Source organism: Mastigoproctus giganteus, chromosome 13, assembly GCF_048544385.1.
Source record: "Mastigoproctus giganteus isolate SK-2022 chromosome 13, ASM4854438v1, whole genome shotgun sequence".
Taxonomy (NCBI): domain Eukaryota; kingdom Metazoa; phylum Arthropoda; class Arachnida; order Uropygi; family Thelyphonidae; genus Mastigoproctus; species Mastigoproctus giganteus.
The window spans coordinates 15747136-15819224 of NC_143587.1; the positions used below are offsets into that span (position 1 = coordinate 15747136).

The 72089-nt window shown below is 38.6% G+C and overlaps 1 protein-coding gene and 1 non-coding gene across 2 annotated transcripts; both read right to left on the bottom strand.

The window, feature by feature from the left end:
- Positions 1-6446: 6446 nt before the first annotated feature.
- On the bottom strand, positions 6447-57316 carry LOC150075802 (pfs47 receptor-like). The gene is made up of 7 exons (XM_090387890.1): positions 57190-57316; positions 39268-39521; positions 35604-35824; positions 34943-35313; positions 34216-34265; positions 6852-7072; positions 6447-6719 (listed from the first exon to the last, which is right to left on the bottom strand). The coding sequence occupies exons 2-7, from the start codon at positions 39290-39292 to the stop codon at positions 6447-6449; spliced, it is 1161 nt and encodes a 386-aa protein (XP_090244016.1). The 5' UTR covers positions 39293-39521; positions 57190-57316.
- Positions 45006-45094, bottom strand: TRNAY-GUA (transfer RNA tyrosine (anticodon GUA)). The gene is given in 2 exon segments: positions 45006-45041; positions 45058-45094. It is a non-coding gene; the product is annotated as a tRNA-Tyr (tRNA).
- Positions 57317-72089: the final 14773 nt, after the last annotated feature.

A 72089-nucleotide genomic window follows, 5' to 3' on the forward strand; every position in this document is an offset into this window, starting at 1 on the left:
AAATCTACAGCAGCCAGGTCTGCTGTAGATGGAGGGTAAAGCGATTCTTTTCAGCCTTCAAGTTGTTAGTGTGATCAATGGTATATTCCATGGTTACTTATGTGCCTTTTGGCAGATGGCAGCGGAGGCCGCTTTGGATCACCTCCGGGTCCAAAGGGAGAACGTCTGCCAGCGCCTGAAGGGAATGAGTGCTGACAGTACGGCAGGCCTGGGTAATGGTAAGCAGGAAAGATCTTTGAATCGTTTCGAGCTTCTTTCTGTTTACTGCTATTTTTGCACTTGAATCACCGACACCAGGAAAAATCCCAGTGGTCTAGGAGACGGATTATCAAATTGCATTTGTATGTCACTTAATGGATCGCTTGTGGATATTTGCTTGGTCAGTTTTATGCTCCCAATCCGCCCATGCTGATACATCTAGTGTTTCGATTAAGTATATGGAAATATTTGATTACAATAAAGACAAACACCAGTTTATTTATTTACCGAGTTACAACTTTATTGCTAATTAATAAAAAGTAATACAGAAAGTGACAGTAGTGAATGGATCTTCCAGAATCCTGAGTATCAGCGATGTAATTTATTGCACACAATTATTGCACACAAGTAAGATATGATTAGAAAATTTCAGGAAGGACTGAATGTAAAAAAAAAAAAAAACTTGGCAGCAGAGTATATTTAATCAACATCCTCCCCACACCGGGCAGAACAGGCCTTGTTTCGAATCTCGTCAATGACTCGAGGAATTTTTATGGGCATTTTTCACTCCATCGCTCAGTTATTCAGTCTTAAAAGCTAGGTAACAAGGTTATTCTCCCATAAACAGTGGTTTTTCTTCAAGCAAAATAGGCAAACAACCAGAGAAAACATGCAATTTATGCATACAACACACGAGTGGATGAGGTTGTTCTCGGATAATCATAATTTTTCACTTTTTGAAGTGAAATTTCTTTAGGCGTGCTCTAGGCAGTTTTCACTTGAGAATAACTTGCTTGCGTTCGTGGATTCACAAAAATCGCAACGAAAATGCGACACAGCAAACTAAGCCATAAGAAAACGCATTACAGGCTGTCTGAATAGCCAATTATCGTATTAGAATGAATACACCGATTCTCGTCCGATTACCGAAGTTAAGTAGCGTTAGGCCCGGTTAGTAATTGGAAGGGTAACCACACTAGTATAGTGGAATTTTCCTTTATCTTTAATTGGTAAGGTAATAAAGTGTAAATCTGTGCTTTACTCTTTATAGCCTACGGATAATATTTCTCTTATTAGAATCGCCCTTAATAGAATTAAAATTCAATTCGTAAACGTGATCAAAATCAATTTGTTCGAGCTATCAACGACTGATGGATGTTTGTTCCAGCAATCGTCCACCAGCAGGCTAAAAGCAAATTTCCGCACGTCTACACTACAACTGTCTTTCCACAATTTGAATTTATGCCCCTCAAGTGCGGAATCTGAACAAGAGGAATAATCCCATCAGCATTGAGCTTCCTGAAACCATTCAAAGCCTTAACGCTTCAAACATATCACCTCACAGGTGCTCAGTCTCCACACACTGCAATTTGCAGAATTTAAGCCTCTCTTGGTAAGAGCAACCATTTGTTTCCCTCACCAAACTTGGTGTCTAGGCATAAACCTTGAACAGTATTTCTTAGTTGGTATGAAAAGCCTAGTAGCTTTGAAGATTAATTCTTTGAATGCTTCCCATTTAGATTTGCGGTTGGTAACATCATCAATTGGTCCCACTGTATAGAATTTAAATACTGTCTGAGACCACCATAGCCACCGTTACAAAAGCAAAAACCCTTCCCTTTACCGCTGATGGTAATTATTATTATTTATTATTCTTAGCCATATGAAGCCTGAGGCATATGCTGCACCAGCCAAAAAAAAAAAAAAGACTGAGTACCCTGAGAGAGAGAATCGCCGAAAGAGAAAAGAATGATGATATCCAGCTCAGGATAGCCCTGGGTGTGTCAAGCCAATACTCACCAGACGTAAGCCCCCTGGTGTAATTGTCTTTAAGTAAATCCCACATCAGTACAATGCGATCACTGCCACTAAGTGGTTCCTTTATCTGCAGATTCTTAATGCACGAATAATTTGACAATAGGATCAACAGTATTACTCCCTCTTTTTGCCTTTCTAACATGCTACTGTAGAAAACAATCCCATAAATACACAAAAGATTGAATCATAACACCTAAGTCTTTCTTTTCTAACCACGTTTGGCTCCTCTCCTCTGGCTTACACGTAACTCCAGACTTCCTGTTCCCCAAAAGTTTAGTTTAGATTTAGAAGCATTAAATATCAGTTGCCATTTTTCGAACCGTATCTGCAACCAATTCAAGTCTTTTTAAAACAACATGGCCTGGCTCCGATTCTTAACCACCTTTAACCCCTTCAGCTTAACATCAAACTTTGAGAGCACACCTTGGATACACTTGTCAATGTCATTTTATATAAATTAGAAACAGGAACGAATGTAACACTGATTTCTGAGAGTCCCGCTTGTTACTCTCATCCAACCTGAAGAGTGACCATTTATAACAACCCTTTGTCTTTAATCTTTTTGCATGCTTGCAAAACAACATAGGCTCTTACTAGTAACTCCAACTTCTTCCAGTTTCTATAACGGCCTTCCACGAGGAACCATATCAGCAAATTTATTGGTGTATATAAACATACACACACACACTGCCCTACATTAATATTGGAACACCCGTCCATTGATAGTTGGTCACGGTTAGGACACACTTCTAAGCCCTCGTGGGTAGCAAGTTGGTAGGATTGCTGTCCTCCCCACACCAAGTGGAAAAGACCCGAGTTCGAGTACCGGCGATGACATGAGTAATTTTTATGGGCCTTTTTTCATAATGTTGCTCAGTTAATCGGTTTTGGGCGAGGGTAGCATGCTGTTTTTCTCCCAGAAACTATGGTTTTTCGTCCAGCAAACAGAAAATAGACCACAGAACACATGCAATTTACAGGCAATATACACGAAGAAATATGACCTTAGTCGCCGATGCTCCTAACACCCTACTAAACAGTAACAACAACACTCTTCTAAATATTCTCGTTGGCCTTCGAGGCAACAGTAATACGATTCTGCTGCAAGAACTGCAATCAACGAAGCTAACAGAATGATAAAGTGACACATAAGCAATCAGCCTGTACTTGACATTTCAATGGCATTGAAGATCCTGACTTCGACGAAGGATAGATGTCGTGATGTCGAAATTTGCAGACCACGTAGAGATTGATAGATTCGTTAATGATCAGTTCCAAGCAGCACTCCTTCAGAATGACTTGAACACACTTCAGAGATGTGACAGCTAAGTATTCATGCTGCTAAATGCAAAGTGTTACACTTGGGAACAGCAAACCCCAAATAAATTATACACTTGGCAGGTTTGAATTAAAACAGTGGATGAACAAACGGATGTGAGAATTATGATATGGGCAGATATGAAATTTTCTGAGCAACGTAAACAGGCAGCTAGGAAGCCAATTGTGTCACACCGATGATTTATTGAATGCTATCCTGTAGAGATAGGGAGGTCATAATCCCACTGTATAAGGCAATTGTAAGACTGCATTTGGAATACTATGTTCAAGTATGGAGACCTCATCTGAAAAAAGATACTGAACTTCTTGAAAGGGTCCAAAGACAGGCAACTCGAATGGTGAGACTGGCAGGATGACTTTATGAGGAAATACTCTGATTACATGGGATACAGAACTTGGTGACCAGGCACCTGAGAGGTGACCTGATTGAGGTTTATAAGGTTCTGAGAGGAGTTAATAAAATGAATGAAGGTGAAATTTTCACTGTTGTAAAGAATTCCGGAACTAGGGGCCATAAATTCAAATTAAAGAGGTTGAGATTTAGATTAGACTGTAGAACGTTTTCTTTTAGCCAGCAAATAGTTGATTGGTGGAATAAAATAATTGAGGATGACAGTTTGAATAAATTCAAAGGTTAACTGAATAGGTATAGATGAGGGAAGCATATAATTTGTATTTTCTTATCTTCATCGGGGTTTTTTTTTTTTTTTCATTGCAGCAAAAGCCTGTGGCTTCCTTGCACTTTCCAAATACTATTACTGTATTATTACTATCCCTAGGTCAGCTATTGGTGATGTGATATGGAAATAGTAGTATTGAAACAAGAAACAAGACCACTGCAAAAACTCGTCCAATCTGAATGCAGCGGATGATTCTTTAAGAAGAGCGTAAAGCCTTACACCAAGTCAGATGGTATCTGGCTTAGTGTCAGACCTACCGTTCTTGGCTCAGTAGATTAATTGAAAGCTGTACTTTACAATGTCAGGTCGCAGTACAGGATCTACCAATTTGCAGTCATGCTTGGGTGTGACAAATGCTCACAGAAAGCTACCTGCCATAGGTTATTATCCTGACAATATAGTCTGGTGAAGATAGCATAATGATCTGTGGCTGTTTTTCATGGTTTGGCTTGGGAATATTTGGATGTTTAGGACAAAATCATAAATGCTGAGATCTATCTAGGTGTCCAGGACAATAATGTTTATCCAGGTTATGGCAGCACATTGGAGAAGGACCTGTATGAGCAGGACAATGCTTCACTTCATACTGTTCGCATTGTGGAGGACTGGTTTGAGCACATGAGCTCCAAAAAGTTGGACTGGTGATGGGCATTTCAAGGCTGGTTGGAACCTCAGAGAACAAGCAATTACATTGAGGTAAAAGAATAAAATCAGTTACATGTACACTAATGCTAAGAGAATTTTATATAAATTTGATGAATTCAAAGTACTAGTTAAGTCATCACATGCAGGCATTGTGAGGATATCAGAGATGTGGTCTGAGTCATGTGTAAGGGATGGAGAATTTGAATATGGAGAGTAAACTGTATACAGAAAGGGGAGACAAAAGAGGAAGAGAGAGGGGGTTATGCTCTTAGTTAAGAAGCATATTAAATCATAATCCAAATTACTGTAATGAGAATAACAAAAAACTATACAGACAATTAGAGTGGGCCAGTAAATCAGAATGTCTCATAATGGAGGATTTTAACTTTCCAGATTGACTGGAACTTGCAGGTTGGTCACCCACACATTAGCAAGGCTTCTCTGAAGTTATTGGATAACTATTTTTTACAGCAGCATATTAGAGAGGCAATACGAGGGCATAATACTCTTGATCAGGTGATTATAACCAGTGGTTCTTCATACATTAAGAATTGGCAACCTACTGTACAGCAGTAATTACAGTGTACTGATGTGGGATTTATTTAAAGGCATAATTACCGTCAAGCATAAAGTGAAGAGCTTTTGCGATCGCAATTATGACCACAGTGGTCTCAGACAGTTTTTAAATTCTATGCAGTGGGACCATCTGATGATGATATCAACAGCAAATTCTAAATGGAAGCATTCAGGGAAGTAATCGTACAAGCCACTACTCTTTTCATACCAACTAAGAAGTACTGTTCATGACTACACATAATTGGATTTCAGATTTCTGAGACTTGTATGGGAGGCATATACTCGTAAATACTTATAAATTATCTAATAACAGTATCCGATCAAATTATTCACACAAGATCACCCCCCTTAACAAATCCATGCATTCGTGGCTAAGAGGTCTCCCAACCTTTGTATTATCTGCTGACTAGACATTAAGCTTGATACATCTTAATCAATATCATTAATAAATATAATAACCATTCTCTGCCTTCTCCTACTTACCCATCCTTTTATCCAGAGAAGTATCACGCCATTACTGCCACAGTGCGGCAATTTGTACGGCATTCTTTTATGTACTCTGGTATGAAAAGCTTTCCTGAAGTCCAAGTATAGGATGTCAAAATTAATTTTTCCATCCAGTTCCTTTGTTACTCCATCATAGTATCCAACTTATAAGCTTGCTTTTCTTGCATCATTTGCCACTAGTAACACTAAATATTAACGAAACTGACTCACTATGCATGTTGCGTAACAAGCCCATAAAAATTCCTTAACGTCTACCAAGACGTTAGATAACATTTATAGAAAATGGGATTACTAAACTATGTAGCAAATTAATACTGCATTAGGTTTATACTTGGAAATATTCGATTCTGTACCTACGTACAAAATCATCCCAATATTCAAAATAAAATAAAATCATACAAATAAAAAAAAGAGCATAATTCTCACCTTGCCAAGTATAACCCTAATTACAGTTGTAATTTTCTGTATTTGTTGCATGGTTTAGTGTTCCCTTTTCTGTACTTAAGGACAAACAAAGTTGCATCCTAGTGACACAACCATGTTTGTCCATATAGTAAAATTACATTAGATTATATTTGTTTAGATAAATTTAGTCCTGAAACTTTTGTGATTCGACCTTGTATATTTTTTTTTGCATCCAGTTCCTTAGTCACTGCATACTGTGATGCAGTGACTAAGGAACTGTTATGCTTGGATCAAGGAATTCTCTTGTTGCATATTGAACTTGTACGTCAATAGTTGGTATTCATGAACGAGATATTCCCTTGTAGCATAAGGAACTCGTAGGATGCAATCATTTGGTTGCACCATTCCCACCAGCCATTCCGTACCGATCACAGCACGTCCAATGTACAGAGGTTCATCTGCTGTTCCACCTCCTTGAACAGCTTCAGGAGGAATCTGACCACCTGTGAACGTTTTCCAAGCCACACAACTAATGTCATCAATGCACAAGACCTACAAGAAGAAATTTAAAAAAATATATTTTTCTTTAAATTACTGAATTTGCAGTATTTCTATAATTTTTATAAAGTTTGTACATAAAAGCAAATTTGCAATCCAAAGATACAAAATATCAAATATCAGTACCTCATATTTTCTCCGGTATCTGAATTCTTGACCACGATTGCAAATATAGCAACTCCTTTCCAATGGTACTATCCTTCCTGGTATAAGACGCCCACCATGAAGACGTCTTCCGACATAAACTACATTCCGATCAACGCCACCAGCTAATACAGCATTCCTAGGGATCTTGATTGGATTTGTATCTGACTCAACCTCCTTCCAAATAACACCATGTTTAGTAACTGTAACAAACAAACATAGGAATTTGTTTAACAATGTTCTGAATTTCACTGCAACAGTGTAATGCTATTTTGTAATCAAGTTTATTTTATTTTTAATGTAAAAATACCATACCCTCAAAACTGAATTAATTTCATTTCATATACAAATAAAAGCAGATACAAGAAAATTAAAAAGTGACTTCATATAAAACCACTAGATTGGTTCAATAAATATAACAAATTTTAGTATAGCCCAAAAATGGCATTCAATTTTTCAATCCAGTCACCTTCTACCTATAAATATTTATTACTGTCACTAACAAGTTTTTTGATTCTATAAGAAAATGTGTATCCCCTAAGTGTAAGTAGTCAATATACTGTATATGAAAATCAGAAGGCTCATGGTGAAAGGTAGATAAGAAATGTTTTGAATTTCAACCCCTGGATTCATTGTTTAGGCTACTTTACCTACTTTAGCTTGACTGCCTATAGGATAACTGTTATTAGAAAAACATAAGTGTTTCTTTTAAACAAATTTGTGTCTAATGTTAATTTGTCACAAATGTCATCCAACCTGATGCATCAGTCCTTCTGAATAAATTTGGCACTATCTTATACATAAACCATTCAGTGTTGCTTCCACAACCATTTCTCAAAAGTTCACAATACTTTTAGCATTAGCATTAGTAGAGGCACATGATGCAAGAAAGCAAGCTTATTCAGCATTAGCCAAAAAAAAAAAAAAAAAAAAAAACTTTCCCATTTCACTGATCCATTCGTTCCAAATGTTTGTCTAGTTCTGCCTTGAATTTATTTAAGCTATCAACTTCCACAAAAACAGTGGAAGTTTGTTCCAGCAATCAACTGCCCATTGGCTAAAGGCAAACTTCTGCACATCTATTCTACAACTGTCTTTCCTCAGTTTGAATCTATGCGCCTCAGGTTTGTAATCTGAGCAAGACGAAGAATCCCATCAGCATTGAGCCTACTCAATCCATTCAAGGCTTTATACACCTCAATCAGATCACCTCGCAGGTACCTAGTCTCCAGAAGCTGCAATTTGCAGAACTTAAGCCTTTCTTCATAAGGGCACCCATTTGTTCCCTTCACCAGTTTTGTTGCCCTTCTCTATACTCATTCTAGCAACTCTACATCCTTCCTAAAATGAGGATTCCAGACCTGTACACAGTACTTAAGATGTGGCCTGGCCATTGTATTATACAAGGGGGTAATTAAATCCTTATCCCTGCTCGGAAAATTCCTGTATATCATTGACTTTTTTTTTTTTTTTTAGGAGCATTAGCAACTAAGGCCATATTGCTCCGGGATATGCGGTGGTCATTCCCTGACCTTTCCGCATCCTCCGTATTTGGTGGTGACGGGCTCGAACCCCGGTCTAATCAAGAAGCGTGTGCTACGCACTACTGCTCCTTCCCACCTGGCTACGGAGGCACCGGTATATCATTGACAAGACCCCCATGACCTACTCTGGCAGCCTGTCTGCACTGCTCAGAAAACTTCATATCTGACTGCACAATTACCCACAAGTCTCTTTCATTCTCCACTACCCTGAATGTAACACCACCCAGTTGGTACATTTCTCTGGGGTTACTGCTACCCATATGCAGTACTTTGCATTTGTCATTGATAAACTTCAGTTGCCACTTCTCAACCCATCTACCCACCTTTTCCAGATCCTATTGCAGCAGCATACTGTCATTACTGTTATTAACAACCCTGCCAACCTTTGTATCATCTGCAAACTTGGACATTAAGCCTGATATATCTTCATCAATATCATTGATAAATATACAAAACAACAACAGGCCCAACACCAAACCCTGAGGGACACCACTAATAACATTAGTCCACGTAGTGCAATATCCATTGATTACCACTCTCTGTCTTCTCCCACTAAACTATCCTTTTATCCATTGTAGCTTGCCTTTAATGCCATACTGCTCGAATTTGTACAGTAGTCTTCCATCTGCAATAGTATCAAAAGCTTTCCTGAAATCCAAGTATATGATATTAAAATTATTTTTTGCATCCAGTTCCTTTGTGACCACATCATGGTATCCAATCAAATTGGTCAGACAAGACTTCCCCTTGACAAACCCATCCTGTGTCTGAATTATTACTGCTGTCTTGTCTAGATGGTCCTGCAATGCTTCTTTAACCAGTAACTCCATTATTTTCCCTGGAACAGGAGTCAAACTAACAGGTCTGTAATTACTCATGTGATCCTTTGATTCAACTTTGTGAATTGGAGATACATTTGCACATCTCCAGCCATAGACATTTCCCCCAAGCCCAAGAATGCTCTCATAATTATGGCTAAGGGTTTGCTTGCTTCCTTTGCCACCTCCTTTAATATAACTGGATAGATCCCAAGCACCTTTATAACAAAATCAACTAAAATTGTACTAGTTTTTGGTTAATAAAGCTGTATGCCTTTTTTTGTAATTTTCGTTTTGATGAGCTCTTTCAGATGAGACTTTAAAAATAGAATATCAGTTTGCTGTTCAAAAAAAGTGCAGCTAACATCCTGTACAGTGATTGTCAGTATGCACAATAAGTACAGGGTGGTTTTATATTAATCACACTATTTCTTTTCTTTGCAATTTTGCAAGCTTGAAATATTTCATACCAGCAATACCATTACTCTGTAGAAAAAGGTTTGGAGATTTGGTTGGGAACAGAATACTCTCCAGAGTTGTCCAGGAGTTCATAGAAGAAATTTTTGATAACTGGGTGATTTCCGACTGCTACCCTAAGGTGTATGGCAAAGGACTGGCATTGCTTTCAATGTCACCTGATTTAAAGCAAAACCTTAGGGCTTAATTGTATGTCAATAGGGGTTATCATAGAGAGAGAGTGAATGCTTCAGAAGATTCCACAAACTATTTCTGCTTTGAAAAAAAAAAAAAAAAAAAAATTCTGTGTCGGAGGAAGCAGAACATATTCTTTTCAACTTAACACTGATTTCAACGTATCATTAATAAAAGTGGAGGACATATTGACATGTTGTAGCATGAATTTTCCAACACTGATAAATATAATTAAATTAAGTATCAATTTAATTTCTGTTGGAAACATATTTTATGAATTCAGATGATTAAAATGGTACAGTGAATAAAAAATCAGCATGTATATAATGGATAATTATGTCAGTGAAAAGCGAAATGTTGCTTTAATTAATTTATTTATTTGTTCTAGAAAAAAAATACTTTATAACAAGTGCAATGCTCAGAACATGACATGTGGCATTTTCCGTGTGTAGTAAATGCCATCTCCCTTTTAAAATATTCAGTATAACTATAATACTTTGTTCTGCTCGGCTCATAACTAAGGCTATAAGGCATCAGTGTATTACACCTTTAAACTGGGTGTACTTTTCAATTGGGCTGCCTTTTAGCTGAATGAAAAAGAAAAAAAACGAACTTCAGTCCCCCTCTTCTGGACTAAATACATGATCAAAGAAATTCTGCTATTGCTGGAACCATGCCTGAATTCTTTTTGATAATTAATACTCATAATACTTTTCATAATAGTACACCTCCGATGATGGCGACCACTGTGCTCATTCCGAAGGATGCTGGGTAGAAATGAGAACATTGGAACATTATAGAGCAGCTGCAGAGCAAATTGGATTAATAGGGAAGTGAAAAGTTATTAAAACACTCAGAAATTTACAGAGCTTAAATCAGTAATTTAAAACTATAGGCTTTTACGATGAGGAACCTTTGACAGAAAATTGGAAGGGATTAATGCAATGGAGGCATAGTTGTATAGAGCACACACATTTAGAGATGGGAAAATACTGTCCGGGAAGAATATAGCGGGGTGCTGCTGCCCAAAATTTTCCTGATAGCTCCTTGCACTGAAAATACTGATGTCTCCATACAGTTCAACAGCTAAGTGATTGATACTTTATACCTTTGCAATCAGGTCTGTGCAGCTGGCTTCACTGTTATTCTCTGAGTTAGAATTGCTGACTTTACTGACTTCTGTATTTGAAAAGACACGTATGGAAAGCCTATCCACATGCAAATAAAAAACAATCTTTGCTTCCTATGTTAGCAGCATTCTATTTAGCATGTAATGCAGATGTTCCACTGGTTATTACCTGTGACATGTAAGAGATACTATCTAAAAAGTCACGAGAAAGTATTTAAAATCACAGATTAGTTTAACTTACCTATTCCTGCATCATTTTGTCCTCCTCAGGACTAAAACATACCAATCAATAAGCGATTCCATCAATATTAGAACCAGAGTTGGACATTATTTGAATAAAAATTAGAATAAAAAATTATTCCATATTTAATTATTTATTATTCAAACTTAGAATAAATTTCCACACAAATTTCCTACCCAATTTTATTAAGAGAGGCAGCAAATGAGGTAAACCAATGCTTAGCCATAATAATGAAAGCATCCTTGGATTCAGTGGAGGTCCCTATGGACCTCCACTGAATTCACAAAGTGGGATCAAATGGTGACGTGAGTAATTAGAGATCTGTTAGGTTAACATCAGTTCCTGGGAAAATAATGGAGTCGCAGTTAAAGAAGTAATGCAGGACCATATAGACAGGAATGCAGTTATACTGCAGTCACAGCATGGATTTGCTAAGGGGTGGCCTTGTCTGACTGATCTGACTGCATACTGTGATGCAGTGACTAAGGAACTGGATGCAAAAAAAAATATTTTGATATCATATGCATTGGATTTCAAGAAGGCTTTTAGTACTGTTACACATAAAAGACTCTCTGTTCAAACTGGAGCAATGTGGCATTCGGGGCAAGTTATAGCAATGGATAAATGGACGGTTCAGTGGGAGAAGGCTGAGAGTGGTTATCAATGGGTACTGCTCTTCACAGAGTGTTATTAGTGGAGTCCCCAAGAGTTCAGTGCTCAGGCTGTTGTTGTTTACAATATTTATTAATGATATTGATGAAGATATATCAGGCTTGATATCTACATTTGCAGATGAAGATAAAAGTTGGCAGGGTGGGTAATGATGGTCATCAGGGTGAGCTACTGCAACAAGATCTAGGAAATTAGGTTGATGGGCTGAGAAATGACAATTGTAGTTTAACATTGACAAATTCCAGGTACTGCATATAGGTAGCAGTAATCTCAGACTAACTTACCAACTGTGTGGTACTGAAGTCATGGTAATGCAAAATGAAAAAGACCGGGGTAATTGTACACTCAGAATGGAAGTTCTCAAAGCAGTGCAGACAGGCTGCCAAAGGCTCCTGGGGTTTCGTCAAAGATATACAGAAACTTTGCTAGCTGGAATAAGGAGGTGAATATCACTTTGTACAAAGCTATGGTTAGACTGCATCTTGAGTACTGTGTACAGGTCTGGAAGCCTCACTTTAGGAAGGATGTAGAACTGCTGGAATGGGTGCAGAGGAGGGCAACAAAATTAGCATTAGCATTTAGCATTAGCATTAGCATTAGTAGAGGCATTTGATGCAAGAAAGCAAGCTTATGCAGCATCAGCCAAAAAAAAAAAAAAAAAAAAAAAAAAAAAGTAACATAAATAAATAAAAATAACCACTTCCACTTCACCCCTCTGTTCGTTCGAAATACCTGTCCAGCTGAGCCTTAAACTTATTTAGGCTATCAACTTCCACGACAAGGGATGGAAGTCTGTTCCACCCACCAACCACCCGCTGGCTAAAGGCAAATTTCCGCACATCTATCCTACATCTGTCTTTCCTCAATTTGAATTTATGCCCTCTCAGGTGATTTTTCTGAGCTAGAGGAAGAATCCCATCAGCATTGAGCATGCTCAAACCATTCAAGGCTTTGTACACCTCTATCAGATCACCCCGCTGGTGCCTAGTTTCCAGACACTGTAATTTGCAAAACTTAAGCCTTTCTTCGTAAGAGAACCCCTTTGTCCCATTCACCAATCTAGTTGCCCTTCTCTGTACTCGTTCCAGCAGCTCTACATCCTTCCTGAAATGAGGCCTCCAGGCCTGTATACAGTACTCTAGGTGTGGCCTGACCATTGCCTTATACAAGGGAATAATCACCTCCTTATCCCTGCTAGAAAAATTTCTATATATCATTGACAATACACCATGAGCTACTCTTGCAGCTCGTCTGCACTGCTCAGAGAACTTCATATCTGCCTGCACCACCACCCCCAGGTCCCTTTCATTCTCTACCACTGTCAGTGTAGTACCACAGAGTTGATACGTTGCTCTGGGGTTGCTGTTTCCCATATGTAGTACTTTACATTTGTCAATGTTAAACTTCATTTGCCACCTCGAAGCCCATCTGCTCAACCTTTCCAAATCCTGTTGCAGCAGCATAGTGTCAGTAGTGTCCTTGACAACCCTGCCAACCTTTGTATCGTCTGCAAACTTGGACATTAAGCCTGATATACCATCATCAATATCATTTATAAATACAGAAAACAATAAAGGCCCCAATACTGAACCCTGAGGGACTCCACTAATAACATTAGTCCACGATGAGCAGTGTCCATTGATTGCCACTCTCTGTCTTCTCCCCCTCAACCACCCCTTTATCCATAGCAGCAACTTGCCTCCAATGCCACACTGCTCCAATTTGTGCAGCAGTCTTCCATGTGCAACAGTATCAAAAGCCTTTCTAAGATCCAAGTATATAATATCAAAGTTATTCCCTGCATCCAGTTCTTTTGTGACTGCATCATAGTATCCAATCAAATTGGTCAGGCAAGACTTCCCCTTAACAAAACCATGCTGTGTCCTAGCTATAACTGAAGTCTTGTCTAGATGATCCTGCAGTGCTTCTTTCACCAGTGCCTCCATTAATTTTCCGGGAACAGAAGTTAAACTCACAGGTCTATAATTACTTGTGTCAGCCTTTGATCCCCCTTTGTGAATTGGGGTCACATTTGCACATCTCCAGTCAATGGGTACCTCCCCTGAGTCCAAGGAAGCTCTCATAGTCCAAGGAAGCTCTCATATTGGTGAAGGGAACAAAAGGATTCTCTTGCCAAGAAAGGCTTGTTTTGCAAAGTGCAGTGCTGGAAACTAGACATCTGTGGGGAGATCTGACTGAGGTAATCAAGAGCTTGAATTGATTGAGTAAGTTAAATGTTGATGGTATTCTTCCTCTTGCTGAGACTACACATGAGGGGGCATAAAATAAAATTGAGAAAGGATTGTTACAGATAGATGTATGGAAGTCTGCCTTTGGCACCAGCTGGTTGGTTGTTGGAACAAAGTTCTATCAGTTATGGTGTATAAATTCAAGGATAAACTAGACAAATTTTAGAGGTATGGTTGGATAGAAGTACGTAGGTTTTTTTTTTTTTTTTTTGGCTGATGCTTTATAAGCTTGTTTACTTGAATCATTTGCCACTACTAATACTAACTTTGTTTAAATCTTTGCATTTGATTTTTTTCCTTCCCTTTCTGTAAAACCCTCTGAAATTTTTACATGACATTACTTAGTCTGACCAAATAGGAACAAGAGTCAGTAATGTTTCTTTCTCAAATTGCATTTTATCGAAAGTTTAATGCAAAGTGTTAGTGATCCAACTATCAAGTAATCGCCCATCATACTTTAAATATTATCATTTATAATAATAAACATTATTAGTAATTTTATAAAGATGACACTGTCGATTGTAGAATAGAGTTAGGATAATCGCAGACCCAATCAGGAGTGTCGAGAAGAGCAGAATTTGTACAATTTGTTTCTCCTTTGTTGTAAGTCCTTCACGTTACAGTTACTATTCTGAAATTGCCTTTAGAGACAAAACTACAGGTTCTTACATCTTTAGCTCTACCAATTAAGTTGGAGTCTGCAATACCAATACTGTTATCCCATGTGAATGTGAGAAACATTAATCAAACTATGGGTGTACAATAGCAGTTAATTGCAATGACAATTAATTGCAACAGTTTGAGTTGTACCAATTACTTGCCCTTGTAGGAAGTACAGTAATTAACATCAGTGTTCTCTTCTCTCATGCTGTGCCAAAAAAGCTGGTTCTGCAACCAGGAGACATTCAGACTCATACACAGAAGATGTCATGACAGCAGGGCCTGTTATGGATTTTAATCACAGCATGGCTGAGTTACTAGACTTTGCAATAGTTTCATATCCCCCTCACTGAAACAGATTTTTCTATCATCGAAACAAGAAACTGACAATAAAAGCGATATACCATCTATAACATCGTTTCATTGCCCAGTAAAATTCTGAAATCAAAAACTACGTTCAAATAAATTAGATAGAGAAAAAGATGGCCTCCTCGTTTAGAGAAACTAAAAGTTTTTTGATATACCAAATAAAGTCAATACTTTGTGGCTGGTGCACATCTACTAAGGCACTCTTGAGAAGAGCCATTCAACAAAAATGGCAACACCTTTTGAGTGATTTAATGAAACCAAATCTCATATCGAAATGATCTTAGCAGGACTGCGCAATCATATTAAGCCGACTTCCCATGGCGCTTGCCTCACCAAGCCTGGTGCAGGACTCGTTGAGTTACAAGCCATTGGAAGGGGGAAGCTTGGTGTGGCTCACTCACAACCTGGCCAGGCTTGTGCTTCTGCCACCTGTTGGTAAATGTGAAGCAAGTCACAGGAGACGAGAACTCAGCTAGATTCCTCTTTTCCATGCTCGCTGATGTGTTCTAACAGGCATGTCTGTCCTTCATATTTGTTTTTAACCATGAATGGAAACAGCTGACTTACGGCTAGGCATGGATTAGTCCAACAAATTGGTGTTGGAACATGAGACATCAATATCACAAAAACAGAAATGAAGTGTTTGAAGGACACCATCCAACATTATCTTTTATGTTTGGGTTCTTTTTCCTCAAATATTCACCAATTAATATCGTGGAAGCTCAGGCAGAAATGTGCTCACATTACATTTTCAAATGAAGGACCAGTAGGTACTGGTTCAGCTAGGCTTGGCAAGCCAAGACAAATGATGTGGAGCATGAGATTAGCAAGCCATGGGAACAGTCAAGCCACAAGCCGAGCCAGACTCACTGAATTGTGCAACAGGGAAAGCCAGCCTCAGGGCACCTGGGTGTGTGGTTGATTGGAGCCTTCTTATTTTTTTTTTTTTAAACTATGTTATAACCATTTATTAAGATACGTTTAGGGAAATCTATTTTGTGTGTCACATCCAGTTCACTCCTCCACTCTTTTGCATAGTCTGGGAGCTAAGAAAGAACTGACTTGACCATTGTCACTTCCTGCTTGTTATAATATACATTTAATGCATGTACACCGATGAGCCAAAATATTATGACTGGTGAGTCGTTATACAAATCAAAGCAACTGCAGGTGAACTATGGCACATGCGCGGGTCAGGACACGGTATAAAAAACACCTGATAATGAGCTCTGTTAATCAGTGTTACTCTTATTCTTCAGATGGGAATGGCAGTGGACTTAAGCGAGTTTGACAAAGGCCAAATTGTAATGGCCAGACGACTGGGTCAGAGCATATCCGAAACAGCACAGTTGGTGGGATGCTTGTGGTCAGCCCTGGTTAGTTACCTACTGAAAGTGGTCCAAGGAGGGAAAACCCATGAACCGCCGGCGAGGTGTTGGATGACCACAGCTCGTCGATGCTCAAGGTGAGCGAAGGCTCTCCCAGATGGTACGTGGCAACAGAAGGGTGAGTGTGATGCAACTTGCCGGTAACTGGAATGCTGGTGACGGGAGTAATGTGTCACAACACACAGTATATCAAACCCTGCTGAAAACGGGGCTGGATAGCCGCAGGCTGCTCCGAGTGCTCATGCTAACCACGGTTCACCGGTGACAGCGCCTACAATGGGCACGTGAGCATCAAAACTGGACCTTGAGTGATTGGAAGAAGGTTGTCTGATCCGATAAATCACGTTTCCTGTTGCACCATGTGGATGGCCAGGTACGTGGGCGTTGTTTACCTCGGGAAGTGATGGCACCTGGATGCATCGTGAGGCAAACACAAGCCGGTGGCTGCAGTGTCATGCTTTGGGCGATGTTCTGTTGGGATACCTTGGGTCTGGTCATCCATGTGCTGGGCACTCTGATGTCTACCACCCGCCTAAACATCATTGTATGTTCTTGTACAGAAGAACTGAGAGGCACCGCCAATTATTAATGATACATTCAATGCAATGGCGTATGGTGTCAAAAAAGGGTTTATGCCATGTTGCAACTAATTACGTATGGTAATGGCAGATTATAGAACCAGGAAAAAAATCTGGTAAAAAATTCTTGATGGAATACAGAATAATGGGTATTTTCTAAGGTGCAATGTGTTTTCAATCAGTTTTTTCTTTTTCTTATTTGGTGGATGATATTAAAGTTAAATTTCTAAGATATTGCCCTCATGGGAAGCACAGTTTGTAGAATTGCCATTCTACCCACACAGAGTGGAAAAGACCCGAGCTCGAGTCACATTGATAATGTGAGGAATTTTTATGGGTATTTTTCACAATGTGGCTGAGTTTGTCTATCTCAGGTGAGGGTAGCATGGATTTCCGCCCAGAAACTCGAGTTTTTCCTTCAACAAAACAGAAAACTGACCACAGAACACATGTAATTTACAGAGTAAAATGGAGTATACAGAGTAAATTAACGCAATATAGTCTTAGTGGCTGATGCTCCTAAACCCTAATACAACAACCTAAGATATTAAGAATGTTTGCACACGAGGTTTACTTAAACCACATAGCGAAAAAACCTTAATGTTTTGTTAAATATTTTGTAGCAGATCAAAGAATGCATCTTTGACAGAGGCAGACTGGCCATAAGACTAACTGGGGAAACCCTAGTGGGCCAGATCCCAGTGCCAGTGTGGTTTTCTTTATTAGAATCTGATCTTCTATTTGTTTCCCAGAGGAAGAATTTTTTGACCCAGTTAGAAAAAAGATCTAAACCCCCCCTAAACACTTCCTAATTCATTTCACAAATATACATGGTCTCAATTCTAATCTCAACGATGTCCATTTCCACTTGCAGTCTGCCAAACCCCGTGTACTTTTTCTGACAGAATCTCAGTTATCGGTTGATTCAACTACTGCTCATCTCAGTTGCCCAAATTATTCACTGTATGATTCCTTTCGCCTCAAAGGCGGTACTTGTGCATATCTCCGTTTCGATATTCCCTGTCAGAGACTTGTTAATTTGGAATCTTCTCTTTTCGATCTTCTCTGGCTCAAAATCTCTCTACCTCACTGTGTCAAATTCATCTGTTGTCTCCACCGTTTTCCCAACTTCACTAATCACTTGGAGCTCTTTGACTTCCTCTCTTTACAACTTGACTTTCTCCAGTCCAACTTTCCTAACAGTGAGGTAATTTTCCTTGGTGATTTTAATGTTCACAACTCCAGCTGGCTTCCGTTTACTAGCCACACTGACCCAGCTGGTCGAGATGCTGAGGCTTTTGCAATTACTAATGACCTTGTACAGATTGTTCATTTACCTACTGGACAATCCCAACCATACAGCCAACATGCTTGATCTTTTTCTCACAAACAACCCTTCTAAGTACACGATCGAATTGAAGTGAGAGGTCCTTTAGGCACCACAGATCACAACTTGGTGATTGTCTCTTATCCAATGGAGCCTTTATCTCATAGCTATTCCCAACCACGTATTGTTTGGCATTACAAGAATGCAAAATGGGATGACCTACGAGATTTCTTTTCTTCTTTTCCTTGGTCGGATTAATGTTTCAAAATTTCTGATGTCAACGTTTGTTCAAATCGTGTCACTGAAATTATTCATGCAGGAATGGAATCCTTTATCCCATACTCCACTTTAAAATCTCATCCTTTATCTAAACCTTGGTTTTCCAATAAATGTGCTAAGGCTGTTCAAGAGAAGAACATTGCATATCATAATTGGCTTGTTTCTAATTGTAACAATTGTAAAGCAGTTATTAATCAGTCCAAACTAGATTTTGAACAGGCTAAGAGTAGAAAACTTGCTTCTTGCCCTAATGGTAGCCGAGCATTCTGGTCTCTTGCCAAAACTATTGGCCGCAACTTTTGCCCATCTCTGCTCCCACCTCTGTCCAATCCAGATGGTTCTGTTGTTACTTCAGCAAAGGATAAAGCTGACCTGCTAGCATCCCATTTTTCTTCCAACTCATGTATTAATGATCTTGGTAAAACACCTCCCACCAATCCCAACACACTCCATTCAATGCCTTCTGTTGTCTTCTGTCAAAAGGATGTCAGAAGGATTTTGACGAATCTTGATGCTAAGAAAGCTCCAGGCTGCGATGGTATTTCTCCACTTGTTCTTAAAACCTGTGCTCCTGAACTTACTCTTGTTCTTTGCCGCCTTTTTTCACTTTCTTATTCCAAAGGTGTTCTTCCTTCTGCTTGGAAATTTGCTCATATCCAGCCAGTTCCCAAAAAGGGTGACAAATCTCTCCCATCCAATTATTGTACCATTGCAATTACTTCTACTCTTTCTAAAGTAATGGAGAAATCAATTAACCGCAAGTTTTAAACTACCTAGAAACCTTCTGTCTGATCAACGATCGCCAGTATGGATTCCGTCAGTGTCGATCCACTGGTGATATTCTGGCTTATGTTACCCATTTATGGACTAATTCAATGGAAAAGTTCAGTGAAACACAAGCTTATCGTGTTTGGCATAAAGGTCTTCTAAACAAGCTTCCATCTTATGGTTTGCCAACTGTTTTTTGTAATTGGTTATCCAGTTTTCTTTCTGATCGCTCACTACCATCATGGTAGATGGCTCTGTCTTCTAACTTCTCCGCTGACGCTGGTGTCCCCCAAGGTTCAGCTCTTTCCCCCACTCTTTTCCTCCTGTATATTAATGACCTTCTTCCATTGACTGGAAATCCTATCCACAGTTTTGCCAATGATAGCACATTGCATTCCACTTTACATTTTGAGAAACCTTGCCCTGCTCAATCAGCTTCAACTTCTCAAAAATCTGCTACGAATTCCTTAAATGCTGATCTCCAGGTAATTCTCCAGTGGGGTAAAGACAACTTTGTTGATTTTAATCGTTCTAAAACTCAGTCTTGTTTCATATCTCGCAAAAAGGATTCTTCTGCTCCTATGCTTATCTTTGGTAACACTCCGATTTCTAGGCAAAATTATATATCTCTTTTGGGGATTACCTTGACTTCTAATCTCTCTTGGCACAAGCACATTACAAATATTGCTTCCTCTGCATCTAAAAAACTTGGTTTTCTTTTTCGCTCTCGGCGTTATTTTTCTTCCAAACAGCTGTTCACTCTGTAGAAATCGCAAATTCGCCCTACCATGGAATATTGTTCCCACATCTGGGGTGGTGCCTCCAAAACCTCTCTCTCAGGCTTCTTGATTCTGTTCAGAAGAGGGCAGTTAGGTTAATTAATGATTCATCTCTAACAGAGTCTCTCCACTCGCTGTCTCATAGACGTACTGTTTCTGCTGCATGCCTCTTCTACAGATATTTCCATGGGCACTGTTCTTCTGAATTGGCTTCTATAATTCCCGCTCTCTCTTTCAAAACAGTCCGAACACATGCCACCACCAGCTGACATCCATTTACTGTCCAACTTCAAACTCACAGAACCAACTTTTCATCTTCCTGATTTAGTCATTCAACTGCCGTTTTCTGGAACAACTTTCCTGAAAATTCGTCTACAGAAGTTCAAGTCCAATGTCAACAAATATCTTCTTTCATTTTCTCAACCTCCAACCCAAGTACTATAGGTTCTAATACTTCTCGTGTTTGGGGTTTACATAAAAAAAAAAAAAGTCTGCCTCTGAGCTTTGACAGCACTTTTACATTCACCAACAGCTGTTGGCTCTAGTCAGCGCACCGAAGTAGATCTACAACGACTGTAGATCAGTGGAAGTCGGTGCTGTGACACCATGAGTTAAGGTAAATGTTCTTCCAGACTTACAATGCAAAATTTGTCAGCAGTTAATCCCTGAGATATATACGAGGCACTAGCCAAAAGCCATGAGAATGCATTTTAATACAGATTTGTTTAATTTGCCAAACTGTACATCATATTTCTCCCAAAGTACCCTCCTTGGGACTTAATCCTCTCCACTAATAAAAGTGATTGTACTATCGTTAAAGCCCTCGTGGGTAGCACACACACCTTCCCACCCCCCACCGCACGGAACAGACCTGAGTTCGAATCCCATCGATGACAGAAGGAATTTTTATGGGCTTTTTTGACAATGTGGCTGAGTTAGTCGGTTTCAGGCAAGGATAGCATGGTTTTTCTCCTGGAAACTCTGGTTTTTTTCATCCAGAAAAACAGTAAATCGACCTCAGAACACACGCAATTTACACAGTATATACGGAACAATATGGCCTTAGTCGCCGATGCTCCTAAAACCCTAAGACCACAACAACAACAACATCTAACAAAGTAGAGAAGTGCCTTTAATTAAGCTGATTTTGCCTTAAATTTAACATACTCTTTAACAACCGAATCTGAGTTTATCTTTGCAGCGATTCTACTGTATTCGATCACGTGATTATTCTGCTCACAGAATGCCTGTTTTATTATTTTTTTAAATATTAATTATGGAGGAAACGTCATATCCTCGGTAGTCAATTCGGTATTTCGTGATTATTCTTGGAAGTCGATCGTCCCAGGCCAACTTATGGGAAACATCATATCATATAAGAGATGGGAGTAATTTCACCAATCGCTAAAATTCTGGTGAGCAACCATTAACTAATAGAATCGGTCATCAGTTCAAATGCGATGGAACAGGACATCTCAAAGTTTAGGTTAAATATCTGGTGTGGCTACCATGGGCTTTACTCAAAAATGCAACCTTGTGAACATTACAGAAATCCTTGGGAAACTCGCAAAAGGCTAATGCCAAAGAGTAGAAAGGCACTGTAGGTTGGAATACTGTTGCTCACGAAGTCGAAAAATCACTTCAAACCAGCCACTACGTCTGATGTAAAGGACAAAAGCAATGGTGGTAAGGCTGAGTAAATATTTGTACTACACAATTCGAAATGAATAGAAGTCTTCTGTTTGTGCTAACGTTGCCATGAATGCCTACTGTCACATCCTAAATGTCCTCGCCGGTAGCACAGTGATTACAATCCTCGTCCCGCGCACACCAGTCGATAAGAATTTTTATGAGTTTTTCAAAACGTGGCTGAGTTCTTGGGTTTCGAGCGAGGGTTGAATGCTTTTTTTTTTTCCCTGGAAACTCGGGTTTTCCCTCCTGCTGTTGTAATGATTGTAATATGGTTTTAGGAGTAATGTGGTTTTAGGCCATATTGCTTCGTACATATTGTCAGTAAATTGTGTGTTCTGAGGTCTTTTTTCTGTTTGCTGAAAGAAAAACGCCAGTTTCCGGGAGAAAAAAAACCATGCTACCCTCGCCTGTGACTGATTAAGATAAACTCAGCGACGTTGTGAAAAAGGCCTATAAAAGTTCCTCACGTAATCGACGGACTTGAACTCAGATCTTTTCCGCCCTGTGTGGGGAGGACGGCAATCCTACATGCAACCCACGAGGGCTTTCCTCCTGCAGGTTTGCAGGAAAATCGATTACAAAACACAAGTATTTACAGATTCAATATGCTGACACCTCATGGCCTTAGTTACTTCGGCGATTAAGCAACTTAAAATAATACCAAAGATCCAAGTACCTCATTCTATTACTGTAAATAGCTGCTGCTTTGAGAGATAAGTGATGTAAAATTATCTTCATCTAAGTTTCATGTTTTTGTTTATTTTGAGGGATGAAGAAGCTGGGTTTCTGGGACTGAACGTGATATTTTCATTAGCCCTGTAAACAGGCAACCCAATCATAGTATACTGTATATCCGCAATTTACAGATATTCCAGCGCCTCGTGACCTTAGCTGCCTATGCAAAAATTGTAAATAATCGAATCCCACCTTTGCTAGACCATTAGCATTAGCAGAGGCATATGATACAAGAAAACAAGTTTATGCAGCAGCAAAAAAAAAAAAAAAAAAAAAAAACCCTTCTCACTTCACCCATCCACTTGCTTCAAAAGTTTGTACAACACTTCCTTGAATTTATTTAAGCTATCAACTTCCACAAGACAGATGGAAGTTTGTTCCATCTTCTTATCAACTTCCATCTGTCGTCGTTGTGAAAGTTGATAGGTTAAATAAATTTAACGAGGAACTGGACAAACATTTAGAGGGAATGGTTGTGTGAATTTTTTTTTTTTTTTTTTTTTTTGGCTGATGCTGCATAAGCTCATACACTTGCTTTCTTGCATCACATGCCACTACTACTACTATTCTACAACTATCTTTCCTCAATTTGAATTTATATCCCCTCAAGTGCCTAATCTGAGCAAGAGGAAGAATCCCACCAGCATTGAGCCTGCTCAAACCATTCAAGGCCTTATGCACCTCAAACCGATTACATTTGCAGAACTTATGCCTTTCTCGGTAAGGAAACCCCTTTGTTCACCTCGCTAATCTTCTTGCCCTTCTCTGTACTCGTTTTAGCAACTCTACATCCTTCCTAAAATGAGGCCACCAGACCTGTATGCAGTACTCAAGGTGTGGGCTGACTGTTGCCTTATATAAAGGGATAATCGCCTCATTATCCCTTTTCTCAGAAAACTGAGGGTAATTGTGACAGCACAATTACCCTCAGATCTTTTTCATCCTCTACCACTCTTGAGTGTAGTACCAGACAGTTGGTACGTTTGTCTGGGGTTACTGCTACCCAGGTGCAGTACATTTTTCTAGCATTTCCCTAATCTAAATCGCATATGTTCCATAGAGAGACAACTCGAGTTTTCATTTAAATATGCAAATTTCTGTTAGCGTAATTTAGTTTAAGAACAATTGATCCCAAATTGACTGTTGCAGGCGTTTTCGTGTTGCGAATCATTACGTCTGGAGTCATTTTCATCCCTGGATGCATTACCAGGCTGTGTGGCAAAAGCGAATATTGGTGGCAGCCAGTGTAATTTTAGATCGTACCATCACTACTCATCATCTTTGGAAAGGATAAAATTCAACCAATGCCATGATGGGTTTATTGTTAACCAAAGGAACACTAAGATCCCTGCAATCGGTTTTATTGTAGAGCCAGGAGACCTTTCTACAGAAGAAATGCAAAAAACGCTATCTCAAGAAGATACGTAAAAGTAAGAAAAGGTAAGAGGATGACATAATCTGTAACTATTCGCATATGCCATCCAAGAACCTGGCCAAAAACAGATTGTGCATGACCATCAAACTATAGAACTGGACTCTTTTACAGAAACATTAATTTAGAGGAGGATTTGTTGAATGTACAAAAGCGAATCCATCCATGAAAACTTGTTAGTAATACACGGACTTAATGTTGATTAAAGTTCCTCGACAAACATTAGAGACACATTCAATTTTAGGTTTACATAAACATTGTCTAAATTCAATGGATATAACTGCAGTTGTCGCGTTTTCCAATACTATCTGGGTTTTTATTTAGACAATATTTGGTGAGTGCCCTCGTGGGTAGCACAGTTGGTAGAATCCTGAGTTCGAGTCCCGTTAACGACGTGAGGAATTTTTATGGCTCTTTTTCACAACGTGGCTGAGTTAGTCGGTCTCAGGCAAGTTAGCATGGCTTTTTCTCCAGCAAACTCCGGGTTTTCATCCAGCAAACAGAAAGTCGACCACAGAACACACGCAATTTACTGGCAGTACATATGAAGCAATATAGCTTTAGTTTGGTAAATAAGTTAAAATTTAATTTAGATGTCCGACGAGAGGCTGAACTCCCTCTTTCTATTTTGTAGTATTTTTATATTATTATTTAAGTAACGCTCGTTCTTTGGTGTTGTGGGCAGTGCATTAACTCCTTCAGAGGTGGTTTTGCTTTGGCCTGTTCTTTACTTTCTTTATTATTTTTTTGTATTTATAATTTTATTTTATTTTGTAATAGGGATGCTTACGTTAACAGGAGTAAAATGGCACCTTGCCTTACCTATTACCCTATTAGCAGAATTAATTTGTTGTGTTTATTTCGTGGTTTAAGTGTTCTCTATATACACTGAGTGATCACTGAATTAGGCCCACCTACCTAATACAGTGTTGGGTCACAGTTCGCACAGATAACAGCCGCTATTCGCCTAGGCATTGAATCCATTAGATATTTGAAGACCTGCTTGCAAGGCTTTCCACAGTGTCGGAATTGATGACAGTTGCATATGGCTCTCTTCCCGTTACAAAACATCCAACAGGTGTTCAATTGGATTTAGGTCAGGAGAATTTGGAGGCCAATCAAGATGGCTGGTATCTTCACTGTGTGCCTCGAACCACTTGTGCACAGTGCGGTGACACGACACATTATCGTCTTAAGCGATCCCTTTTCTGTCTGTGAAAAAATGCAACATAACAGGGTGCATATGGTCTCCTAGCTGTTGGTAGACCTCGCCAATGAAACGATGGTTCGTACGCACCAGGAATCATAGTTCTTGCCAGCAAAGATGTTTGGACTCATCCCACTAGCATACTTGTTTCCAGTCCTCCAGTGTCCAATCAGTGTTCTGGACACCACAGTGTTCGCCGTCGACGATGATCTGCGGTGAGGACAGGGTGTCTCTTGGGTCGTCTGCTGTGGAACCCATACCTCCTCTCCTCGCCGCCATTTTGAAAGTGGTACCCGTTTCTGAATCTCTACCAAAACATCAATTGTGTTTATCCTTCCACCTCACAGGTTAATCATGTCATTCACAGTTAGGATTTCAGAATGCCTTTCTCCTTTCCCCAGGACTAAATCTTGATTAGATATAATAATACTAAACAGTACTTACAATTATTTGCTTCCTTCTCCAGGTTGGGCAGCTCCTTGATTTTAGAACGACTTTCCATTATGGTCTTCAAATCGGATTCCTTTGTTCTGTACCAAAAAACTCACCGACCAACTCACTCTAATACGGCCTACTCACTAAAAAACCATCACCTCTCTCTAAAACGACCAACAACTACTCTAATACGGCCTACTCACTCTAAACGACCAACTCACTTAAAACCACCACCTCTCTCTAAAATGACCAACAACTACTGTTTTCCCGCCGAACAAAACCTTATATATCCTTTTTGTCCTAAATTCTCCCCCCATCCCTTATTTTAATATAATCCCTGATTAGTTCCATCGTCCTTGACCTTCTCCGTTTCTCCGTATATTTCTCCTGGTTCAGACCATTTCGGTGAAATTTAACCTGACCTTTTTGTAGGTCGAAGCTCACCCTCCTTCTGGAAATTTTGTCTTGCCCTTAACCATTTTCCTAACGACTTATTCCTAATCCTATTTTAATTGTTCGTTGCGTGTATAATTAATTGTTCACCGAATCAGTCTAATTTGTAAGCATATTCCGATATATATATTATTATTATTATTTATTTATTATTATTTTTATTTATTTTTCTTTAGTAAGCCAAAGCTTACACAACCTTACTTCTTGGTATTTCGTAACCAGAGATTTGAGAGAATCGGTGAAGTCGTATACACCGATCTATCTAAAGCATTTGACTCTGTTGATCTCCACCTGCTTATACTGAAACTTCCCCCCTTCTAGATTGGATAATTAATTATATATAAAGGAAGGCTGTACGTATTGTGGAGGTAGGAATAAAATTTCTTGTGGGGTGCCACAGGGATCATCTCTCGGGCAACCACTATTTAATATCTACAAGAATGACATGGTCTTAATCCCTTTTCCTGAAGGAGTACGGTTATCATTTTATGCTCATCACGCCTTTAAGGTGTGGAAAACCGAATCGAACTGTATAAATTTAGAGATGGCCTTGTGTAATGGCGTCAACATTGGAAAGTGGGAATCAAATAATAACCTTTTTTAGTAAAAATTGCTAAGCTCAAGGTATTATCATTTAGATAACCTAAGAAAAATACTGTCTTCTTTGAGTATAACATAGGAAACAATATCATTCTTAGCCAGTACCTCGGTAACTGACTTCTCGTAATGCACAGCAATCAGGCTGCCAGCAAAGGAAATTGAATTTTAAATGATTTGCCTGGCCACTCAACAACTATTTATTAGAACTGAGTTATCCAAGATCCTTTTTATATCTTCATTACAACCAATACTTGAATATGCTTGTCCAGTCTGGACAATTAATTCTTATAGTTTAGGTTATTGGTTTTACTTGAAATTTATGCAGATTTTAAAATTACTCGAAAATTACGTACATTTAGAAGTCATTATGGAAGAGGTACAGAAGTTCACTTAATTTCTTCTAGGCTTAATGAACGAATATAAATTGGAGCCATATGCATATCCAACTGAAATAAGTTGGATATGAATATATCCCACTTATTGGATATATACAGTAAGTTCGATAAGCTGTCTAAGTCAATTAAATATTTGTCAAGATCGGGAACAATCTTTTTTTTCTTTCTCTCTGTTCTGCGCATTCCTTCTCCATATGCTAATTTAGTAATTATCATCAAGGAGTCGTTTTTTTATAACAAATTTATTCATATTTTCCTATAATAAAGACTTTTTATATGAGATCTGTATAACCTATGTTGGCTCTACCTTGTTATTTATATGTCATTATTTAAGATATTTAGTTTATATTTTTAGTTTTGAAAATTTATTTGTTCCTATTTTACTTTATGATTAAGACAATTTTATTTTAAAACCTTATTAAATCAACACCCAGTTGTAAATCTCTACAAGAATTTATAACTATACTCGTATATACACTACCCTGCCATTCATATATACGGACACTTACAAATAATTCTTTATTTAGAGGAAAACTAATAATGTGTGCTGGAAACTTTAGCCTTTCTAGTCTCCTCGGAATACTCTCCATCAGTTTTTGTAAATGTCCTCCGATATTTTTCTCCATTCCGCCTTCAAAGCAGCCATCAGTTCAGTCTGTTTTTTGAGAGTTTCCCCTCACATGCACCCAACGATCCAATTTGTCCCAGTTCCCAAATTCAGAATTTGTTCTCTACAAGTTTTAGATCAGGGCTTGAGTTAGCCAGACTCAGTTTTCGATGCTATGTCCTCAAACTAGTCCGTCACAGCGCTGTCCTGCTGTGGGCCTTCCACATCCGCGGCGTCTAGATAGACCTCAGAGTTAATGGCTTTCTCCGACATAAACAAATTCAGAATTTGTTCTCTACAAGTTTGAGGTCAGGGCTTTGAGTTAGCCAGCCCGAGCTTTCGATGCTATGTCCTCAAACTAGTCTGTCACAGCGCTGTCCTGCTATGGGACTTCCACGCCGTCTAGATAGACCTGAGTTAATGGCTTTCTCCGATATAAACAGTGGCCCAGGCCAAACCACGAAAAAATCCGGCTGCATCCGATAAACTCCATTGTCGACATAATACAGTCCTGACGTAGCCCAGTGGTCAAGAGCGAGTGCATAGCACGCGTTCCTTGAGTGGACCGGGGTTCAAGCCCGTGACTACTAAATACGATAAATATTTGTATTGAAAATTTATTGTAAACTCTACTGACTTGGTTGTCGTGCCGGAGTATAAACAGAAAAAATTTATTTATTTATAACTTTCTCCGGGCATCCGCTACACCCAGGCACGACCGTCAGACTGAGACTACGTACAGTAACCCTTCACTCCAAAGCACAGCTTTCCATTGGTTAACGGTGAAAGAACGGCGGGCAGACACCAAGCTAGACGGCGTCCGGCATTAGTCAGGATGCTTAGCGGCTTCTGCACGACCATGGTAACCCATATCATGCAGCGTTCTGCTCATTATACTGGGGTTGACGTGTCCCAATCGTCTCACGGATAGCCTCTCTGTGTTGCCAACTTTTCAAGAATTCCAAGAAGACTATTCGTTGCATGTTTATTGTCACGTTCCATCAGCTTTGGTGGTTTTAGTAGTCGTTTCGTGAAGGTTCCAGCCTTAGTCCGCTTCCATTTGCAGATCAGAACACCAGTTGACCTAGGAATCTTCAGTGCAGTTGCAATATCATATACAGATGGATTTCTTATGTGATACCCTATTATCATTCGGCGCTGGAAATTTGTTAACTCTGTCGATAGTAGAATCTTCCATTCACAATCATATTACTGTCTCTTCGAAGGGCCTAAGGCATATTTATAGTTGTCTAACATATGGTGCTTGGGTAGGAGGTGACCAACTAGCAATAGAGGGGTGTAACGATGGTACAGCAATGTATCTTGCACTAATAAGCAAATAAACAATAACTTCCTTGAACATTTTCCACTCAGCATTTATTTGTTAAAATTACCATTCGGTTCCACTAAAAAGTACTTAGATGTTTAATACCATTGTAACCCCCCCCCCCCACCTCTTGTGAAAACGGGTCTCCTTTCCTTTGACAGTAATAATTTCTTTCAGTAAATCGGACATCAATACAATTATTGCTTACTAGTGGTTCCTTCATTTAACGATTTTTAAAAACTCATGAATCCATATTGATTACCAAATCGTGAATATTCCTTTCCCTCTAACAGGCTGATACTGCAAGAATTCACCCAGAAATTAAGTAAATGCCCTTCTATTGGATGAGTAACCAACCCACAAGTCCTCAACCACCAGAAAATTTATTTCCATAACAAGACATTCTGATGAATTCATTTTAATACATTAATTACCTAGAGGTGGAAATTATTTGAAATAACTCAATCTCCAGGACTGAGTGTGAGAGGAGTTATTAAGAGAGGAGCTAAACCAGTGGTGGGGCAACCAGTGATTGGATCATAGGGGGGGGGGGCTATTGCGCCTTTAGCTGTTAACTGGGCCTCCCGGGTCTAAGTTGATATTAGTACTTTAAAATTAATTATGATTCAGCTACAATTATAGAAATGTAGTAAACAATCTCATGTTTCTCAAAGTAGAATCCGCAAACCACCTAGAGGGGAAAAAAAAATGGCTTTGTAATAAATAATATATAAATAATAAATAAATAATATATAAATAATAAATAAATAATATATAAATAATATATAAATAATAAATAATAAATAAATAATGGTCCTTGAGGTTGTCACAGACATTCTCTCAGATATGCCAGACAAGCTGTACTTGCTACCTGGGAGTCTAAAACGCTGATGGAACTGATATTCGGGTGACACTCAAGTCAAGTGGACCCAATTTCGGAGAAGTCCGGACGGTCTGTGACAACCAAATCCTCTGCTTGCACCTTCACGATGGTGGGACTGTTAGTAATCCTGGGTATAACCTCCATGCACAAGCACATGGTGGGTGACCACCCAGGTGTGAACCAACGAAAGCAGGGGTCGAGGTGTGGCGCCCACACCACATGGAGGAATGCCGCCCCTCTATGTTACCAGGCAGTACTAGGTGGTAGATGACTCTCATCAACCGGCGAAATACCACCACTTTGCTTATTGGAGGCTTGAAGTGGTGGAACCCATGTTTAGTCTCTAGAGCTAAGTTCCGGTCAACCCTTCCCTATCTCTTCCATCATGCAGTATGATTGATGACTTTTGAGGTTATGATGAACGTTGTGGCGAGATCCAATATTCCTTACATTTCGAGGGTACAGCTCTAAAACGGTTTTCGCAGGCCGGCCGCTAGTTAGTACACCGGACCGAACCTATTGGTAACTCTCTAGGAGGCTTCCGGATCAGCTAGTGTATAATCTTGCTACCTCTACTCTGCCAGATAGTGACTGGAGGGAGTCCGAGTAGTGTGTATGCGGGGAGCATTGTCGAGGCCACGTTATGTCAAGGATCTGGGTATATTCTTCCCACATGTACGCCATATCCAAAAATTTCATTACTTCATACAGCATGTCCCACCCACTTTTTCTTACTATTGAATACACCATGAATTGTCAAACTAATAGAACAAGCTTATCTGCGAAAAGATCTAAACCTCCCAAGGATTTCCTAATTCATTTCACAAATATACGTGGTCTCAATTCTAATCTCAACGATGTCCATTTCCACTTGCAGTCTGCCAAACCCCATGTACTTTTTCTGACAGAATCTCAGTTATCGGTTGATTCAACTACTGTTCATCTCAGATGCCCAAATTATTCGCTGTATGATTCCTTTCGCCTCAAAGGTGGTACTTGTGCATATGTCCGTTCTGATATTCCCTGTCAGAGACTTGGCAATTTGGAATCTCCACTCTTTGATCTTCTCTGGCTTAAAATCTCTCTACCTCATTGTGTCAAATTCATCTGTTGTCTCTACCGTTCTCCCAACTCCACTAATCACTTGGAGCTCTTTGACTTCCTCTCGTTGCAACTTGACTTTCTCCAGTCCAACTTTCCTAACAGTGAGGTAATTTTCCTTGGTGATTTTAATGTTCACAACTCCAGCTGGCTTCCGTCTTCTAGTCACACCGACCCAGCAGGTCGAGATGCTGAGGCTTTTGCAATTACTAATGACCTAGCACAGATTGTTCATTTACCTACAAGAATACCGGACAATCCGAATCATACAGCCAATACGCTTGATCTTTTTCTCACAAACAACCCTTCTAAGTACACGGTCGAAGTGAGAGGTCCTTTAGGCACTTCAGATCACAACTTGGTGATTGTCTCTTCTCCAATGGAACCTTTATCTCATGGCTATTCCCAACCTCGTGTTGTTTGGCATTACAAGAATGCAAAATGGGATGACCTGCGAGACTTCTTTTCTTCTTTTCCTTGGTCGGATTACTGTTTCAAAACTCCTGATGTCAACGTTTGCTCAGATCGTGTCAGTGAAATTATTCTTGCAGGAATGGAATCCTTTATCCCACACTCCACTTTAAAATCTCGTCCTTTATCTAAACCTTGGTTTTCCAATAAATGTGCTAAGGCTGTTCAAGAGAAGAATGTTGCCTATCGTAATTGGCTTGTTTCTAATTCTTCAGTTTCATTTTCTGCCTACACCAAAGCTCGCAACAATTGTAAAGCAGTTATTAATCAGTCCAAACTAGAGTTTGAACAGGCTAAGAGTAGAAAACTTGCTTCTTGCCCTAATGGTAGCCGAGCATTCTGGTCTCTTGCCAAAGCTATTGGCCGCAACTTTTGCCCATCTCTGCTCCCACCTCTGTCCAAACCAGATGGTTCTGTTGTCACTTCAGCCAAGGATAAAGCTGACCTGCTAGCATCCCATTTTTCTTCCAGCTCATGTATTAATGAACTTGGTAAAACACCTCCCACCATTCCCAACACGGTCCATTCAATGCCTCCTGTGGTCTTCCGTCAAAAGGATATCAGAAGGATTTTGATGAATCTTGATGCTAAGAAAGCTCCAGGTCCTGATGGTATTTCTCCACTTGTTCTCAAAATCTGTGCTCCTGAACTTACTCCTATTCTTTGCCGCCTTTTTTCACTTTCTTATTCCAAAGGTGTTTTTCCTTCTGCTTGGAAATTTGCTCATATCCAGCCAGTTCCTAAAAAGGGTGACAAATCCCTCCCATCCAATTATCGTCCCATTGCAATTACTTCTACTCTTTCTAAAGTAATGGAGAAATCAATTAACCGCCAACTCTTAAACTACCTAGAAACCTTCCGTCTGATCAACGATCGCCAGTATGGATTCCGTCGGTGTCGATCCACTGGTGATATTCTGGCTTATGTTACCCATTTATGGACTACTTCAATGGAAAGGTTCGGTGAAACACAAGCAGTTGCTCTTGACATCTCAAAGGCTTTCGATCGTGTTTGGCATAAAGGTCTTCTAAACAAGCTTCCATCTTATGGTTTGCCAACTGTTTTTAGTAATTGGTTATCCAGTTTTCTCTCTGATCGCTCACTGAGGGTGATGGTAGATGGCTCTCTGTCTTCTAACTTCTCCACTAATGCCGGTGTCCCCCAAGGTTCAGTTCTTTCCCCCACTCTTTTCCTCTTGTATATCAATGACCTTCTTCCATTGACTGGAAATCCTATCCATAGTTTTGCCGATGATAGCACATTGCATTCAACTTTCCATTTTGAGAAACCTTGCCCTGCTCAATCAGCTTCAACTTCTCGAAAATCTGCTACCAATTCCTTAAATGCCGATCTTCAGGTAATTCTCCAGTGGGGCAAAGACAACTTAGTTGATTTCAACCCTTCTAAAACTCAGTCTTGTCTTATATCTCGCAAAAAGGATTCTTCTGCTCCTATGCTTATCTTTAGTGACACTCCAATTTCTAGGCAAAAGGATATATCTCTTTTGGGGATTACCCTGACTTCTAATCTCTCTTGGCACAAGCACATTACAAATATTGCTTCCTCTGCATCTAAAAAACTTGGTTTTCTCTTTCGCTCTCGGCGTTACTTTTCTTCCAAACAGCTGCTCACTCTGTATAAATCGCAAATCCGCCCTGCCATGGAATATTGTTCCCACATTTGGGGTGGTGCCCCCAAAACCTCTCTCAGGCTTCTTGATTCCATTCAGAAGAGGGCAGTTAGGTTAATTAATGATTCATCTCTAACAGAGTCTCTCCACTCGCTTTCTCATAGACGTACTGTTTCTGCTGCATGCCTCTTCTACAGATATTTCCATGGGCACTGTTCTTCTGAATTGGCTTCTATAATTCCCGCTCTCTCTTTCAAAACAGTCCGAACACGTGCCGCCACCAGCCAACATCCATTTACTGTCCAACTTCAAACCCACAGAACCAACTTTTCATCTTCCTCATTTATTCATTCAACTGCCGTTTTCTGGAACAACCTTCCTTCATACGTATTTCCTGAAAATTACAATCTACAGAAGTTCAAGTCCAATGTCAACAAATATCTTCTTTCGTCTTCTCAACCTCCAACCCATGCACGGTACTAAGTACTATAGGTTCTAATACCTCTCGTGTTTGGGGTTCACATAAAAAAAAAAAAAAAAAAAAAATAAACTTCACTGGTTAAGGAGCTGTTAACAATCCGTTAACGTTGGCCCCAGAAAATACGACAATTAAAATTTATATTCTATTCGAAATAATCGAAAGTATAGGCATTACGAATCAGTAAAAATCAAAAGTATTAAAAATCCATTTATATAAATTAAAAAATCCCTAGAATCACGTGCTACAATAAACATCCCCACATGCCAACAGCTCGAAGGCTAAACGATCGTTGCAGTAAGCTAAAAATAGCGTAGAAAATATACACAAGAACGAATATAAACAAAGAAATCCAGTTATTTTCTAAAGCCCGCCCTAGTTTTCTGACGCTTCATATTTATAATCATATAATCTTCATGCCTTTTATTTAAATATATACTGTACTTACCGGAAGCCATGTCTGTAACGTTTTCAGTGCTTCCTTCCCCTTCATTCGTACTGTGTGCAACCAAGTAACCGGTGGATGAAACATGCGCAGATCATTTTAGGGGCGTCTCCTGCGCATTGAGAATTCTCGGGGAATCCCCACTTGCCGCATTGCTTTCGAATTAATATTTAAGAATACATATATCTAGGCGTTTATTTATTTTTATAATTTAAAAAAATATACATGAATATTTATCATCACAGCTTTATTGAATGTAGAAATAAGGAAGTTCATTAAAATACATACACTTTCGTATTTTTACACTGCTTTGGCTTTCGCGTTATCAGACGAGAGCACGTGTTCTACACGTGACAAGTTCGTTACTATGACTACACAGAACGGGAAAACACATACTGACATACAGTTCAGTAATGAGATTTTTAAAAACTAAAATTATTTCTTGAAAAATAATACAAATTATTTGACTTTGTTTGGTCATATTTTGTAGATAATTTTAAAAGGTTAACTTAAAACAATCTCACTTTATTTTTAAAGAAATCCAACTTAAAATTAAATTAAAACAAACACGTTTTAATTTAACAAATAATGTTTTTATATTAGTAATAGTGTTTTAATAATAATAACAATATTCTCCAAATGTTTTAATAATAATAATATTCTCCAAATAGTATTTTAATATTTAATATCTATACAACATTTTCTTGCGTTGTGTTGGCTGTTCACTTCTTACCATCCCTTTGGATATGTAGGATAAGTAGGATTAGCAGGATAAGTAGGATATGTAGGATAGGTGGACGGTTGTGGGTATGGCTGCTGAGGAACAGGATAAGCTGGCGGACAGACCGTTGGTTGTCCAGGATAACCGGCGACAAGTATCTCATATGAGTGGACGCTATGCTCGTTTCCTCCGTAAGGAATGTAAAGACAGCGATGACTCGGATGGACTTTACCAGAAACCGTCGCACCTTGATAATTGGCACGACCAATGTATAGAGGTTCTCCAGTAGATGTTCTTCCCCCTTGGACAGCAGTTGGTGGCACCATTCCGTCGGTACAAAAGGTCCAGTTGGCTGCTCCACCTCCAGGAAGAGTTAGTACCTTAAAATACAGCATTCGATTATAAAAATGCTCGATTATAATATACAATAATAAGAAAATATTGTGAATAGCCAAATTTGCATAACTGAGACTGTACAGATCATTCTAAATCATCGGTCTTTATTATTTTCTCTTTATAATAGAGTGAATATTTGAAACACAAACCGAATTACCCCGAATCCGCTATGCTATTAATTGAAATGATAAGAAATCAATTATATTGAACATTGAGATATTAATTTCATATAATATCGTCAACATAAGAATATTTAAGGATTTGCAATTCTTACTTCATAATGCTTGACAGAATGTTCTCTTCCATCCCAGGCTACATAACAACAGTGGTGCGAAGGGACCACTTTGCCAGGAATGAGGTCCCCACCTTGAAAGGCTCTACCCACATAAGTCATCTCTCCTGAACTATCCATACCTGCTGACACTGCGTTATAAGGGAGGTTTCCTCTTGCACAAACCACCCACTGATAACCCGCGGGAGCAGGGCAGGTAGCAGCTAAATAACACAAACAAAAAATTACTATATAATACCAGAAAACTGTTAACTTGCTAATGTTCCATAATTTAAATATAGTGAGTTTAGTTATGCTATTTTTAAGTTTGCTAATGTTCCATAGTGAGTTTAGTTATGCTATTTTAAGTAACTTGAAGTCAGGCACTGTTTTATACTTTTCCTTATTTCTTTTACTGAATGTTTAAATAGACTATACGAGAACTGATTAACTAGGAATTGCGCCAAATATATTAATGTCTCTAATTAGTCAATTCTTTATCTTCTACTTCACACCCAGCTTCACGCAGTCTTTTGTGGTGTGGTCTCCAATAAGATGAATATAGGACTTGCTAATTCTTTCGCTATTTTATGATAGCGAAAGAATTAGCAAGTGTAGCAAAGAATTAAAAATTAGTAAATGTAGTGATTTGAACATTTAAATCACTACATATTGAAAAGTTTGTTCACTGATTTTAAGTAAAGAATTACAGAGACAAGGAAGGAGGAATATGAACACAAAGTTAAAGGTTTTCACGTTCACAAATCAACTGTAGTTTCCTGCATCTATGTTTTTTTCGGTAAATGGCCTTCGCGGGTTTCTATTAAACTATTAAAGTTAGTTACATTCTTTGAATTTTTTTTTTTTTTTATCGAAGAAAAGGAACTAACCTTAGCAAAACAGTCATATACACATGCTCTGATCAAGGGAGAACACTCACCCAGAATTATTTAAATTCTTTCGAACTCTTGATGAATTCTAAAATTTCTTTTCCTCTTTTAGAATCTTTCCGCCATAGAATTTATTTACTTGGGAGTTTCTGGCCCTTAGTGCCGAGACAACGGCTAACTTGGTAGGATAACACAGAACTCCCACGCCGAACTTTGGGAGATTCAAAATGCAGAAAAAAAAAAAGTTTATGAAATAAGATTCCAAAAATTTTTCGTGTTGAGTTAAAACTTAAAAATCTGATACTAAAATAAGAAGCACTCAATCTTTTGTTATTTACTTGTTACATTTCTTTATTTCGTTTATAGACCCATTCCGGATGGTTAATATGCCCATCATTATCACGAATGCAAAACTCATGGAAGAACTTAGGAAGAACTTATTCTGGCAGATGCTGCAACTGCTGTGCGATGCAATGTATCTCTCCACCAACCTTTGCGTGACTTTGCTCCTCTTCTTTAAATCCAATACATTTTTACTTGTGGGTATGCCTAAAACTACTCGTATGCAGGAGATCGATTTGGAGTGAGTTATTGCAGCGTATTGAGCATTTTCAACACTTGTGAAAATTTTGGTAAATATAAATGAATAAAATATCGATTATTCCTTATTTGACTATCCAAATTTCAAGAAGCTCTAATTCGAGTAGGAGTTTTCGATAATTATAAGAACTTTTATTTCTTTCTTTATTAATGATAATGGAATTGAGAAATTTGGGAAGAGAGCTTTGAATAACATGAATAAGTAACATATGTCATATGATTAGCTTACCCGTCAAGGACGATGGAGAATTCCAAGGAAATTCGTTTCCTTATGGTTCTTGTGAGGAAAATAAGCAATCACATTATTGTCAACGTGTCTTTTGATAATTCTGCTGCCGTAAACAAGATTGTTTTCAGCATCGACTTAAAATCTGTTTTGTACATGGAAACAGCAATATAAAATTTACTTAGATTTTCTAGTAATTTGTTGCTTTATGCCTGTCATATTTTATAAGTTTCATTATCAATAGTTGTATAAAATATTTCTAATCAGAACTTTTGTATTTATTTAGCTAAAATTTCTGTATTTAGGATTAGGGTATGAGAGATTTGTTAACTTTCCTCCTGCAGAATGTAGCTATTATTAAGAAAGCATTTATAAATTCTATAAATCATTTATGGAATTTAATGCCATGTTGGGACTCGAAAGGAAAGTTTCTATTTCCTTCTCATCTATTTAACCATGTAGTATAACTTAATAAATAGTAGCAATAGCTTAATTTTCAGTACTTACCTTAATATAATCTGCAGTTGGGCTTAGAGTGAATAAGGTGGAAATAGACTAAAATTGGATTTAATGTGGATGAGCTTAAATTTTTGAACGGAATTAAAATATGCTCGAGGAAATAGAAGTGCACGTCTTCATCCTTGGTTGTCATGAATTAAAGTTGAAAGGGATTGGAACTATGAAAGTATAATCAAGAGTTCTCATAGTCCCAATCCCTTTCAACTTTAATTCATGACAACCAAGGAGAAGACGTGCACTTCTATTTCCTTGAGCATATTTTAATTCCGTTCAAAAATGTAAGCTCATCCACATTAAATCCAATTTTTAGTCTATTTTCACCTTATTCACTCTAAGCCCAACTGCAGATTATATTAAGGTAAGTACTGAAAATTAAGCTATTGCTACTATTTATTAAGTCAATTAAATCGGTACCCTAAGGAATCCTACAATTTATTCAATTGCCATGTAGTATAAATAATTTCTTTTGAAGTTATGAAGTCCTAGTGAGTAGCACAGTGGTTATAATCACTATCCTCCCCACAAATCTTGTGGAAAAGGATTGGGTTCGAATTCCGTAATTAACGCAAGGAACTTTTATTGGTATTTTTCACTCTGTGACTCAGTTATTCGATCTCAGGCGAGGAGGATAAGTCCAATAAATCATCTATAGGACACCATGGGCTTTCCTGTACGCCTGTTTACACTGCCCATATCAGAACTCCCAGATCCCTTTCTTTCTCTACTGTTTTTAATTCAACTCCACCAAGTGTATACATTTTTTTGAAGTTACCATTCCCTTGCATTTTGTTGTATTAAAACATAGCTGTCACTTTTCTGATCATCCCTGAAGCTTGTTCAAGTCAACCTTGCAGGAGCGCTGCTTGGCACAGATCATTAACGACTCTCCAATCTTTTCACCATCTGAAAATTTTGACGTCGCACCCTTTATCCCTTCGTTGATGTCGTTTATTAATATCTGGTATTAGCGATTGGTTCCCAACTATAAATCATTTACACTTTGATTTCTTTTTTCTTGAAACTCCAGTCTAACTTATACCAATACTTTGAACATATTGTAATTGGAAGACATTCAGCGTTATCTATTTACAAATAAAAAAATTAATAACATTCGTGATTTTATAAATGAAAGAAATATTTACAAGCATTTATTAACCAAAAAATTAAACTAAAAGGTAGGCGTAAACAAAAAACGCAATTGTTGCTATGGGTGATAGATAAAATTAATGATAAATGTCATCATGTGATCAAAACCACAACACCAATCTAAATTAGTAAATGAAACAAAACATCTGGAAAATAACACCTGACCTATGATATTAAACGATGCTGGAATAATTATCCTGATCATACAGTCCAAATGACAGATAATAGAATACTAATTTAAATATCCAACATATAGCAACATAATACATAGTTAATTTATACTCACCAGCTTGCGTAAAACTTGAAAACATCCTAGCGAAGGAACACCAACGTAGTCTTGCAATGGACGGATGAAAAGGAAGAAGTTCTGTTGCACTCCGGGTATTTGGGTATGTCGATAGGTCTTTCGTGACGTCCAATGAGCTTATCAGTATCTAGGCATCACACTACCAGTTACTCAGTTATCAGCAAATTGTGAAAATTACAGATCACAAAGGGAAGTGTCAAAGTTCGCACGGTGTTGCCACATTTATCTCCTACCTAAAGTTACCAAGAATATGTTTCTTTAAAAATATCCTTGAAATACTGGGTTCGAAATGTAACGTTTAAAATTGTTAAACACACAAACACTGCCTGAAGGGGACAATATCGTCCCCTTAAAGCAGTGTATGAACGTTGAAGAGCGAATTATAATTAATAACATTCACTTAATAGGGGATCAATTCAAATATGAATAGATCCCTTTTTAATATTAAATTAATGTAAATTGGTAATGAATTTTTTCTTGCATCCAGGTGCGGGCACATAATTTGCTTCACCTAAAATTTAATATTTCCCTACAGAAGAAGTTAATAATAACTCCCTACAGAAGAAGTTAATAATAACTCCCTACAGAAGAAGTTAATAATAACTTCCTCTGTAGGTAAAATTATGCCATCTCAAGAGATTGTTACAGCATCCTAAAACTAGTAAAGCTAGTTTTAGTCTAAGACCTAGACTAAAATCTAAAATTTAGACTAAAACTAGGTTTTAGTCTAAGGCCATATTGCTCTGTGTATATATTGTCTGTAAATTGCGTGTGTTCTGAGGTCGATTTTCTGTTTTCTAGACGAAAAACCCGAGTTTCCGGGAGAAAAAAATCATGCTACCCTCACATGAGACCAACTGACTCATCTAGTTGGATGAATCAGTTGGTCTCATGTGAACTGTTGTGAAAAAGACACATAAAAATTCATCTCCTCATTGACGGGATTGAAACTTAGGTCTTTTCCAACCTGTGTGGGGGAGGACGACGATCCTACCAACTGTGCTACTCAGAGGACAAACCTAGCCTGATAGTGCATTATCTCGTTTATAAAAGCATCCATCTGCTGTTATCTGTCTTCACTTAGAAAAGGCTTTTATAGTCGACATATAGCTGAAAATGTTGGCACACCATTCACAAGTTGACTCTAACTAGCATGAAGGTTACCTAAAAAGAAACACGAAACCGGAAATACCAAAATAAAATCGGAACCGGATTGAAACGGAAAAGTACTGCAGCACAGGACAGAGTTTGAAGTCTCTGCCTCTTTGATCGTCTTGAAAGTTCCAAGACCTAAAATCCAAAAGGAAGGAACATACTGGGGTAAATGCAACAGGCTACAGAGACTTGAGATGAGTGGTCTAAAAGCATAGCGACCTCTTAAGTAGTCCTTATTGACCTCTTAAGAAGTCCTTGAGGGAAAAAACGACTAACTTGAGCTAATAAACATGCTAAAGTGGCAAATGAGCAATGGGAATCTCATGTTCTCTGATGAATCCAAATTTAATCTTTATGGAATCAGTTAGTAAATGCTGCGTTCAGCATAGATTAAATGAAGCATATCACCCTGACTGTATTCAATCAACAGCATAGTTTCCATTTGACAAGATGGTTTGGGGATGCATAACGAACAAAGGAGTGGACAGAATACATTTTGTAAATAGGAATGTTAATGGTGAGTATTACACACAAATATATTAAAGGAAGCTCTTCTGCCCTTCATTAGACCTCTTTCCAGGAATATAAAACTCTTTTTCCAACATGACTGTGCACCTTGCGACACTGCGCGGAAGGTTGCCACAACATTACATAATCATTTAATACAATTTCTAAAATGCTAATTTTAACTTGTTTTAAACACCAACTATTTTATTATTTCTTTTATCATTAGGTGAAGAAGTTCATGCAAGACTGCAGTATTCGATCCTTATTATAGCAAGGAAATGATAAGCACCATCCTTCTCATACCAGGTGGAAAAGGCCCGGATTCGAATCCTGTCAATGACGTAAGAAATTTTAATGGGCTTTTTCCACAGCATGGCTCAGTTAGTCGATCTCTGGCAAGGGTTGCATGTTTTTTATTCTATTATTGTTGTTGTAGTCGGGTTTTAGGAGCATCAGCGACTAGGACCATATTGCTTCTTGTATATTGTCTGTAAATTGAATATGTTCTGAGGTCAATTTTCTATTAGCTGGATGAAAAACTCTAGTTTCCGAGGAGAAGGAGGATCATGCCACCCTCGCCTGAGACCGAAAAACAGCCACGTTGTGAAAAAGGCCCATAATATTTCTCACGTCATTGACAGATCTTTTTCATCCGGTGTGTGGAGGACGGCCATCCAACCAACTATGCTACCCATGACGGCTTTTACTCCAGGAAACTTGGGTTTTTTTGTCCATATAGACATGTATAGTATCTTATCTAGGGCGGCACCTGAGTGTCAGTCCAACTCTGATTTGGTACACTGTGATGAATACAGAGCGCTGTAAAAGTCCAGAAGAGTGTGTGTGTGTGTGTGTGTGTGTGTGTGTGTGTGTGTGTGTGTGTGTGTGTGTGTGTGTGTGTGTGTGTGTGTGTGTGTGTGTGTGTGTGTGTGTGTTGTTTCTGACCATTTTGTCAGGAAGGCAATCTGGAAAGCCTGCCCAGTGACCACGGGTAAGTGAGCCACAACAACCCATGTACTGTGGCAGACCTCGACTAATTCATACTGAATGCCCAAATCGAGTTTAACATCATTCATATAAGAAGAAAAAATAAAATAAAAAAAAAACGCACACACAGACATCCCTCGTCCACTGCTGGAGTTCAAGATTAGTGGACTTTACGTCTAGTACCTAGGGAGCCCAAAACCCAGCACCAGCAAATCTCGCGTGAAGCGAAGGGTAAGAGGCCAGCAAAAAATAAATAATAAATAAAATAAAATTTAAAATAAATGTTAAAATAAAATAAATAAAGTAAAATGGAATTTAAGAGACAAGAGTCTCTTCAATTCCATTTTCTTAAGCTCCAGTGAACTTAAGAGAGAAGTCTAAGTTCCGGGAACAGCTGCATCCATGGAAACGAGAAGTGACAACGGTCTTGATAAAGTTCGCAGTAAAAGAGCACATGCTCCAAATTCTCGGGATGGCCACAAATACAAAGTGATCACTGTGAAAAAATTAAAGGTGGCCAGTTTTGCATTGAGAGAGCCATGACCATTCAGAAGGTAGAGAGTAGAAAGGCTTGGCTGGAATCATTTCAATGTGAAGTCACGGATGGTGAAAGATACCTGTGGAATAAATATGTAATTTACCCTTCCTTAATGTGGTAACCTCCCACTTGTGTTGCCAGCGTTGCAAAAGGATATTCCAGATGCGACTCTTTTCAGCCTTAGGATCAGATGCAACGCTTACAGGTATGTGAAGGAATTCAAGAGAGAGATCCCATGCCGAATGTGATAACAGGTTCCTTTGTATAACAAGACGAGGTCAAGAGAGAGACCTCCATTTAGAACCTGCAGAGCAGAGGTAGATACAATCCTGCAGGCCCGGCTCATTGCGAGAAGCATAGATCACTGAATTGATTTAAGTTTAGTTTGAACGCACCTCTTTGTAATTTGCCAAAAACAGGCCCCAGCACCGTAAGTACAGATTGGCAGAAACACAGACTTGTAGAGTAGCCATAAAGTGCAATAATTTAACGCCCAGGACTGTTTGGAAAGATTGAGAGGTAAGGAAGTATACAGGCCTTGACCCTAACCTAAATGATCAAGATGGTTTGTATGTTAAAGTCATTTTAGAGTCAATTACGAGAATAAGACCATGGAAGGTTATTTGTCTTGTAGTTTAATGACGGGAGGACGGTTACATCAAAGGGACCATTTAAAAGCGTCATTTTAGTGTTTGTAGGTGAATACGGATAGTTTGTTTGCAACAGACAAATGTAAAGGATCACGCATTATAATATTTGCAGAGACCTCTAAAGACAAGCGAGATTGCCCATGAATAAGAAGGATTATTTTTCTATTTTGGTATCCGAACCATATTTGTTTGCTGCTGGTATATTTTTCAATCTTATTACGTAATGTTCATTTCAAATATTGGCCACAACGAAAAGGTTCTTATGGCCTGCAGTGCCCACTCAGTGCACACTCGCCCACTACCTAATACCGTGTTGAGGCACCGTTCGCACTGATAACAGATGCTATTCGCCTCGGCATCGAATCCATTAGATGTCTGAAGACGTCCATGGGGATCTGTAGCCACGCTGCCTGCAAGGCTTTCCACAGTGTGGGAATAGATGACTGTGGCGTATGGTTCGCTTCTCGTTCTAAAACATCCAACAGGTGTTCAACTGGATTGAGGTCAGGCAAATTTGGAGGCCAATGAAAGTGGATGATACCTTCACTGGGTTCCTTGAACCACTCATGCACATTGCGGGCCCAATGACACGACGCATTATTGGCTTGGAAAATCCTGTTTTTGTCCGGATAAAAATGGAACATGGCAGCTTGCACATAGTCTCATAAGAACTGTCAGTAGACCTCACCCGTGAAACGTTGGTCCATACTCACCAGGACTTCTTGTTATTGCCAGCAAAACAAGCCCTATATTAAGCAACCACCGCCATCTGCCTGGACAGTGGGCACCATGCACGATGGGTCCGTGGACTCGTGTTGGTTGCACCACACACGATGGTGTTTGCCGGCTTGTTACATCAAGTGTTTGTGGACTGGAGGACTGGAAACCAGCACACTCGTTTTCAGTCCTCCAGTGTCCAACCAGCATGTTGTTAACATCACAGCATTCGTTGTGATGTTAAGAACACCACAACGAATGTACTGCACTAGCGTACGATGCTGTTCAGATTTTTTTATTGCTAAATACGTTTCCAGCATAGTCCCTTACAAATGGAGTTGTCACAATTTAATGATCACCGAGTGTATTTCTGTGATCATTTATAAATAAATATATCTAAATATTTTTTATTTAATTTATTTTATTATCAGAAAATGCATAACTTTTTCACATAAATATGTAACAAATCTAAGACTATACTGGCAAGTTTTTCAGTTGTTTTGGAAGATTTATAGGGTTTCGTAATTCAGAAAAATTCAAAAAGGTTGTTGCGTTGTATGGACCAATGAGATGTTACTGCTGCTGGAACGAAAGTAACAAATACAGTGGTGTTCATAAGTAATGCATCACCTTCGGTTTTTTCATCGTGTTTTCTCAGCGAAAATTTGTAGAAATAAATTGGTCAGGGGTTATCTAAATGGTAAGATATTGAGACTGATTCTGAGCATGCCAAATCAATGAGAGGTGGTTGTCTCAAAGGCTGACCAATACTGAAAATATGAAATACCAAATTAGAGAGAGAGAGAGAGAGAGAGAGAGAGAGAGAGAGAGAGAGAGAGAGAATCTTTAATGCCCTTCACGGCCAAAAAGCCAGGGGTTTAGATTTTTACAGCCTCCCGAAACTTCCGGGAAAATAGAAAATTAATTTACAAAAGCTAGAGAATAATGGGCAGCCTGGCTTTCCTCCTATCGGTGTGTAAGGGCAACATGGGGTCCCAATATGGGTCCTGCGGCCAAACGCTAGATCACAACAGAACTCAACATAATACTTCTCATATACAACGCACAATACTTTTTTCTGCCTTTCAGAGTGCTGTGTACGTCATAATAGTTTAGAGGAAAAATAAGGTGGAGTTTAATAGAAAAAAAAAAAAAAAAAAAAATCCGTCGAGCCGGAGTCGAACCAGCGACCTATGGATGTCTACATTGCACAATCTACAGTCCACCGCTCTGCCAACTGAGCTATCGACGGATACAGCCACTGCCTTCCAAACAGCCCTTTTCTTAACGTAATCCGCGTACAGGAAAGAGAGAATGTGGGACAAGGTTCATTCATTCTCCTCTGACCCTGTGGGGAACGGATAAATGCCTTGTTTGCGCGTGACAAAAAGCACATTTTTTTCTTTCCCTCTTCCAAGGTAAGTTCAACTTGGCTGAAAGTGGAGGAAACATTTTCAGATTCAAAAGACATTAAGTAGATGTGCATCAGTGGTTCATTAGGGATCACCTGGAAGATGTCCTACACTAGAATCGCAGTATTCGTATGTGCCAAAATGTTTTTAGTTTGATTTAGTGTTGTTTATATTTTGAATAATTATTACATATCATACATTCAAAAATATCCTTGTGATTTTCACTCATTTGAGTTCTTGACCTATTAAATTCAGTACACATCATTAATTTTAATAATATACACTAGTGTGCAAAACATAAGGACCAAAACTATTTCTAAAGGTTGCAACCACACAATCAAACGAAGCAGCCTGTGGCGAATTGCATAACTGTGGCCGTTCAGTAGACAGCTGGTGCACATGCAAAAATTTGAATCCTGATGAGAGGCTCACATAAACAGATAAATGCAGCAGTTCAGCAGTTATGTGTAAATTACCAAATGGTGAGCACGATTGTTACAGACGTTCGATTGGTTTCATACAGTGCTACAGACAACGAAATGGCCAATAAACAACATCTGGATCACTTTACCCGGGGTCGAATAATTGGGAAGCTCGAAGAAAGTCGAATTGTGAGGAGTGTGGCTGCAGAGTTTGATATTGCCCATAGCATCGTCTCACGTGCGTGGGAACAGCTGTACCTGTCCTTCGGACAGGTACAGCTGTCCGAAGGACCAGTGGTGGTCGTCCACGAAAACCAACGCCCAAGGATGACCGCTATATACTCCTACAGGGCAAAAGGTATCGACACCGGACAACGGGACCCATTGCAATCCAGCTGCACAAGAGCACAGGACGCGGGATATCGCGATTTACTGTGGCCAGGCGACTCCACAAAGGTGGACTTTTTGCTCGACGGCCAGTACGCTGTGTCCCTTTAACACCTGACCATCGCAGACACCGTTTACAGTGGTGCATCGAACACAAGGACTGGACAGCAGCGCAATGGGGTAAGGTACTCTTTACTGACGAGAGTACATTCAGTCTCAGCAGCGATTCTCGACAGGTAATCTGGCGAGACGTTGGCACACGGTATCACCCCGCAAACATCACTGAAATGGATCGATATGGCGATCGAGGTGTTCTCGTCTGGGGAGGCGTTATCTTGGATGGACACAACTCCAGATACTGGAATGCGGTACTATGATGGGGCACGCTGCTGTACTGAGGTAATCCTTCCCCATGTGCGTCTGTTCCGAGGTGCCATTGGCCCCGAGTTTGTGTTTATGGATGACAATGCCACATCCCATCGCACTGCAGCTATTGATATGCTTTTGGAAAGTGGGGACATTGTTCGTATGGTTTGGCCTGCCTGTTCCACCGATCTAAATCCCGTAGAACACATATGGTACACTCTGGGTAGACGCCTAGCGGCACTTCTACACCCACCAGAAAATGTTCACCAACTGAAGATGGCGCTGATAGAGGAATGGACGATGTTACCGCAAGAACTTATCAACAACATTGTTCTAAGTATGGACAGGCGGTGCAAAGCCTGCATCGATATTAGGGGTTGCCATATCTCCTACTGCGGACCACCTCTTCCCTTTGTTCCATCTTTGGCAGTGACGCATCTGTATTGTGGGAGGGGGGTTTAATTTTTTCTTTCTTTTTACTAATGATAATAATTCTATAACTATAAAATTCTTAATATCACTTATACTACCAGATTTCTCTTTTTTGTTATTTTATACCCCTAGTTTTTTTCCCCTCCTACATTAACACCTGACTCGTTTAATTTTTCAGAAAATTTCAGATTCAAGGGGGGTCTAGTACTTCATGTAGGCCTCCTGCGGTTTGGCTGGGTATTCAGAAAGACGGACACAACTCAGATGCATCATATACAATATTGTTTATTCACACTATTTACAAGACAAATTAACTGAGTACACCATTAGCAGGTAAAATTTGTTAAATTTCTAGCATTAAATGTGAGCAAGGTTTAAAGACAATACAATAATACCAACACATCACTACGTTTCTTCATGTCTCTTGACAATAGCTCCATCAGGTCCAAGTTAACATCTTACTAAACACTATTCATTATCCTTACAGTAGACCTTTTCTAAGAATTTATAGTAGTGGACACGGCATACATTTCTGAATATATATATTTAGTTATATATCTATATGTTATTTCCAAAATTTCACTTAATTACCCCTTTCCAAAATAAGGTGTTTGACATTCTTACGTCTCAGGATAACACATATCTCTTACGTGTACATAGAACTAAGTTTACAGTCCTTATATCTTATCTATATAATAAGTCCAATTTGCCTATCAGACTCCCTTACTTCCCTTTATACTAGTACATGTTCAAACTCTCTATTAATTTAAGAGTACTTCCTCTAAAGTCCTTTCCTTTCTTATCTAGTACTTACATATGCTGCTGAGTGGCTCGCTCTCTGCAGACTTTTTCTTTGTTTCTGCTCAGGGCAGCCATCATCTTCTATATAGGATGATCCTGACAATTTCATTGACAATTTCATTGTCAGGATCATCCTGGAAATCGTGTCTGGCTAGTGGGCGGCTATTCTTCTGTTGGAATCTGCTTTCCATCCGACACTCTCACCTCTCTCTGTTCTGCAACTGTTAAATCTCGTCAGGAACTCATTTGCTCCCCACCCCGATCTGCTCTGGGTGTCCGAATCGTTCCATGACTCGAGGATGCTTGACAGAATCGTCAGGTTTCGCTTCTCTGCTCTATCGGGAAACAGGACCTTTCAAAGTTCCCTTCCTGTTTCTTTTCTACTGCACTCCTTTTTTTCTTTTCTCTCACTTATCTTTCAATACAACGACTTTCGGTTTCTGCCAAACTACTCAGGTCGGTTCACTTTTTTATCCTTCTCCTGATTGGGTTATCCTTTTTTTTTTTGCAGTGACTATTCTCTTCCAGGACTGCCCTTTCGAACTGTCCCTAAAAACATCGGCCCCAACTACCACTACCACACTCTAACGATTCTTTCAACTCCCTCTCTCCCTTTTTCTTTCTCCGACTCAAAAACAACAATTCCCGTTCTCTGCCCCGCATCACCTTTTTGTTCCTTCCTACCCCCCTAATTTTTAGCCAATCATAGCCCGATCGTTATCTACCTCTTCATCCTCATTCGTTCGCCCTTTATACTTCCGTGTCGAGGCCCATATCCTTTCCAAGGGGATTTCCGACTTCTAGAATTTTCTAGAAGCTTCGCCGGAACTTCCGGGTGCTTAGAAGTTTCTAGATTCTTCCATATATCCATCCCGGTCCACTTACTCCTGTACTCATGCTTTGTTTCAAGCTACTGCTCCTTGGAATTATTAAAGTGCCCCCAGAGTCGGCCTGTTACATCTAGTGGAAAGCTATCCCATCTCGGTGTATGTTCAATCGCGGGTCTCCCCTTCCCTCTTAGTCTTAAACGTCCGAACCTTCTTAGGTTAAAAGCGGTCCCTTTATTCCTTTCTACCAGAGAACTGCCCTCTTTTTGTTTATCGTAAACAAGGATTGCCTTTTACCGGTGCCCCTATTGAACTGTTGTGCTTCGATTTACTTTACTAAAATATCATTTATTTTATTTTTTTCTACTCTATATTTTCTTTTCTTCAGGATATTTATATTATCATGGATACTTGTAAGAATAGGGTTCTTACAGTATCATGGCAACCAGTGCTATGTTGCCATTTTTGAATAAAAATGGGAAGCTACAAGTGAAAACCTGACTGGTCCTTAAGTTTTTGCACACCAGTGTATGAAGCGTTGAAATTTGTATAAATTTTACTTTCTAGTAATATACAACATCACATGTTTTCTCCGAAGAATCAATATGTAACAATAGCAAATATTTTTTCGGATGATGCATTACTTATGAACATGATAGCGTATAACAGCTGGATATAGAAATCATCATCAGTAATTCAGTCTTGTGACTGGTGAGTTCCTCTGATGGGCTATCGCTATCTTTGTCTCTCCTGTTCCGTTTCATTTTGCTCATCAAGTTCTGGTTCATCCAGCAACGTCCCAATGAAGGTCTTTTTTGGTCTACCGCCAGGGCGTTTTTCCTCCAGAGTACACTCCATTGCATTCAGAAGCAAACCACCATGTCGAATCACGTGGACCACTCATTTGAGTCGAGTTGATCTTATTCTACCTAGAATTTTCCTTTGTTCTTGGACACGTCTATGGTCCCATGAATGAATTAAATTTTTCTCTTTGAACACGCCCACGATGGAAGTTGATAAATATCACGAACATTATCCTTCCAAGAGGAAGACAAACAAATACGGCAATTATCATGCGTGGATGATTCAAAGAACAATTAAAAAGTTTAAGGCTCTCAAACACAAAGTAATAAAAAAAAGGAAAAGAAATATAATTCGTGAAATATAATATTTTCTGTTTATAATAAACAATTTTTGAAAAGATTTCTTCATGTTCTTCATAATTTGTGCATACGTTCTCTCAAACAGAAGTGTACGAATATTTTCCTCCACATTTCTAACACTTATTCACACTTTTAAGGCAGTATTCATTTATTTTCAAAAATAAGTTTCTTGATGTTACAAAATGGTCACACCTGGGATAACTTCTGGCTGCACACAGCCATGAAGAAGGTTAACAACCTCATCACAGCCTTTGGAAAACATACCGTGACAGTCATGCATATTTGCACTTTGTAGGGTCTTTTACTCATATTGTGCACTGAACCTGTGGAGAATTTCAGCTGGTTTCACTATCTTTTAACAGAAATTTGATGATACAGCATTATTCTACACTCTTACCGGTCTGATGTCATTTTGTACTGCTTCTGTTTGGAGAGCACAGCTATGAGTCAGGGATCAATGATATCAGATGGCAGTGTCATCACCATCTGCCATGAAGGGTGTTTTGTTCCGTTATGCACACACCTTCTGTTAAAAAAAAAAAAGTCTCCAAAAATCCAAGGGTAGTTTAAGGTCCCAGAATTCTGTATTCCATTAATGATTGTCAAATTGCAGTTCTGTTCATTTGTCAACCAACGAAGGCTGCATATGGCTGTTAATTAATAGAAAGAGAAAAAATTGTTTTAGGACATCTTCAACTTCAGAACATGTGTTGTCTTTGGAAGAAATTATGATTCCATTCTATATAAGTTAAGTAATCTTGCTAAACACATTTTTAAGCCCGAACTGATTATCATTTGACAACATTCAACAAATTTTCTACTCTTTTGACCTTTCGCCATCAAGCAAAAATGTTTACAAAGCCTTGAATGGATTGAGTAAGCTGAATGTTAATGGCATTCTTCCACTTGCTGAGATTACACACATGAGGGGCATAAATTCAAGCCGATGAAGGGTGGTTGCAGGATAGATGTGAGGAAGTTTGTCTACGGCCATCGGGTGGTTCTATCGGGTTCCATCTATCATTGTGAAAGTGGATGGGTTGAATAAATTCAAGGAAGTCCTTCCATGAAATGATGAGCTTCTTCGCTAACATCATGACTTGTTCATACCATGTGATATAAAGCAGGTAGGTAGTTTCAGCCACATTAGCAACTTAAGCTATATTGAGCCATATAATATGTCTCTAAATTGGGTGTGTTCTGAGGTCAATATTCTGTCCGCTAGACGAAACATTCGAGTTTCCGGGAGAAAAAACAATGACATCATCGCTTGATACCGATAACTCAGTCAAGTTGTGAAAAAGACCTATACAAATTCCTCGAGTTATTGATGGAATTCGAATTCGGGTCTTTTCCACGCGGTGTGAGGAGGATGATGATTATACCAACTGTGCTACCTACAATGACCCAAATAAGCAGATACGCTTACTAAATACCAAAAATACAGCTATCAAAACAATCACTGTTATCTCCTTTTCCTGAGCCTTACTAGGTAAGGCTCAGGAAAAGGAGATAACAGTGATTATCTCGCAGATAGCTCAGTGGATAAATTCATCATCCTCTCAAGCCGAGCGAAAGGTCTGAGTTGGAATTCCAGCGCGGAAAATTTTATGGGCATTTTGTATTAGTTTATTTATTTATTTTATTAGTTCATTTTGGATTTACAGACTTTAAACCGTTTCCTCCACCAACTTTGTTGCCCAGTGTGGCTTCGAACTACTGCAGCACTCACCCTATTCTTCTGACTAGCACCGTCATACTTCTTGTTTCAAGAAATGAAGAAACCATTGCGTGGACGCCGCTTTGATTAGTCTCAGGACGTCATCAATGAAGTGGATTCGTGGTTTCATGCAAAAAAAGTGCAGACTTCTATGAGCAAGGCATTAAACAAGATCCATAGATAGAAGAAATGTGTTACTATACATGGAGAGTACATAGAAAAGGATTAAAGTTCCTGCGAAGTTTCACCTTTCTTGGGCTATTATTGCTAGGTAAAGGTACGAAGTTTTGATACCCCCTCGTATTAATGACCTTCTTCCATTGACTGAAAATCCTATTGTAGTTTTTCTGATGATGGCACATTGAATTGTACCTTAAAGTTTGAGAAACTTTAAGGTAGACTCTGCACAAACAGCTTCAACTTGTCGAATATCCACCACCAATTCCTTAAATGTTGATGTTTAGTTGACTTCAATCCTTTTAAAACTCAGCCCTATCTTATTTCTCGCAGAAAGGATTCTTCTGCTCCTATGCTTATCTTCGATGACACTCAAATTTCTAGGCAAGGTCATATATCTCTATTGTGGATAACCCTGACTTCTAATCTCTCTTGGAATAAGCACATTATAAATATTGCTTCCTCTGCATCTATAAAACTGAATTTTCTCTTTCACTCTCGGCGTTACTTTTCTTCCAAGCAGCTGTTCACTCTGTTTCATAAATCGCAAATCCGCTCTACCCTGGAATATTGTTCCCACATCTGGGGTGGTGCACCCAAAACCTCTCTCAGGCTTCTAGATTCCCTTTCAAAAGAGGACAGTTAGGCAAATTAATGACTCATCTCTAAAGAATCTCTCCACTCTCTGTCTCATGGACGTTCTGTTTCTGCTGCTTGTCTTTTCTATAGATACTTCCATGGACACTGTCTTCTGAGTTGGCTTCTATAATTCCCGCTCTCGCTTTCAAAACAGTCCGAATACCTGCTGCAACCAGTCAACATCATTTTACTGTCTGGCATCAAATTTACAGAACCAAGGTGTCTTCTGCCTCATTTATTCATTCAACTGCCATTTTCTGGAATAAACTTCCTTCATAGTTATTTCCTGAAAATTACAATCTACAGAAGTTCAAGTCTAATGTCAACAACTATCTTCTTTCATCTTCTCGACCTTCAGCCCATGCACGGTACTAGGTACTATAGGTTCCAATACCTATCGTGTTTGGGGTTTTCATAAAAGAAAAAAAAAATGTGAACTGCTGGAGGAGGAATTTCCCCAAGGAGCATGCTGCGGTTAGCCGATTATGTCCTGATTTTTATCGTGTACTGGATGCAGTTCGGAGGAAGATGAACTAAAGCAGTACTCATTCCACCGCTCTGAGGGTAAGGTGACCCAGCAGCTCACCTGAGAAGGAATAAATGTACTGGCTGATTGCCAAGTTTGTTGCTGATGTAGGGCCAAGGAGAGCGTTGCTCAGGCAGCTAAGATCTAGTCTTGAGGACTAATAGCCCTATTTTGTGGGCTTGGGTATTCCTGACCCTGTGTTGTTAATATCTGTTAGGACTTAACAGTGGAGACCAAAACTCGTGGTTGGTGGTGTAATGCCCCGTCTCCACCACGAGGCCAAAGAAGTCTCTCTCTCTGGTTAAATATCCTTTTTAGTTACATTTTGTTTGAGTTCAGCCGAAGTAGGGGTCTCTGCTTAAAATTTTATATAAAACCTACTGATATGATGTCTTACTTTCCTATAAGCAGATAAGCTCTAGTTGCATATGTGCGAGAGCACGGGTGGTGATTAGCATACTGTCTCACTTAAATGCAAATGATCAGGAGCATCTATTCTTGGCTGTAGTATATCCATCTACAAGGGGTTTGTTTTTTTACGAAGATAATGCCCATGTCGCAAGGTCAGAATTGCACAGAACTGGTTTCTGGAAATGAGAGTGAATTCAGGCAGCTGCGGTGGCCTCCTCAGATCACCAGATTGCAATTCAGTTATGCCCCTGTGAGATAAGGAGAAATTAATTCTTCAGAGTAAAATTCCCTCAAACATTCAATTTGCAACAACTCTGAGAAGCAGTTGAATCAATGTGGATCTGTAAAAATGTCTTCATTTTTACTTTTCGTTTGCCTTTGAGGGCTGTTACTTCGCCAAGTCACCTTATATTTTTTGCCACTACTAAACTTGTAGTATGATATTCACTCCGTGTAGAAGGCTGTTTCTTTTTTTTTTAGCGTACGCCCGTTGGCGCAGGGCTAGGGAAAACAGCAGTTGTAAGACCATTCCATCTTTAAGAGTCCAGCTGATTCACAGCAAAAGATCGTTACTCGATCGATCGGACGCACATCGTGGATATAATATTTATAAAACGGTGAGAAAGTATATGACTTTCGTCGGAGAAAAGAGAGTAATGACAATTAAGAAGCATACTTCAGGGTGAAATCTGAACCTTATAACTGCGGGGTGATTGTTGTCTGGAAATTCCTTGTGTAGGAACGAACGGACTTTAGATCTAGTGACTACCACTGGGCAGTCTGGAAATTCCACCCCATGCGGATGTGAAGTTCCTCTTTCTCTTCATAAATTCCATTTTTGCCGTGTCAATTCTCCAAATTAACAGTCCCTGGGATTTTCATTTCACCACGAAATTAGCCTTTTGACCAATAGAAGCATTGGAACCTATAAAAAAGGGGGGACATATATATATGCAGATCGGAGAGGTCGAACGGTGAGGATGGACATACTCAGAAAGACAGAGAGAGAACGGAGAAAGATACAGGGAGAAACCCAGAGAGAGGCAAAGACGGAGAGTCTTGTCTTGAGCTAAGCACTTCTTTTTCTTGAGACTATCTCGTCAAAAACGTCTTGAGAATCTTTTGCTGCTGGCTCCTGTTCCTATACATCTATCCCTGAATATTGCAAAGTTTATTCTGGTAAGTTTCACCCTATATTTACAACACGATAGTTAATAGAATGAAAGTGTCGGACGTTAATACATAACTCTTTATTTAATAGGGTCCACTGAGAAATAACCTTCCTCATAGGAACACTCACTAAGGTAGTGTCTATCTTACAATACTTAGAAATTAGAGTTTAAGATTAGCAAGATCCATTTGTATTAATGGAATACCATCAGTTATGACTGTTAAACCTGTATAGTACACTTACACATGCACCCAGATACTCGAACTGGAGGATGATTGTTTGCTTCAGAGAGTACGGGCAGCAGTGCCAACTGAAGATCACACGAAGAACACAGACAAATTTGAACACATGTATCATTAACCTTATGATATATCGTTTTATCCTTTTGATAAGAGATAGAGCTCTTATATAATTATAATAAAGTATATAACCACTTTATTTTACACCTGTTTGTATGCTAAAGTTAATAAACATGTTTTGTTTAACCATCCTTGCCTCTTAGCCATTCTCTTGCTACACATTACCCACAGCACGAGTTTTGTAGTAAAAGAGCCATAGTTCTGTGGCATTCTGAGGTCTAACTTTTGGGAGGATTTCAGAGTGAATAAACACAACGCCGATTTTGATGTTGCGAATCTATTCTCCACGTTTCAGAATAGATCTTGAGAACACGAGATTGTGTCCTAATAATTAAACCACTAGTCGATCATATAAAACACAGGCGTTTTCTGGAACATCAATATTAATGAATAAACTTGCCCGGAAACCTTATTGTACACATTGCATTTTGAATAATATTAAGAGTTGAATGTCTTAGTCTCCATTTGAAGAATGATGTCCAGGCAAACCCCTGTGGAACAGACCAGCGTCCTGGCAGCACACTTTCCCATTTGAAGAATGATGTCCAGGCAAACCCCTGTGGAACAGACCAGCGTCCTGGCAGCACGCTTTCGACATCCTGTAGAATCGGTGTCACGATGAATCTAAACCAATCTGGGAGCTAAAGCAAGTGGTTATACATTCAATTCTTAAGGAGTTTGGAAGGAGAGGGTTCTCTGTATATGTGGAAGGAGCTTATCAAGTGGCATATCACAACGAGCACGACTCTGGTGCAAGATAATTTTTATCAAACTTTCTCATTTTTTCCTTTACGGCTTCCGCTTAGCTCAGAGCTGTCGAGCAGGACCACTACCATAGAATAACACGTCGCTGGATTTATCTGTAACTTGAGACAAATTAAAAGATCGAGGTGAACCAGTTGGCTGGCATTTTAACCTATTAAAACTATCTTCATTGCCTGTGGTATTTTGACTATTCGGTATTTTGATCATAGCTGTTCGAACGAATTCATATTTATAAATCAAGTCACACATACAAACTACTCGTACCACACATGAATTTACAAGTGAAAGATAAAAATTTATGAGAACTGCAATAATAGCCTGGAATTCCAAAGCTTATAATGTCAGCTTTGCAAATAAAACATATACGCTATATAAAAATGTCACAAGTCATTATAGACACCGTGAATTTCCTCATGGGCCCCACTTCCGTTACTTGACCTTTATATCTAAAGAATATCTAACAACCGATAAATGCGTTGTTTGAGATTTATGCGTTTTAATATTTATTATTCTGACTTTATTTCGCGTCATGAACGCCGAGAAAGCCAGGAAAGACACACACACACACACACACTCTCTCTCACTCACGCAATAACAAGCTGTTGTTGCTGTTATAGGGTTTCTAGGAGCATCAGCAACTAGGGCCATATTGCTCTGTGTGTACTTGCGAGTGTTCTGTTGTGGATTTTCTGTTTGCTTCACGAAAAACACGAGTTTCCGGGAGAAAAAAACCCTCGCTTGAGACCGAATCAGCCACGTTGTGAAAAAGGCCCATAGAAATTTCTCACGCCATCGACGGGACTCGAACTCGGGTCTTTTCCACCCGAGTGTGGGGAGGTCGGTGATTCTACCAACTGTGCTACCCATTAAGAAAAACAACAGTCAGGAAAACAAGACGCTCATATTTCTCACTACTCCTGGATAAACTCAAAAATAATCATTTACTCGCTCACAAGTTCAAAAATTTCTCCTCTGTTTAAGAATTTTTACTTGCCAAATGAGTTTAATATACTTTTATAATTAGTGAATAAATTAAATATACCGTTTCTTGAGATAATATCGCAGTTTGACAAATTTTATTTAATTAAGCTTTGAATATAGTGAGGCTCCGATTACTGAAACATCACTTATCCGTACAATAGCATCACCCACATTCGCTGTGCATACATCAGTGTATTTTATACCTGATTTAGAATAAAGTAAATATAACTTACAACTAATAATAAGTTAAACTCCTTTGGTTTAGCAATATCAAGTGGACAAATACAAGTGTGAAATGTTTTTTGCCTTTTGAAACTTCTGTACTGTGAATAATTTGCATATGCAGCTTCTACCGATTTATTGTAATTTATTTAGGGTCTGTTGAAGTTCTGAATTATTCTGTTTTCTACGAGAAACGTTTTACTCGTGAGAATTTCGCTAACAGTAATGTACTTTTAGTGTCATTAAATTTCTTGTAACGAGTGCAAGAAATATCTGAATATTTAGTAAAACTTATCTTTGAAAAGTTTTGATAAAAGCAATTATCATATCAAAATATTAGAGCGTCATTTGTTTCTACAAGTGACACGTATCGATGCAGACTGTATCAATAGCTTATAATCAGTATTTATGGACTAGAAACTTGCGGTAAAAGGCAGGCAATAAGATGCTTCAAGATGGGGACCAAAGACTTATATGATCTGACCTGCAACTTGCATTTTTATTAATATACAGTGTACAGTATAAATATCCAGAAAAGTTAATCATATCTAAAGAGAAATACTTACTCAAACAAGATGGGTTGTGATACTCCATAGCTGTTGAGCACATATCATGGGATGTTAAGTCCCATACTAAAATCGTGAACAGCTAGCTACAGCAATGAAAACACCGGCTTAGCTTCCTCGTTGCAGCTGTTCAACCATTACAGATGAAATAAAACTTAAAACACGTGAAGCAAGTACTACTGAATGATGTCACATCCGTTTTACACGTGTCTCCATCTTACACCATTATTTGAAATGTTTCTCATGTGAAACGTCACATGGGCAAGGTCTTATAATAAATATTAAATAATAATGTAATTAATATTAATATAAATGAAATATAAATATTAAAATTTTAATTTTTAAATTCACAATTTCACCAAGTATATTAAATTATCAGTTAATATACTTGGTGAAATTGGCTATTATTAAAGACAATTATTGATGGTTATTTTGGCACTGATAAAGGTCTAAATCATATTTAAAACTGGGAAATTGTTTATGAACCCTCCAATTCCTCCATCTCCCAATACCCCAAAGAAAAACGATGTGAAAAAAACGAAATTTGAGCAAGATAGCAGTATTTGGTCAGAGTGTGGCGCCATCTATTCTTAAAAATAGACATTAATGTAAATCGATTGGAATATAAATTATTGTAATACAATATAATGTACTGTTATGTAATTAATAATTAACAAAATATAATGTAATGTAATATAATTAACAGAGGATATGCTCTTAAGTACAGAAATAAAATGTTTTACTTTCTTATACAAACATAGGCCAAAGTATAATATACGCTGTATTCGAAGGTAATATTTCCGATTTAATATTAACATATATATATTTAAGTAACATTATACATTATTATTTATCAGTTTACATAAAAACGAAACATTGTAAAAAGGAATGAATGCATTTTTAAAAACAAAATCCACTATTTAAGCGAATTAAGGTTTCAGAAGTTGGTGAAAAATGATATAAAAATAACCAGAGCAAATATATGATGATGTAGATGGCGCTGGTGCTGGTACTTCATTTTTCGTAACTTCTAACACTCAGACAAGGAATTGGATATTCTAAAAACTGAAAAAGAAAAAATATAGTACAATTTTGCGTATTATATTACTACCAGTAGTTTTTAATTTACTTAAAATTATTTGTGCATTTTGATAAAATGAATAATATTCTAATAATTACGTAAATGTGGACAAAAAATGTGAGCATTATTACCATACAATACTTAATATAAAACATTTAATTTATAATTTAATTTAATTTAATATAATTTAATTCAATATAATATAATATAATTTAATATAATATAATTTAATTTAATATGAAACATTTAATTTAATTCTAATAATATTTCTTATGCTATATAAAAGAGCCAACATACTTAAAATATTTTTTCAGAAATCACTTGCTCGTGCTGTCGAATATTCTGGTCTTTCACTCCTCCTGCTGTAGTTCTCATTAACAGCAACCAAAGTGAAGGCGAAGAATCCACAACCGCAGATCACCAGCAGAGCTCCAAATCCAAGCATTATAGGACCCACTGTTCGTTGAACATTGGCCCCAATATAGCGATCATAATTTTCATCTGCCACATTGGGCCGAACCTCAGTAAAGGCAATACCGGTGAGAACAGCGCCACCTATTAGAAGTGCTAAACCAACGACTTCAACACAGATTGTAATCCAGGAAGCTGCGGCGAAATTTCCCATCCGCATCAAAGTGGACACCATCTTGCGGTGAGGCCTGAAATGATAGTAATGGATTTAGAAGTGTGTACCAAAACTGCAATAACTATTACATCATAATACATAACGGTCCAAAAGTTTAGGAACATTTGAAACACCTTTTAAAGGAGGCATACTAATTTGTATCCTCATGGCTCTGGAATAAAAGATACAGGTATTCGTTGGTAGGTTCAGATTTTTGTACTCAGTTTACGGAGGCCTGGAAAGGTAGATGTGTGCGTGTGGGAAGGAGGTTCTTAAGGCTGAAAAGAATGAAAGTTTCAAGACAAAATGTATACAGACTTCGGAAAAGGGATCTATGAGAAAAACCCATGGTTTGTTTTTCCACAGGAGGGGCCCGTTTGATTGTTATTTAATTTTTTTTTTTTAAACAGTAGAATCAGGATCTACACAGTGTCGCGCTTGCTTGACATTAGATGGATCGCTTAGTCATTATAGTATCACCGCGCTTTGTACCACTTTGGCGTGGCGACCACACTGCTTATAATGTGAACTGTTCACTGATTACACATCATCTATAGGCTTTATCATCGATAAACTTCTTGTAATCAGCAGCAATCTTCTGTACGTTGTACAGCACTTCCATTGGAACCTATTGACTTTTCTCAGCCTCCATGCCATAGATTGTACAGTAGAAAGAGCTCTTAAGGAGTGCAGTAGGTTCTCAATTGACAGTTTGCAAAAAATAGGGCTTCATTATTTCGCCCGCTGTCATTTTTTGTTGTTGCGAGGAAGCGAAGGGCAACGATTCGTTCTGAAACTTTTCTAAATTTCAGTACTTCAATTATCAGTGAAATGTGTATAAGTGGACAGTTATGCCTGTAGAGAATCCATCTGTCTGCGCGGGTAACACAGTGGTATCGTCACCGTCCTCCCCACACCGGGTGGAAAAGGCCTGGGTTCGAATCCCGTCGATGACGCGAGAAACTTTAATGGGCTTTTTTCACTCCGTGGCTGAGTTAGTCGATCTCAGGCGTAGATAGCAAGGTTTTTCTCCCCAGTAACTGGGGTTTTTTCGTCCAGCAAAACAGACAAATCGACCATGGAACATACGCAATTTACAGACGCAAATACGGGTTAATGTATTTAATTACGGGCAACCCTAAAATAATATTTTTTTTTGTAGAGAATCCATCGAAGTAGCCAGTGCTCATTAGATGCGATGGTTTCAATGTTGTTTTCCCTGCAGAAGCTCAGATTTCGGCTCCAGAGGTAATGAATGACAGTCTGAACAAACTGGTAAGTGTACTTTGCTGTTATTTTACACTCAGTGACATGTAGGGTCCTTGGCAAGCCACCTGGATCTACAGACCTTGTCGTGGATGTCTGCTATGTGATGCTTAAAGCTAAGTTTTTAATCAAAAGTGACCCCAAGATCTTTGTGCTGGGTGACAAGTGGAATGGGAATTCCATGGAATTCCGGGTTAATTTGATTGGATGTGATTTTAGCAAGCATATTAGTAAGACAGATTTTGTTGTATTTATTTTCAGGGAAAACTGCGAGAAGTATGTTATCAGATTCTGTAAGTTGTTGAAGATGGACGCAGATGTGGTATTTGGGTAAGTCTCGTGGATCCAATAGACGAGTTTCAGATGGTCAGCATAGCTGATGAACTTCTAGCATCCATTTTCGTAAAGAATTCTGTTTTGTTAATGTAGATTCAAAATACCTATTGAGTTTTTATCACCTGAGCAGGATCATCAACAGTTAGACCACCGACATCAAGTGCAACAATGTGATTCAACTCTGTCCTTCCACTGTTAATGTAAGTAAAGAAGTCTTTGCTGCTTTTCTTTGCATTGGAGACTTTTCGTAATCTACCTTAGCTTGACTAACCTCTTTTGTGACTTGAGGTTTGTCCTTTTGTCTGATGACTCTGTTGAAGTGTAATACATGGTGTTTGTTTCAACCTTCTATCACAGCTAATTTTGGATGAATACAAAACTTTTTTGAAACACTTCCTCGTATAACAGTATTAAGCATGACTTTATTTATATTCAAATATGTGATGCAACACCCATAGGAAGAGAATTGCGAAAGATAAGCAACTTACACCTGTTTCTTCAGGGAGTGAAAAAATCTAAAACAGCTAAATGGCTATAACTGAAGGAATTTGCAGATGCGAACTACTACTACTCTGAAGATCCATGAATAGCACACTCGTGTAAGTATTACTCGTAAAGCAATAATTTCTATGAGTGAACAAATCACACTCCATTGTGAAGCTGAGCCTCATAAGTGTTTGTCTGGAGATAGTTTAGATAACTTCGTGTTTGCTTTCCTGATAGTATTTTGTGAACCAAGTAACTACAGGTTTTCTTTGTCCTTTTATCTGACTAAAATTCTACTTAAAATGGCGGAATTCCATTCAGTGGAAATGCTACGCTAGACGTAAAACAATCTCAAAGTATAAAAATAGCCTTTAATTCGAAAATTCCATAGGAAAAAGGGATTTGAAATCTAAAGGATACTTATATTTCAAAAGCTATTTTTAATGTTTTTTAATAGTTTGGTTTATTCCTGATGGTATTTTTCCTATTTTGATACAAGAATAAAACCAGAAGTGTAAATAGTTAAGTACACCTACCAAAAGAGGGAGCAGTTTTGAACGGCCACGAGCCAAACCTTAGTCAAATTCGTTCAAGAATTGAGATTTTTGAAAGCAGTTAGAAATTTACGTAACTGAGTGACCACTTTATTAGGTACATCTACCTGTAGCAAAACAATCCACGAAGTCAATTCACCCTCTGTCTCTCTCCTTTAACCCTGACAACAGTCTGGATTCATCGTGGCATAAATGCAACGTCCCCACACCGGGTGGAAAAGACCCAAGTTGGAATCTGGTCAATGACGTCAGGAATTTTTATGGGCCTTTACACCACGTGGTTGAGTTAGTTGATCTAGGCGAGGGTAGAATGGTTTTCTCTCCCGAAAACTCAAGTTTGCCGTCCAGCAAACAGCAAATCGAGCACAGAACACATGCAATTTACAGACATTATATATGGCGTAATATGATCTAAGTTGCTGACATGCCTAAAACCTTATAATCAACCACCTACCGAACCAAACGAAGCGTTGAAAGTATGCTAGGGGGTTGCAATCCATGTTAACTCAATAGCTTCCTGTAGTTGTCACAAATTGGATGGTATCAACATTTCACTGGCCTACTATTAATATCAGGTCACCTGCATATCTTCGAATTACCATTATTTAGAGAAAAGCTAATAACAGGTACTGAACCTTTAGCCTTTATGAAAGCCTCCAATCGCCGTGGATACTCTCCACCAGTTTTTTGTAAATATCCTCTGATATTTTCGCCATTCGGCCTTCAAAGCGGCGGAAACCATGAATGCGAAGGTCTATTAAGACCTTCGCATTCATGGTTTTGTCCAAAGTAACCAATAGTTTTCTAGTCCAAACCATGAAAAACAGTCCCAAACCATCACTCTGCCTCTGTCAAACTTCATTGTCGGAAGACGAGAAAGTCCGGCAGGTAGCTTTCTCTAGACATCTGCCACAGCTAAGCATGACCAACAGACTGGTAGGCCCTATGCCATGATTCGTCACTCCAAAGCACAGTTTTCCATTGTGTGCGGTCCAAGAACGGTGAACCTTCCGCCAATCTTGATGGTGCCTGGAATAAGTCGGGGTAGTAATTAGTGGCTTGTGGACGGCGGCACGATAGTAGCAATCCATATCATGCAGCGTTCTGCGCGTTGTACTGGTGCTGAAATGTCTCAATCGTCTCACTGAGGTCTGTATGTGCTGCGAAAATAGAGCCTCAGTAAGCCTCAGATTTTTTCGGGTCGTATCGTGACGGTTTCAGCACCAGTTCGCTTCCATTTGTAGATCACATCACCAGTAGTCCACCTAGGAAGCGTCAATGCTGTTGAAATACCACATATAGACCGACTGCTTATGTGGCACCTTCTTATAATTCATCTTTGAAAGCCTATTAACTCAGTCGATCGCGGCATCTCGCTATTGTTGTTGTTGTTGTTGTTGGGTTTTAGGCGTATCAGCAAAGCAGGCCATTTGTAGATCACATCACCAGTCAGTCACCAGTGGTCAATTTGCTCTTTGCCGGAAGAAAAACCCGAGTTTCCAGAAGGGAAAAAACCCATGCTACCCTCGCCTGAGATCGACTAACAATCGTTTCGACACAGTGTGGGAAGGACGGTGATTATACAAATTTTGCTGCTTACGAGGGCTGCATGGGTAGGAAGGACATGAGTAACTAGCTATCAACCAAGGGGAGGGGTCCTTATATTAATGGTAGAGCAATGTATATTCATCCTGCCCATTCTCGTACTGAACTGAACATTTTGCATCATCCTTACTCATCTGTCCACTTGTTTCATATCTCATGGCACGAACACATGTTACTAAAGGAGCGCTCCATTTCATGAAAAGGGTAGGTATATCTAGTAAAGTGGCCACTCACTGTGCAATCTAATATCAGTTTTGCTATGCAGAAATTGATTTAACAACATGTATGTCTTATATCTCACAAAAAGGATTTTTCTACTACTTCGATAACATTCTGATTTCTAGACAAGATCATGTATCTTTATTCGGTATTACCCTGACTTCTAATCTCTCGTGGCATAAGCACATTACAAATGCATGGCATTCTCTGCATCTAGAAAAACTATATTTTCTCTGCGTTACTTTTCTTCCAAACAGCTGTTCACTCTGTACAAATCGTAAATCTACCTTACCATGGAATACTGTTCCCACAGCTGGGGCGGTTCCCCCACAAAACATCTCTCAGGCTTCTTGATTCCATTCAGAAGAGGGCAGTTAGGTTAATTAATGACTCCTCTCTAACAGAGTCTCTCCACTCTGTGTCTCATAGACGTTCTGTTTCTGCTGCATGTCTTTTCTACAGATATATCCATGGGCGCTGTTCTTATGAATTGGCTTCTATAATTCCCGCTCTCTCTTTCAAAACAGTCCGAACACGTGCCGCCTCCAGCCAACATCCATTTACTGTCCAACTCCAAACTCACAGAACCAACTTTTCTTCTTCCTCATTTATTCATTCAACTTCCTTTCCTGAGAATTACAATCTTCAGAAATCAAGTATAATGTCAATAAGTATCTTCTTTTTTCTTCTCAACCTTACAGCAGCGTGGTACTAAGTACTACGGGTTCTATTATCTATCGTGTTTGGGGTCTTATAAGGAAAAAAAAAAAAAAAGAATTTACTGCTATCCCTGCAGAACGAGTTATTAATTCCAAGTGTCTTAAAGTATTGATTACTTTAACTTTTCTTTTAGAACTAACATTTATCCCATGGGCCAAAGGAATTTACATCGAATAATAATTTTATAACTGTTAAAATAATTATTATCAAAAGTAAGCATATTTCGTTAAATATTAATTATGAATAAAACTATAATTACATTTGTTCGCAGAATCCTTTGAATGGTATTTGTACGTATTATTCCTTCTCTGGTAGGTGAATGGAATGTTCTGGCCTTCTCAATCTTTATCGAAAGCTTTAATTAAATCGCGTCTGGACTATGGCTCTCCAGTCAATTACTCGGCCAGGAAGAATGCACTAGCATGGCTTGAACAAATCCAGCACGACCCTCTCAGAATTGCGTTAGGAGCTTTTAGAACTTCCCCAGCTCTAAGCTTATATATAGAAGCTTACAAACTCCCATAACATCTCAGAAGAAAAATTTTATTAGTGCACTATGCATTGAAACCTTGGAGCCTGCCAGCTCATAGTTATTTCATTCAGTGGGGTAAGCATTCTCTGGTAAGCTCAAATATAAGACAACTTTATGTTATCCACACTGAACGTTATGCTGAATATAAATAGATATACACTGATGGTTGGAAATCAGACAACACACTAGATGCTGCTGCAGTCTTACCTGTTTTCACTATTTCTGCTTTTCTACCAACAGAGTTCAGCAATTTCTTTGCAGAACTTTTTGGCATAAACCTAACTCTTAATCACTTAGATTCTCCAGCCAGCTCACAGCATGTCATCTGTACCGATTCTTTAAGCTCTATCAACTCAGCGTAGAATGAAACACACAATTACCACCCCCTGCTGAAACAAATCAGATCTAAACTGATCCAGCTACAAGATATTCAACAGGTATTCTGCTGGATCCAAGGACACTGTGGAATACTCGGAAATAAAAACGCAGATCAGGCAGTAAAACAGCCGATGAATTCAACTGTAATTGATATGAAGATTCTTCTGCATGACTACAAAATTTTAAAACCTTTATACCAAACCTTACAAAACCTTTAAAAAAAATTTCCAAATTAAAATATATATGGTAAGAACATTGCAACAATAAACAGTGGTTCTTGCAAGAGCACGCATTGGACTCTCATATACTGGTGTGCAAAATTTAAGGACCAGTCAGGTTTTCATCTGTAGCTTCTCATAGGAGTGGCCTGGATATGGGAAAAGCATACCAAAGGAACCTTGTTAGCTACAGAAATGATGAAGGACACAACAACGGAAGCAAAACAGTACAGAGGGACTTTATTCAAAAATGGCAACATAGCACTGGCTGCCATGATGCAGATGCATCACAGCCAAAGATGGAACAAAGGGAAGAGGTGGTACTCAGTAGGAGATATGGCAATCCCTAATGTCGATGCAGGCTTTGCACCGCCTGTCCATACTTAGAACAACATTGTTGATAAGTTCTTGCGGTAACATCGTCCATTCCTCTGTCAGCGTCATCTTCAGTTGGTGAACATTTTCTGGTGGGTGTAGAAGTGCCGCTAGGCGTCTACCCAGAGCGCCCCATATGTGTTCTACCGGATTTAGATCGGTGGAACAGGCAGGCCAAACCATATGAACAATGTCCCCACTTTCCACAAGCATATCAATAGCTGCAGTGCGATGGGGTGTGGCATTGTCATCCATAAACACGAACTCGGGGCCAATGGCACCTCGGAACAGACGCACACGGAGAAGGATTGCCTCAGTACAGCAGCGTGCCCCGCATAGTACCGCCTTCCAGTATCTGGAGTTGTGTCCATCCAAGATAACGCCTCCCGAGACGAGAACACCTCGATCGCCATATTGATCCCTTTCGGTGATGTTTGCGGGGTGATACCGTGTGCCAACCTCTCGCCAGATTAGCTGACGTTCAGAATCGGTGCTTGAGACTGAATCTACTCTCATCAGTAAAGAGTACCTTAATTAAAGTTTTATGGTTGTAACCTTTAGAAATAGTGTTGGTCCTTAAGTTTTGCACACCAGTGTATAACTCATCTTTACCTTCTCAGTACTGAAGGCCCTCCACGGTGTACTCAATGCCATAGTGATCTCACGGTAAAACATATTTTACTCGTATTATCAGCAGGAAAGGCTAGAATCATTCTTATCTCACAGAAGTTTACAGAAACCTATAACAACGAAGCACATCTTGAGAAATTAAGCAAACTTAGATGAATTTTTCCCCTTTCTAAAGAAGATAAGAATATTCTCTCACCTTCAAAACCTTACAAACTTGAAACTGTTATATTAATCGGAAAGGCACAGTTGTGCCTTGTTCCAAAACTTTCAATAATAATAAAAAAATCACATTTAACTATTAATTGCATAATTTAATAAAAATAGATTAAGAAATTATACGTTAGTTAATAAATAAATTATTATTAATAACTATATCCTCCATACTCTTGTAAAACAAAAGCCTTTTTTTATAAATGCCATCTTTGCCTCTTTTAGTGTGAGCGCCCTCTTTAAATCACAAAAATAAATCTGACAATTGCAGACTGATAATATTTAAAATTCTTGTGCTATTTGAAAAAGAAAGCGTAAGTTGCTGCGAAAAATATATTAATTTTTTAACCGTTCTTAGAGACAACAGCATGATGTGTTTTTAATGGAACACTCATTGATGTAATTCGACCGCATATGGATATAATTGAACTCAGATTTCCAGGAAGTTAATTATAAAATTTCTGACCCATTGCTATCATCGATCAAGGCTTTGTATCTATGACATCAATAGATAAATTCATTCGCTATCTCCAACTGGCGGTACCTGTTGTTGACCATCTGTTGTTAAGTATATAAGGCTTAATGTCGAAGTTTGCAGATGATACAAAGGTTGGCAGGGTTGTTAATGACAGCAATGGCAGTGTGCTACTGCAACAGGATCTAGATAATTCGGGCAGATGGGCTGAGAAGTGATAACTGAAGTTTAACATTGATAAATGCAAAGTACTGCATATGGGTAGAAATAACCCCAGAAAAACGAAACCCAGGGAAATGTGTGGTATTACACTTAGGAAGTAGAAAATGAAAAAGATCTACGAGTAATTGTGCAGTCAGATATGAAGTTTTCTGAGCAATGCGGACAGGCTGCCAGAGTAGGTCATTGGGTATTGTTAACGATATACAGGAATTTTGCTAGTAGGAAAAGGAGGTGATTATTCTCTTGTATAAGGGAATAATCACCTCCTTTTCCTCATAAAGCCTCATAAAAGTAATTGATAATATCGATGGGATTCGAATTCAGGTCTTTTCCCGTGTGGAAGAAACCTGAGTCCGAACTGCCCTAACGTATAATTTTTAATATTACGAACAGTGCATATTTGGACATGAGTCCTTTTCGTAATGAATAATGGATATAAGATATGAGTAAATTAAAAAAAATAATAATAACATATTAGAACTTGGTACTCATAAGGGGGACCAGTGTGTCACAGCACATTGACTAATGAACTCTATGAAAATTGAATCTGACTTTAAGAAATTCGTTAGTTAAACGGAAAACGTGTCAGAGTTTCCTCTTTTAAGACGATTTTCCGTTAAGAAAGAAAGACGTGAACTAAAATTTAAGATCGATCTAAAGACAAACATGTAATTTATGACCAAAGATTAAAATTTCTGATTACCACTTCAGATAACAAAGGCAATGATTAGCAATATACATATCTAATGGTTGCTTGCTGTTATCATTGAAGATACTGGTCTCTGTAATTTCGGATTACAAGAGAAAATAAGAAGAGCTTCACAGCTGACAAAAATAACGCAGTAATGGGACTTACCCTCTTGCAGTTAACGAAGATTGATTCGATCCTTTTCTTTAGAACATTCACACGCTCCTGAGTACTCTGGTTTGGTAGTAGGAAATTATGATTCTATTCTTCGAGATACTGACCACGCTATTATTCAACTATGTCTTGGTGCTAGCAACATATTACGACCACAACAACCCTCCCTTCAAAATGGCGACTAACCTGTTGGAAAAAAACTGATAACACCACGTTCAACAGTCCACCTGATAAGGAACAATACCAAGGCATATACACACAAGGAGAAAGAACTGAAGAACAAACAGATAAAAGATCGTGCTGAATTTTTTAAAGTTTTTGTAGATGTTGTGTCAAAGCTTCCGGAGTCTTAACGTTACTTTCGTATTTATTCAACAAATTTACTCTAATATTTAAGTTGTTCTTGCCTGAAATGTGGACTAAATATATTTAAGGTTTTTCGAAGTATATCTTAGAGAAAACCACACTCGTTCTTTAAAAGAAAGAAAGAATTTAGAGAAGGAAAGAGTTTCGTAATATAAAATTATTGCAAACATTTATCTTTATTGCCCATTTCGTAAGTTTTCAGGAACATTAACTCATAGAAGACGCTAGGATGATTCATGTATTCATTTGTTTTTTTATGTTTAAATTTTAAAATCTAATCGAGTTTATTTAATTACATATTATGGACCAGCTGTACATCTCAATAATTCCATAATTCTTTGATTCTGGCAAGAAGCATGACGTTAAGGTAAAATTAATTATTGAGCAGTTTTTTTTAAAGATTTTCATTGTTTTTACTGAGGGCCATTTTTTGCAGGATGAAAGATTATAGGGTTTTTAGGATCATCGGCAACTAAGGCCATATTGCTCCATATATACTGTCTGTAAATTGGTATTCTGTGGTGGATTTTCTGCTTCCTGGACGAAACACCCGAGTTTTTGGGAGAACAAACCATGGTACCCTCGCCTAAACTCAACTAAAAATTCCTCATGTCATCAATGGGACTCGATTTCAGGTGTTTTCCACCTGAGTTCGAGTCCCATTCTACCACGAGGGCTGAAAAATTTGCATCTTCATCTTCGACCTGCTAACTGATGCTCATCGAAGATGGCGAAAAGCCATCGACAATGAGGATTTAATTGGTATAGCCACAATCTTATATTTCTATTCATCTAGTGATTATTGGACTGGAATATTTAAGAATGGTATCTAGTTAATACAATCAACATAAATCACACAAAGACTACAAATGGATTATTTTATTAAATAACTACAATAACAAATGTGGTTTAGAAAACTATATTTTTTCAAATTTTAGTTATCAGAGTTACAGAATAACTTTATAACGTTTCCTTTGGGTCTTCTCGAAATTGATCTAGTTTAATGATGAACTTATCTAAAGCGATTTTACTTACTCAGAAAAGAAAATGTTCTACTAAAGTTATAAAAAGCTGTTAGCAAATTCCACTTCTTGACGATATCTTTCCACAGTAGTTCTGCGAATTCCAAGACCATATAAGAAATTCTTTCAAAAACTGCATTTTAATGTCTCGAGTGCTCGTCTAGATGTTGAAAAATTCAAACATAAAAGAAAATAATGTAATGATTAGTCCGAAGAAGAAAATGTGACCGTCCAGATGAGTTCAATAAAACCAGTCTCCTCCTCATTTGTTTCTTTTACGGTTTTATCTCCATTATGAGCTAAAGACAGCACGCAGAAACGTCTCCCAGCAGGATGTATGAGTGGTGGATTATGTGCGATTTTATTTCTTTCTCCCTCTATACAATAGTCCCCGTGTTCTGATCTTCCTTAAATTCCACCGCCTTTACCTTTGAAATGTCTAGGAAAAAAAAGGAAAAAAATGCAAAATGAAAAAAATGTTGTTAAGTAAGGATAATCTGTTTGTCAAACTCAAAAGTATAATTAAAAGACTGCTCTTGGTTCAAGCCTCCCTAACTATTAAATAGGGTTCTGTTTCTTGTTTTTTTTTCTACTTCAACAATCTCTCTGACCGTATGGTCCTCTCGGAGTATAAAGAGAAAATTTATTTAACATACAATACAACTGATAAATCATTAATTATTTGTGATATTAATTTGTGAAATTATTAAGTTGTCATTGAATAAGATGCCTTTTATAAACTACTTTCAATGTTACTGTCATCCACCTGTGGAATTACCCATTTCTTTCCAGGTACATAGTGTCTTAATATACACTGCCCTACCATTAATATCCGGACACCTGTTTCCACACCCATGTTCTCAAACCACTCTCTTACGACCCGAGCAGTATGGCGTTGTCTTGCTGATACAGGTATGGGCCTTCCCCGAAGTATTGCCATAATGTTGGAAATGCATAATTGTCCAGGCTGTCCTGGTATGGCACAGCATTCACGGTTTTGTCGATAACGACAATGGGCCCAAGCCAAGCCATGAAAAGCAACCCCATACCATGACACTGCCTCCACCAAACTTCATTGTTGGGGAGGATACAATCAGGAAGAAACTATTACCCTGGCATTCACCACACCCAGGAACAGCCATCAGACTGGTAGAGTGCGAACCTCGACTCGTCTGTCCATAGGACTGTTTTCCACTGCTCTACAGACCAAGATTTGAGCTCCTTGCACCACATTAATCGGCGTCTAGCATTTGTTGAGGTAATGAATGGCTTGTGAACAGTTGCACGACCATTTTAACCCATATCCTGAAGTGTCCTTCGTATTGTACTAGTGCTGACATTAGTCCCAATACTCTCACAGAGGGTTTGTGTGACATGAGAAAATGGCAAATCACAATTTGCTCGCACAGTTCTTCGCAGAATTCTCTTGTCCCGTTCTGTAAGTTTTCAGCGTTTACCAGGCCGTTTTTTGGTTGATTCAGTCCTATTCCTCTGCCATTTGCATATGACGTCACCAACCGTTGGCCTTGGAGTCCCCAGAGTGACTGCGATGTCTCGCTTGCTTATGTGGCATCCTACTATCATTCCACTTTTGAAGTCTCTTAATTCTGTTAAATATGGCATCTTGCATGCGTACTTTTGCAATTGTCTGTTCGAAGCCCAGTGTGCATATTTATAGCAGGTTCTGTGACGTGTGCATGCATAGGACCTGTTTCCCAATCCATGGAGGGGTGTCCGGACAGTAATAGTAGGGCAGTGGATGTTGGAGAATAGTGTATGAAGTGTTAGCATCGACTGTTCATTGTACGATGGCTGTTTATAAATTATAGTAATATATCGTAGAACAATGAAATAGCACAAATTAAATGCATTAGTGCACTACTCTTCGACAGAATCACCAGTCAACTTTCGTGCAGTTGTTCCACCGTGTCACGAGTCCTACCCTTGTCACGGAATTCAGGAACATTCTCAGTCGACCAAGCTACAACGCACAGTTTTACTTCATTGTCATCTCCGAATCAGTTCACTATCAGATACTCTTTTCAAATTCCTGAAAAGATGAAAAGTGAGAAGCGGCAGGATCGGACAAACCGGTGGATGAAGTGAAAAACTACCATACCACCAAGTCTGCCATTGTGGTGGGTATGGAAAGTCAGGGATCTCGATGCAGTCCTGAATGAAATCGTTCAGAACTTTGACGAATACTCTGTATATACATGTAAAAGGTCTGACGTGGCCGAGTGGTCAACTAAAGAGTCCAGCAGTACAAGCGTTGGAGATGATTAACTGTGGTTCTAGCCTAGGTGATCGCTAGATATGGCTAATGATATATTCTTGTTAAAATTACTAATTAAATTTACTAGATGTATTAATAAAGTATTTATTAATATTGTTTGATATTAATTAATATTCAGAATTATTATTATATTAATTACTATTAATTTTACTGTTAAAATAATATTATTATAACAAAAGTTTCTACTGTTGAGCAAATTAAAGTTCACTACTGAGTGCCTCATATTGTCGCGCACTTCATCATGAGTTTCCTTGGCATTGCACTTTAAATAAAAAGCGTTTTATCAATGGAGAAGTACACTGGTGTTCAAAATTTAAAGAGCAGTCAGATTTTCACCTGTAGCTTCTCATAGGAGTGGCCTGGATATAGGAAAAGCATACCAAAGGAACTTCGTGAGGTACAGCAATGATGAAGGAAACAAC

Excerpts from the sequence above, each read along its gene's own strand:
- LOC150075802 (XM_090387890.1), bottom strand. The coding sequence starts at position 39,292 with ATGTTTTCAAGTTTTACGCAAGCTG. Across the intron at positions 35,825-39,267 it reads TTCAAGTTTTACGCAAGCTG|CTGCTACCTGCCCTGCTCCC; the intron begins GTGAGTATAAAT and ends TGTGTTATTTAG. Across the intron at positions 34,266-34,942 it reads ACATATCCAAAGGGATGGTA|TACGAATGAAGGGGAAGGAA; the intron begins AGAAGTGAACAG and ends GGTTGCACACAG.